The 72,089-nt window shown below is 37.1% G+C and overlaps 1 protein-coding gene and 1 long non-coding RNA gene across 2 annotated transcripts; both read left to right on the top strand.

Annotated features, from left to right (window-relative positions):
- Nucleotides 1-1,741: 1,741 nt before the first annotated feature.
- LOC139714039 (uncharacterized) lies at nt 1,742-5,905 on the top strand. The gene is made up of 3 exons (XM_071625767.1): nt 1,742-1,808; nt 2,613-2,924; nt 5,886-5,905. The coding sequence occupies exons 1-3, from the start codon at nt 1,742-1,744 to the stop codon at nt 5,903-5,905; spliced, it is 399 nt and encodes a 132-aa protein (XP_071481868.1).
- Nucleotides 5,906-24,013: 18,108 nt separating this feature from the next.
- LOC139714037 (uncharacterized) lies at nt 24,014-27,823 on the top strand. Its single transcript, XR_011709671.1, has 3 exons — nt 24,014-24,907; nt 26,573-26,734; nt 27,693-27,823. It is a non-coding gene; the product is annotated as an uncharacterized lncRNA (long non-coding RNA).
- The last annotated feature ends 44,266 nt before the right edge of the window (nt 27,824-72,089 follow it).

The raw sequence follows: 72,089 nt of genomic DNA, 5'->3' as shown, positions 1-72,089 counted from the left end.
CTTTTCTTCAGTAGTTGTTTCGTTGTCTAGTCGTTTTCTATGTTCGTTCGCGTCTATAAAAGTAAATGTATTTATCTGTGAATCTAATTCTCAGTGGGCTTCCAGACTTCTTCTTCTTCTTTTCTTTTCTTTTTCCTTTTGTATTTATGATGCTTCAATTATCTTCCCACTGATGTTATTTTTCCAGAGGGGCCCACATTCTACAAGCTCTGTCTTTTTAGTGGGTCTCTCCATTTTTCGCACTTTAAGCAAAGTTATACATGTACCTCATTTCGATCACTTCTGTTTCTTTTTTCACAACAATGTATAATTACTATAAGGTCCTCAATGTTGTACATTCTTTTCAATACATAATGTTCTGTTTACCTTATTCTCTGTTGTCAAAAGAAGTGTAACTTATGTTTTGTCGGAAAATGAAATAAACTTTGAATTGAATTGAATTGAATTGATTATAAAAATCACCGATATGCAATGAAAGTGAATGCTTATAAGTCGAAAATAAACTAAGTAGGGTGCTGATAAAATTCGTTTGAACTTGAACTACTCTTTGAGCCTTTCTTGACTACGAATGCAAAAGTGATGGAATTGGGAGGGAACAACCTGCTTACTGTATTAACAAACAGTTCAACCTTGGGACGCTCATGCCCCTTTGACGCAGACACAAAACTACAAATCATATAATACACAAGAACAGGAAAGAGAAGAGACTTCAGAATTGGCAAAACACTGTTGGTACTAAGTACACGAGTTGGTACTTAAATGATATCAATCTAAGCATGCTAAGATAAGCTGCCTGAATGAAGGACAATCAATTTGAAATTATAATTATTAGGATGAGCTCATCTCAACCACTCTTCATATCTACCCAGTGACCATAACAACACCTATGCTAACAAGTAGAACAGAAAACTGAATCCGGACGACCTACTCTAAAAAAAAAAGAAGAGTGAAAACTTTCACTCTAGAAGGATTGAATAACAGAAAAAAGTGAGTTTCAGGTTTATGTTGGGTGAATTTTGAATGAAAATGTTAGTTTTCACTAATTTTGAAGTAATTTAAGGGATCACTAGAAGATTTTAGAGTGATCCCTGAGGTAACTCCGAAACTAGTGAAACTGAACATTTTCACTCAAAATTTCAGATGGGAAAAGATACCTAATGAATCTGAGTTTGTATTTAATCCTCGGAGTAATCTATGGTATTATCGTGAAAGGTTGAAGTGTTATTTCTATAACGTAATAACAAAGTAATATTGGATACTTTATCACACACTGTGTTAGACTGCACGCATACACCAGCTCCATAATGCAAATTACATTTGAAATTGACCTTTGGTTGAGAACAAAGTAAACAACGTCAGGATCGTGCTGTGCCTCATTCGAAAGCATTATCAACCACTGCAAATAGTCAATATACAAGTAAACCTCATGAATCATGAACTATGTCCCCAGCAAGATAAAAATGTCAGCAGTACGTGAAATGCCACGTCAATGTTCGAGACACAGGGACTTGGGCAAACTAGATAACACGCAAGCTGTGGAACGACTCATTTACTTTCTTACATTTCTCTTGCTGAAGGAATTCTGTTTTCTCTACAGGGTTCTTCGCATGGGATGTGCTTGTCTTTCTCTCCCTTTCTGGAACTGTTATCGTTGTGATTATTGGACAGGCTTACCTTACGTTGGAATCAAAAAGTGTGCTCACTTTAAAATATAAAATGTGTCTATGATAGACGACCTATGATGGATAGAACATACGATCTGGTTCTGCTCCTAACATTGGCCTCTTCTGCGTTTTGTGGCTCTGGTGGTAAGCGTGACTATATGTGTGACTCTTATATTTCTATGAACTTTCATTCGTGTTACGTGAGGGTTACCTGGTCTCACTGATTGATATCACTGAATGGTGTGCACAAATTGAACAAATTAGGCAAACCAGAGTAGAAATTCACGATATTTACCATTAAAAGAAACATATCTTGTCAAGCAGTTTTGGAAATTAAAACTGAAAAAAGAAATGCGAGGTGAACACAAGGGGCTGGCTGAACGAATTAAAAAGAGCGAAGAAACGACTTGACTTCTCAAAGAGATATCTGACGAAAGAGTTCCATTAAGATTCATTATTCTTCTCAATCTTTATGAATTGTCAACATTGAAGGGCTCATATAGTTTGGTTAAGAGCTAATTTCGGGTTTTTAATTTTTTTGTTGAGATAATGAGAAATTCCTCGAAGAATTAATTTGACGAAAATTGGTTTTGAAATGGCTGAGATATCCAAAAGAGAGCGATTCAATGAAGTGTGGGACCCACATTTTATTACGATCGCTTTATTTTACTTTGTTTTGGATGTTTCATTCATTCCAAACCCGATTTACATCAAATAAACTTTGAAATCATCTTAAAAATGGTATGCTCTGTACTTTTTCATAAGTGTTTTTTTTTTGGTATCTCACAAAAAGTTAAAAGCCCAATTCTCATCTATACTAATACTGTACTATAATGTTTCCTTATACGTAGTTACTACGTTCATGAATTAATCCATGCATGCATTCATTCATTCACTCATTTATGACGACATGAACTTGCTGTTGTATTCACATTTTTAATCGTCCAGCCTCAGTAGTAGGCACTGCCCCCGACGTTCAGGGATGGAGAGGGGAAGATATCCTACTAAAGTGCGACATCCAGGAGGAGCCTATCATTGTGTACTGGTCCAAGGAGACCGGCTCAGATCAGCAAGCAAGGACAGTCAAAGCTAGATTCGTCGAAGGAAACTTTGAGAGTGTGGAGGAGCGCTTCGACATCGACAAGAACTTTAGCCTCGTCATCAGCGACTTGGAGGTGGCAGATGAGGGACGCTACTATTGTGACGTGACCCTGGCAAACCTTCAGGATTTTGGAAATTCTACATTATTGACAGTTTACTGTAAGTTTTCCGTTGTTATAATAACATATTTCGAAGAGGCGGGTGTGTCACTATTAAAAGTGCATGGTCCCCGTGTTTTAGTCAAATGTGTACGCGGGTGCACGGCGCAAGTTTCCTATTTAAGGACCTACGCTATTGACTCCTCTTTGGCGCTTACGCTTTGGCCCACTTCCCCGAGTCCGAAGAAGTCCGATCCACTGTAGTCAGTGGTCCGATCACAGTTCGGTTCATGATTCGGCTGAGAGGAATGATAACTTTAGCAAACTTCTTTTGTGAGGTCATAATACGAAGCACATATGCACGCACCTTGGCATTACTACAGACTGCGCGTTGCGCAGAGAAGACAACGCAGGCAACGTTACTTAGCAACACCTACGCACTTTACTCTTGATGACAGCTCAACTTCGGTAATCTTTGTATCAATGGTAACGGTGATCGGCAGTATCATCAACAGCGCCCTCTACTCTACCGGGACTATCTACCTTTAAAAGTCCGTAAATGAATCTGTTATATCAAAGCAACACTCATTAGTCTAGCAGCCAGAAAGGGTCCCCGTGCACCCGCCCCCCCCCCCCCCCTTCTAAAACAAAATTCTACGATATGTCCGAAGATCGTCAGAACCTGAATTTTCCGAATCCGGTTGTTGCCAGCGGAAAAAAAGGTTGCGCGCGCGTCTAATTTGCATATTTCTAAGATGGCCGCCGCCCGTTGCTAGGAGACGGATTATTTTTGAATAACTTTAGTTAGGAATATCAAATGGCCATAAAAATGGTATCATTTTAAGAGAATTAAATTTCCTACAAGTTGATACTCCATTTAATTGGATAAATAGTTTTTGTCATGAAATATTAAGGAAGGAATTATTTTTTTAAACATTTTTCCAAAAAAATACGGCATTCGGTAATAATGTTCTTTTCCATACTTTGCGTTTACAAATAACATTTGAATGTTCCTAAAATTATTCCCAAAACATAACTATTATCGTGTGAAAACGGCTTTCCAATACACCAACTCATTTCAAAGTTACACGACATCAAAGGGGATATGGTTCAATAGGTTTTGCAGCAACATTTAAGGGTTATAATGTCTCCGCGCGCAATTGCGTGCGTTCTGTTTGTGGGGTTTGTTGGTGATCACTGCTATCTCTTGATGAAATCTCATCGAAACCGGTGAAGTAAGAAAGACAAATTACTCTTTCTTTTCCTTATATGAAATATATTTTTTTTTCTATTTTGTGTTACCAAATTCAATCCATTCAGCTCCCCATATCAACAGTTTCTTGTCTTTTTAGATTCCCTCCAAGAACATGGAATTAATCACAACATATTATAACATTTAAAAGTAAAAAAGAAAAAAAGTTAGACATGACAGTTTTCTCTTATTGGAAGATTAAAGTGAAAAAAAAATATTATGCTAAAAACGCTAAGAAATACAGAACTTGCTAAATAGCCTTTCAGAGTTTAAAATGAACCACGGATATCTTTTTTTTTTTTGTTCATAACAAAATGAAGGGAAGTATCTGATATTGGGTTACATCATAAATTCTTCAGAAAGGGTCCCCGTGCTCCCCCCCCCCAAAAAAAAAAAAATCGATATGTTTGAAGATCGTCAGAACCTGTATTTTGCGAATCCGGTTGTCGCCAGCGGAAGAAAGGGTTGCGCGTGCGTCTTATTTGCATATTTCTAAGATGGCCGCCTTCCGTTGCTAGGAGACGGATTATTTTTGAACTCCTTTTGAATAACTTTAGTTAAAAAATATTCAATTACGGTAAAAATGATATCATATCAAAGAAAATTAAATTTCCTACAAGTTGGTACCCCATTTTATGGGATAAATAGTTGTTAAAATATTAAGGAAGGAATTATGTTTTTCACATATTTTCCCTAGAAACACTGAATTCAGTACGGGTAGGATGTGGGAGGAGGGATACCACCTCTCACGGTAGGGACTTTTTGTAAAAACAGAGTACAAAAGTCGCGTTTATAGAGCATTAGTTTAAAAGCAAATTTCTAGGAAATTAAACATAGTGGAAAAAATCAGTGCGAAGGACTATGATTATAACATACGGGAGTACATTTATGTGACGGTTTGAGATCTTCGGCGAGAGGGAGCCAAGTGACCGAGCGGGGGAGGGTGTGAGAGGGGGAATACCTTCTCCCAGGGTAGGGTTTTTTTTTTCTGAAAACAGAGGACAAAAGTCGCCTTTATAGAGCATTTAAAAGCAAATTTCTAGGAAAAAAATTAATATAGTGAAAAATAATAAGTGCGAAGGACTATACGATTATATTAATAGGGGGTACATTATGTTACGGCGTGAGATCCTCGGCGAGGGAGCAAAGCGACCGATTGGGGTAGGGTGTAAAAACCGAGAGTACAAAAGTCGCGCTTGTATATATAGGGCATTTAAAAGCTTCCGGCGTCATTGATGACGATGCTCTGATGATGGAAAACGATGATATAACCTAAACGTGCACTGATTATCTTATGCACGGGATAAGTGCTAACGGTTTGAAACATTCAAGAGAAATGTATCTACCAATGAAATGAGATACTTACTGTTGTAAGTTAGAAAAGAAATGCCATAATTCTGTGTGTGACATGAAAATAATAAATTTGTGAAGCGCTTGCTTACTCGCGGACATTATTTTATCAGGAATTATTCTACGACATAGTAATGACAAATTTTTGAATTGTATACATCAGTGGTAAGACATTCCATATTTGTTATAGAGAAAAAGTAGTCCGACATTTTCACATACATCCAAGGTCCGTTTTCTCAAAATTAATTACGTACGGAACCCCCCCCCCCCAACCCTTTCAAAGAATCCTATGGGCCTCCTACATACCTCCCAAACGCTTAATTTTAATTTGATAACAAATGATGTTGGAAGATAAAATATTCTTCTCCATCACACCATCGGGATTCATCATCTGTATCAAACTTTTTATTCAATGTGTAGTGCAGACGGGCTCCGTTTAGACGTGAAATGATGTCTGAAGTAGATGCTTTCATAATATTTCTTTAAGTTAAAAGAAAAATTGATGAGAACCCTTACGTATTGAAGAGCAAAATATATGGCAACCTTCTGTAAATTTCGAACTCAAGAGGATCTTTATTTGTTGAATTTAATTGACCGTTCAGATTTGAATAATTTTACAAATTACAAATCTGAACTACTACTACTCCAGTTTTACAGATCTGTGTGATGCACTTACTTCCTTAAGTGGTGTGTCGTTATTTGCTATTTATTATAAAGTAAAATGAGCTCGTGAATTCTTCCTTTCTGACAGCTTAACATGCGTATCTTTTGTTCGAAGTATGAGTATCATAATATTACAACCACAGGAGAATTAATGCAGCAGCTATGCCTAAGCAGCAGAATACGTTACGTTGAGCAATGGTGTATTATTTGAATTTTAACGGCTAACAACCTTCAAATATCACATAATGTTATAGCTTTACAATAGTCTTGTCATTTTGATGGAATGTGTCATGTTCCGTACTATTTGGGAAGGAATGCAAAAGGGATTGCCCCTCTTTAAGGCATGCATGATATTATGCCCATGAAAGTGACGTTACTGGCACAGACCTGTTATCATACATAACTTGAAAATCAGATTTATAGGGTTTTCATCAATTGTACACTAGAATAACGACTCAAATAATGATGTGAGTTAGTCTTCGTACACCGCTAAATTACCAATTGCTAATGATAGTATTAATCTTCGTTGTAAGATTAAAAAAACGAATCTAGCTCACATAAGTGAAGTAATCTTTGAAATTATGTAAATATTGATACGTGCGGTATTGAAACTGTCGTGTTGATTATCCTTTATGGTACGTTACCACTCTCGTGGAATTCACTAAGCTGGTTCCACTTTCTCGATTCGCCCGAAATCGTGGTCTTACTCGGGGACTAATCGTGCTGATCATCAGAGGTAGGCCTAATCAAATCTTCATGTCAGTTAAAGACATTCTGTTGATCGTAGTTATTTTTCGAACAGTCCAATAATTCTTCTACGATCAACACGATTACCACCATAGACCTCAAGATGTGATAAGCCATGATAAGATCACCACGATCACTCGTTGACTAAGAATCAATTCGTGGTATAGATAGTACATATTAGCATATCGAGTCGCGCGACGATGGGAACCTAGTGAAAGTGTTTAACGTGCAATGTCAATAATCTTTTGGGTATCGATCATGCACATTTGTACTATACGCTATCTAAAAACGATCGGCGGACGAGTAGAGCATGGATATCTGAAAACAGTGGATGGTGTAATTCATGCATGAGTTTATTCCAGCGGAAATTACATGCGCACTATGAAGTGGATTGCACGTCAGATGCGCTTATAGCAAATACACTTCAAATCATTCTTAGCAAATCTATCTAAATTATAATAGATGTCTAATTTCTGTGGAAAACATTAAAATATTGTATTCGTTGTGGTTAAACATTTACACTCTGAATATATCTAATGTTTTACACATTAGTCAAACACATACATCCTTAAACACAAACACACACAACACAAACTCATACAGACCTGCATAAATATAAACGTGATATATATATATATATATATATATATATATATATATATATACTGAAAGAAATTAGACTGAGGCGGACGTTGCTCTCGATCTTGAGTCTCCCTTTTATTCAGTCAAGCTTTCGGCCAGTCATCAGGCCTTCATCAGGATCTACCAACAGAGTAGTTATCATCTTAATGACCTGATGTGTCGTAATATGTAATGCCATTCCATAACCATTGCCAATCTTCAGAATTATTTTCTTTATATACAGTACACAAATCAATCATTCAATTCAATACAAAATCCAATCTAGCCTCATCTCATCATCAAAATAACATCATATATCCAAATATATATATATATATATATATATATATATATGAATAGATTCTTATATCATACTGCTGAAATATAATAACCATATTTTCTCATAATTCTGAGCATAATAATTACAAACAAAATCATACATATACTATACTCATATATCTATTTGCGTTGCGTACATATGTATGCATACACACACACCCACATACATAATTGCATTACATTATATGACACATCAGGGGCCCGTTGCATAAAACTTGTCATCAGTGACAACTGTCATATTTCTATGACAAATTTGCTCTCAGCCAATCAGCTGCAAGGATTTCAGTAGCTTGTCACATCTATGACAACTTGTCAATGGTGACAAGTTTTATGAAACAGGCCCCGGTTATTCAGATAATAACTGTTCTGTTGGTAGATCCTGAGGAAGGCCTGATGACTGGCCGAAAGCTTGACTGAATAAAAAGGAGACTCAATATCGAGAGCAACGTCCGCCTCAGTGTAATTTCTTTCAGTATGCAATCAACAATGAGGCACCGTGCACGTTTGGGAAGGGAACCATCTCTCGCACCATATATATATATATATATATATATATATATATATATACATAAAAATATATATGATATACACTCAGTTATACGTATACATACACACATACATACACGCATGCATGGTTCATGTTCCCTCTGACTTTTCCCTCATGTTTTATATAGATCCATGCATTAAAGGTAGGGAATCCCATTTACATGCCTTAAATGAAGAGTTGTATAAATACAGTGGTATGTTGAAGAAACTCCCATAAAGTATTGAAAGTGGAAGGTAACATTTAGTACATTTTTATTGACCGTTAGATTTTGAATTGAATTTTTTTTCGGGGCTCACCGTAAATTCCAATACATTACTAGGCTACCTTTGCAGACCCATGCACTGCATGTGTGTCCATCATGTAGGCCTATATTTTGTGAAGAAAGTTCATCAAAACTTACAAACGTTTCTATATACATTCTTGCCACACACTCTATATGTTATTACATCAGCTCTTATACTTTTACATTTGTGTTTATAGATAAAAATTGACTGCAACAAAACGGCTTGTTGCGAGACTGCAACAGAAGGCTTAAGTGTTGCTGACACACAGAACTACTGAGTAGTTGAGTTTTGTGCATTATTCAAATTGTAGGTAACTGTTGACTTCCAAATTTCTCATCAGTGGCCTAAACAAGTCCCCTTAGGTTCATATTTAATGTTCTGCTGCATTTTGGGAGGTCTGTGAAAGGTATCCCCTACCTTTAAGGTCTACCTAACCAGAACATTCTCTCTCTCTCTCATTTGTATAATATTGATTATTGGTCACCCCTGACGGATTTAACAAGCAAGTTTACATTGTATTGCATTTAACTCAACCCATGTGATGAAATTAAGTGCATGAAATCATTTCTTATACAAGAAAAACAGAATTTGAAAGCGACTGGATTTGACTTGCAGTATTCGTTTTTATCAATGCTATTCCTTGGTATTTGTAATTTATCTATGAGTTTCTTGGCAATAATAAACGTATGATCAATATATTTAAAAAAACACCAGGCTAACCACCAAAGAATGAGAAAACGTCTGTGCGATCTTATACATATAAAGATTAATTGATTTCATGCTAGATCATGGTGAGAAACATTTCGCTTGTGCGGTATACATGTATCTCCTATTTCGACATCTGAATAAAGCATTCGAGTTTGATGTTCCATGAATGCATTAATGACGAATTGAAAAATTCACGAAATTTACGACTGAGCTTATTCATTTCCCCTGTATGAATGCCTGTGTGTGATACTGAAGGTGTGAGTATGTGTGTGAAGATTTTCAGATGATTAAGATTTAATGAAGAGGAGTTTGATTAATATCAATATGTTGAAAATCCATATCCAGATAAGCCCGTTTCGGCCGTCATGAAATTACACCTCTCGTGAGGCCTTCACTCTATTTGATGAAAAAAGACGTAAACCAAAAGTGAAGCTGAGTGTATCAAAAGTGACAGCGAATCGAAAATCAAATTTTCTTTCATATTCCACAAGATTAAATGATATCTAATCAATAATTTGCATGTAAGAGGTGATAGCGTCTCATACTTGCAATAATTAGTATATTATTACACGCGTTACGCAAGTACGGGCGTCGACATTACCTTTAAATTTCTGTATAGCCGTATTGAACCTTTTCCTTTCAATATCCTGTAACGTTTAAAAGAATTAGTGTATTGAATAGCCGCTTTCATATAATAATACTTATCTATGGGGTTTAACTTAGGGAAAGTTTCAATGTAATTTGTAAACAGATATTAAATGTATGGAAAAATATTGAGGAATTCCGTATTTCTTGGGAAAAATGTAAAAAATAAATAATCCTTCCTTAGTATTTCATGACAACTATATTATTACATAAAACGGGGTATCAAGTTGTAGGAAATTTAATTTTCTTTAATATAATACCATTTTTACGGTAATTTGATATTCTTAACTAAAGTTATTCAAAAATAATCCATCTCCTAGCAACGGGCGGCGGCCATCTTAGAAATATGCAAATTAGACGCGCGCGCAACCTTTTTTTTTTCCGCTGGCGACAACCTGATTCGGAAAATACAGGTTCTGACAATCTTCGTACATATCGTAGATTTTTTTTTTTTTTTTGGGGGGGGGGGGGGAGGGGAAGTGTACGAGGACCCTTTCTGAAGAATTCATGATGTAACCTAATATCGGCCGCCATGAACTACACAGATACTTCCCTTCATTTTGTTATGAAACAAATAAGATAGCCATGTTTCAGGCCATTTAACAGGTTCTTTATTTATTAGCGCTTTTAGCATAAGATTTTATTTACTTTAATCGTCCAATAAGAGAAAACTGTCATATTTGATTTTTTTCTTTAACTTTTTAATGGCATATAAGTTGTGATTAATTCCACGTTCTTTGATGGGAAACTAAAAAGACAAGAAACTGTTGATATGGGAAGATGAATGGATTGAGTTTGGTGACACAGAATAGGAAAAAAAAATATTTCAAATTAGAAATAGAAAATATAATTTTTCTTTCTTGCTTCACCGATTTCGATGAGATTTGATCAAGAGATAGCAGTGATCACCAACAAACCCAAAAGACAGAACGTACGCAATTGCGCGCGGAGACATTATAACCCTTATATATTGCTGCAAAACCTATTGAACCATATCCCCTTTTGTGTCGTGTAACTTTGAAAAGAATTGGTGTATTGGAAAGCCGTTTTCACACGATAATAGTTATGTTTTGGGAATGATTTTAGGAACATTCAAATGTTATTTGTAAACGCATATTAAATGTATGGAAAGAGCATTATTACCGAATGCCGTATTTTTTGGGAAAAATGTTAAAAAACATAATTCCTTCCTTGATATTTAATGACAAAAACTATTTATCCCATCAAATGGGGTATCAACTTGTAGGAAATTTAATTCTCTTCAAAATGATACCATTTTTATGGTAATTTGATATTCTTAACTAAAGTTATTCAAAAATGATCCGTCTCCTAGCAACGGGCGGCGGCCATCTTAGAAATATGCAAATTAGACGCGCGCGCAACCTTTTTTCTTTTCCGCTGGCGACAACCGGATTCGGAAAATTCAGGTTCTGACGATCTTCGGACATATCGTAGAATTTTGTTTTAGGGGGGGGGGGGGGGGGTGCACGGGGACCCTTTCTGGCTGCTAGACTACATGTGAACGTGTTAGCTCAGGAAATAACGAAATCAGTTACAATTTAGGCTTGTCAATTGATAATCTAACGTGGACTATGGTCACAACCCCAACAAGATCAGCCAGCTCCGCGACCGGTCGGCGAGTTTGCGTCGAATATCTCGTGGACACCTACCTGCGGTCGCCCGTCACCGCTGTTTTCAGGGCGTCGCACGGTGGCCGCTAAAACTATGACGGATTTTCATCGAACTTGGCAGAACCCAGTGCCGTATATTAAGAGAGTCTGGCCAACTCGGTTTTTGGCTTATGTGTTTTGAAGCCTGTGATTGGTCAAAAGCTGGTCCCGTGATCTACAGGCGCCATGTCGTTACCAAAGTCAATCACGCGGGCGCAAGCAGAGCTCATACGCAGTGCCCATTGTTCATCCTGCGCAGCTACGCGCTAATATTGTCTGCCTTTGGGACATCCCCAATATCAATCACGGTGCAGTGGGGACAAAAAAAAAATAATAATATAAAAACATTGCCGTTGTCCACTTATTGAAGCAGAAAGTAAATATGAAAGATATTTCGATAACTAGCTGCGATAAACTAAAGATTCGTCACTCCTTAATTCCTGTGCAGCATGGCGTTGCGCGAATCGACCTGGCTCAAGTGTAATGATGCACCGCTTTCCTTTTATACGAAAGAAAAAAAGTGGTTAATCTGGGGGGCATTTCATGAAGGAACTTGTCGGATAAAATGTCTGACAAGTCAATTATATCCGACAAGTTCAGAGAAATCAGCCTATCAGACTAAAGAATTTCTCAAAACTTGTCGGATAAAAGAGACTTGTCAGATATTTTATCCGACAAGTTCCTTCATGAAGCACTTTGATGAAGCACTTCATCATGCCGTCAATCCCTCGTTTGAGGTGAGACCCCACTTCCACGAAGCTGATGGGGTGCTATACCTCGCTGAAGATTTTTCGTTTGGGAGTTGGGAGTCGAAGTATTTGTCCATTGCAAATCAACTTTCTGCTCAGGCGTGACAAACCTGGAGGCCAAGCCAGGGTTTAATGACTCCAGCAGCTAAGGTATTATGTAAGAGCATGATAAGGATATCTGCCTGTGGCAGACCATTCAAAGTGAACTCAATTTTCTCTATCCTTTCCAAAGTTTTCAATTTCATATTCTATTGAGAAATTCTATGGTCATCCATTTTACATTTCGAACGAAAAAAATTGACCCATAAATAACGAAAATACAGGAATAAGGAGAGCATTGTAGAAGTTTGTCGACACACACACACACACACCATGGAGCTACATAGCCCATGCCAAAACCAAAACAATCTCCTCCTCTCGCGGGTGCCCCCCCCCCCCCCCCCCCCCCTGGCACTGTGGCGATGACTGATGCTTAGATTAGGCCAGGGTCAAGAAACAGGTGTTTTATATCTTTGGTCTTTAAGTCATTGATTGCCAAGATATACACTGGCATTATTTACGGGGGTGTAGCCTCTTCAAACGAGAGATTTGCGTCATGTGAAGCACCTTGTGCGACAAAGTTGTCGGACAAATTTGCTCTCAGCCAATCAGATGCAAGGATTTCAGTGGCTTGTAACATTTTGTCAGAAAAATATAATGATACTTCATGAAATGCCCCCCAGAGTGCGACGGGAGAACTGTATGATTTGTTTTCCTTGGATTCCTCTCGGTGTCTTTCAGACTATTCGGGTTTTGATTCACATTATTTTGTATGTCACCGCCATAAATATAGACGCCTGAGGCATTTATTTGGGTTGTCCGTCTGTCCTTCCGTCTGTCGTCCTTCATTCCATAATCAATTTTGTGGACACCGTTTGTAATGAAACTTGACATGTGATGTAATAAGTGAACAAAGTTTTGTTTTAGCTTACCGAAACTTTCGTGTAAACACGCTCAAGGTGAACGGTCAAAACAAGGAGAAGGGAAGAGAAGATCGTGTATATAATGGTTAAATTTAGAGAATATTACTATTTCTTCGATATCTACAATTTCTGATGGTGAGTGCATGTATTTTCAGACGAAACGTACTGCCCGACCGTGATTATTTTGTGATCTTTTTTTTTTTTTTTTTGGGGGGGGGGGGGGGATGGGGACATGGGAAGGGATAAAGGTCAAGATCCAATGTCAGGTAACATTCTACTATCTATTGTAGAAATATTATTAGGCCAAAAAAAAAAAAAAAAAAAAAAAAAAAAAAAGGTTGTATTGGCGTAACATGAGATTTTCAAATAGGGTCGGTCGGGCGGATTTTTTTTTTTTTTTTGGCTACCTGCATTTTACATGTAAAACTCGTGCTCAGTAAACAGTTACAACTGCAGCACCGTATGCTGTGTTCATCTATTCTACAAATCATTTATGAGGCCGATATTACTCGAATTATACCCCTTCACAGATTTTAAAGATGTTGAAATCCCTATCCTGAATGTTTTCACTTCATATGTTACTATTTTGACTTAGATAAGATAGATGCAAATTGACCCATATGTACGATCTTTTCATCGCACTCGGCAATCTCTATTACAGTCCCACATATACAGATTCGTGTAAGTTCTCCACACAAGAAACCTATGGCAAAACTGTGCACAATACATTGCAGTCTGAATGCTAAGTATACACTGTATAAATCTTGATAGAGTACGCGTCCGTGTTGGAAACAGATGACGTACTGATCAAGCGAGGCTATGCGAGGCGGCGCTAGCGAGATCTCTCCGGAGCTCCCTCGTACATCCGATATCCCCAGAGCCGTTTCCACTTCCGGGTTTTTTGCGATCGCGATCGCAGTCAACAAGATACTTGATATCGATATCAAAAAAATAATAAAAAAACATAGGGTCGGCGGAATTTTTAGGGTCGGGCGGGTTACGCCAATGCAACAATTTTTTTTTTTTTTTTTTTTTTTGCCTTACCCATGCAGTTCCTCCATACCCGGGAGATTACCCAATGCACCAACTTGAAATCAAACATTAACATAGGCCCTATTTGCATGCCATCATTAATACTGCACAATGACGCGTACATTAGGGAAAGATTTTTAACCGTGGCCCGGTGGCCAGGGGCCACCAAACACGCACGTCGGGCCACCCAAATTTCAGAAGATTTTGGTGGCCCGATCGACCCACCAAAAAAAGTCGAATGTTTGCCTTTACTTTTGGAAATGAACAGCAGTAACAATCGGCTCCGTAAGATGCTAAAATAAATGTGAGATGTTTGCTTTTATTTTTTGGAAACGAATAACGGTAATATTCGACTCCGTATGATACTAAAATAAATGCTGAATGTTTGCTTATACTTTTGGATATGAATAACCTTAAGATTCAGCTCCGTATACGGTGCTAAAACTACTGTCAGATATTTGATTTTGCGTTCGGAAATGAATAAGGATAACATTCGGCTTCGGAAGATGCTGAAATGAATAAAATGTCGGATATTTGCTTTGATGTTCGGAAATGAATAATAATAATATTCAACTCCGTACGATAATAAACCCTATTTTAACGGGGGGGGGGGGGGGTCAAATTGCCCCCCCCCCCCCTCGACATTTAACGCCACGATTCGGCAACGCGCAAATATTTTGCCGAGACGTTTCATGACTTTTTTCATTGAAGTCTCCCGCGTATATTGAGACCAAATTTGCGACGTCCGGGTACACCGTTCTAAAGTTAAGCAATGTTTTGCATATGCATGTCAACCCGAAAACAGCTCAAATTCATGATTTCGTGTGCAAATCCAATGCAAATTGTGTGTGTGTGTGTGTGTGTGTGTGTGTTTGTTTAATTGATATAAATCAGATTATTTCGACTTTTGAACATTGAAATTAATCAATTCTAATGCAGATAAGCTTGAAAAAGTGCCTGCAACAGATTTTGGCCAAAAAAAAGAAAACAAAAGGTCGAAAAAGCAATAAAATACATAAGATATTTAAAAAAAAACAATAAAAAGCAAAAGAAATTGATTTTGATGGCGCTATCGTTTTTACAAGAAAATTGTTTGATGTGTCTTGAGGAACTCTGACACAAAAATTTAGCAATCCCTCATTCTTTTTGATGGAGTTATAGGTGAAAATATGATTTCATGCAGAAATTAGCATAATATGTTAATCAATCAAAAAATATGTAATCAACATTTTTCTATTGTATGACCATGTAATCTTGTAGTTGATATCCAGCTCTATCTTCAGGCAAAATTTTGCGGCGATCGCGCGATCGGCGGCCGAGATCTGAAGGGGGGATCAAATTGACCCCCAGCAAAAACTTGGTCTCAAATAGCCCAATTAAAATAGGGTTAAATAAATGTCGGATGTTTGCTTTTACTTTCGAAAGTAAATAGCAATAACATTCGGCTCCGGAAGATGCCAAAATGAATGTCAAACACTTGCTTTTACGTTCGGAAGTGAATAGCAGCAACATTCTGCTCCATATGATGCTAAAATAAATGTCGGATATTTGCTATTAACTATATTTCGAAATGAGTAACAGTATAACATTCAGCTGCGTTTGATGGTAAAGTAAATGTCTGATGTATGCCTTGATGTTCAAAAATGAAACACAGTAACATTCGGCTCCGTAAGGTGTTAAAATACTAGTAAATGTTGGATGATTGCTTTTACTATCAGAAATGAATAACGGCAACTTTCGGCTCTTTACAATACTAAAAACAAATGTCGGATGTTTACAACGTAATGTCTGCAAATGCTCCCAATTTCTCATTTCAAACGTAAGTTTTGACCACCTGAATAGGCATCAAATTTTATAATAATCTGAAGCCTATTTGCTAAATCTTAGAACTCAGAATAACGGTGGTTGAATTTTCTATTCATTTATTTTAAACATGGGTAACTGTATCACTTCAGTACTACTTAATGTTAAATCATTTTTCTATTCTAAGTAGGATCGATTTAGTTTTTCTTTTGTTTTTCTTGATTTTTTTTTTCGGGCGACCAGATTTTACTTTCGGGCCACCAAAAAATAAAAATCAATGATTTTGGTGGACCGATCGGGCCACCAAAAAAAAAAGTCAGTTTACGACACGGCATACTGTGGCTTCTTCTTTTATTTTTGCAGCGATAATTTATCATATAAGGAGGGTATATTCAGGAATTATGTCATGTAGACAGCTTCCTTATGTGCTTGAGTCTATTTGAATGTGTAAAAATGATTGATTGTTGGCTTTTGTTCCACATGGATGGAATGAAAGAATGTCCCTCCCACAACCTACAACCTTTCTCTCTCTCTTTCTCAATAAAAAAGTCAAGCAACACAGTGCTGTGCGCCTTTGGGACGCCTGCGTGTACACGCTAACCCGCAAGCGCACACGCTAAAACCATAAGCGCACTGTACGCTGGGTAACGACATGGCGTTCAATTTGAGTTGGCCAGACTCTCTTAATATACGGCACTGGCAGAACCTACATGTATGAAATGTATTTAGTAATAAAGCATCGTCATTTCTCGTCATTTGTGGTTAACGTGATAAAAAAAAAATCCCTTGAATTTTGGACTTCGTTTCACCCCAACCCGTCTCCCAACCCCCGGACTTATTGCCCCTTCGAAAAAAATGGGATTCTGTTACCCCAGGAATGCTACCTCCAACGTTTGGTTAATATCTGTCATAGATTTTGTATGAAGATGCTGATGCCCCGGCTCCCCCTCCTATCAGGGCACCCCTGGATCCGCCATAATCAAACATGAGATATCAGTTATTACAGTCTTCATAGAAGTAACTCATTTCTATCTTCTTCTTCTTTTTTTCCAACTCGACAGAAGAAGATAAAACATTCCAGAGTTAAGAGGGACACTAACAGGCTTCAACTTTCCTCTTTGGCGATGGTTTTGGGGTCTTATTTAGCAAATTCAGATCATATCGCACCCTTGCCAAGTTGGGTGAAAATCCGTCATAGATTATTTTTGCAAGAAGATGCAGTGAAAATGTGAAAAATCTATAGCCAAGTTTTGAGCATGAGCAAACCTTTTTTTTTCTGTGTGAGTCGCGGAGATCGCTGGTAGATGTCCATGTTGTCTTAATATTGGAAATGCTGGTTGGATGTGATCCCGAAAACCGACCGTCTTCATACATTTCTAATAGTTTCCTTTGCCATGGGTGAGGGCTGTAACGTCGTTGATATCTTATTGAGGTCACATTATTCATTCGATATACTGTCATGGAATTATCGCGAAGATTGTTGTATTTTTGTCAAAGACAACTTACCACACACGGTCGTTCCATCTATTCAAACTAACAGACACTTTTAATATTAATTCAGTATATCTTTTATATACATAAACAAGACCATCCACTTCTGGTTCGGGTTATTTGGACTCTTTTTTTTTCTCTCCACAAAACTGTGTCAGTTTTTTCTCTTTGTCTGTTGTAGAGACGAATAAAATGAGTTTTCCTTAATGTGTGGTATCTCATTTTAGGCGTAAAAACAATTGTGCGTATAATAAGTATATCCCGGAGCAAGACACATTACTCGCGTCGCATGCATTGCAACAGACTACTCCGCTCAATGTATTGTTAGTTAGTTTTTTTTTTTTTTTTGTCGATTGCAGTGTTAATCAATAATGCAATTTACAATAGTAATACAAACGACATAGCAACTGTTCACACAAACCAAAATAGCATGATACAGCAAACAATCAAAATCGTACCAAGGTAAAAGAAAAGACGCAGGATTTCGTAAAGCTTCAATTTTCTTTAAAGCATACACGGTTGTTAACCTCACTTTATATGCCCTTTCAAAATATGGAGAACTGAAGCAGAATTTGATTATTACAAGTTCACCGAAGGCAAATCTGATGAGTAGCTATGATCGCGAAATGATATAGTATTGGATCGTATGTCTCTCGTGCATATGCATTATGTTCTTATACTCTTACCATTTTGTCTTATGTCTTCTGGGGACGCTCTGGACTCATTTGTTGAAAAGCAATAATACATCTTTTTCAATGACGACGTCTATAACAAGGGCGTAGAATATTTGTTGGATAAAGATTTGAATTCAAATGAAAAATGACTTTGTTTGAATACTATCTATTATTTCTATAGCGATGGCATCAAAACATGTAATCGAGGAATGCATCGATGAGAACCAGTCCGATCAAAGCCGGTGTATATACCAAACTCCCTCAAACACCTCTTCCATTAACCTTACGTGTGTCGTCAGTGGATTCAAACCCAATATTTCGATGTTATGGACAGAGGAATCGGGAGAGATACTGCATTCCGTACTTTCACAACAGAAAACGCTATTTGACGACTCATACGAGAGGCTCGAGACAATCGCCGTTTCAGTTCCACGTGGGACTCAGCAGGCCTTCACTTGCAATGCTACCGGTGACTCGCTGAATGGAACGTGGACCGAAGAAATTATCGTTCGGACTTTATCAGGTTTCGTGAAATCATGGCACTTTCATTATTATTGTTATTATCATTTGTTTTAATACCGAGATCATGTATTAATCTTAACCCATTGTCTAACAGTAAGGAACGAAAAAAAAAATGTTTCAAAATATTTTGATTCGAATGTGTTTTGGGGGAGCTTGATCTTATATTTTTGTGTAAAATAATTATTCGCTCAGACGCAATGTAATTATACAACGTACAAAATAATTATATGTATATACATATATATATATATATATTTATATCTCATCACTGGATCTCCTTCATCTAGTATAGAGGTAAATAAATACAACTTACAATGATTTCCTTTTTTTTTCTGAGCAATAAGCCGAAAATATCATCACGGCTTTATCCATGTAGTAGACTACTTCTTTGACGGTACACCAAAATATACGCGTTGTGAAATTATCAGCGTCGTTATTTCCATTTATAACGTATTCAAATTCCAGTAATGAGCTCAAGAGTTGTCTATCTGTTTATATTTTAAATTTCAGAAAAAGGTGATACTTTGGGTCTCATCATTGGACTAGCCATTGGTGTGCCTGTCGCCCTATCCATCCTATTTCTCCTTGGTGGAATCTTTCTGCAAAAATACCACCCGGACTACCTACCGCAAAAAGGTGTGAAAATTTGATTTACTTGGAAACCGTTACCAATCAAATCGAAGCGAATAACATTCGATCTGCATCAAATCACGATTCACTGAAACGATTGGGATACTATGACTTTTATCACTCCTTTAAATAAAAGATTGCATGTTTTAGGACCGATTAACGTTAATTAAAGTTACGCATAGTAGGGTCATAGCATACCCATGCATGATCAGAGAAAAACTTTCCTATGAAAGGTAGAAACTGTAAATGTAACGGAACCGTAACATTATAGGCATTGAGTTCTTTGTTATTCTGCAGATACTGCTAGATAAATGTCTACTGGAGACAACAATCGACCTATTGCATGAACGTACACATCAATTATTCAAATAAATGTCCCTATACAGTGTTTGTATATATATATATATATATATATATATATATATATATATATATATATATATATATATATTATATATATACATACATCGGATTTTGATCATTACTATTATGCTCTCAGCGTTATGGGTATTATTACGTTTCACAGGATGTGGCTGGAAGCCCCGCCCAAGACGAAGGAATAGGCAGCGTGTTGACGAGGAAGGATTGATATTGGGTTTGAGATACATTATCTTTTAAGAAAAAAAAAACATGAACAGCGCCCGTGTACAGATTGTGTCGTTTTAGTTTAGATGGGATTCAGGTTTTAACTTTTGGTGACATGACTAGAATCAGCATACGATTCTAAGATGAATTGAAAGTTATTTTATGAAAATAAGTTTTTAACATGACAGAGATGTCCAAAATCAAAGTAAAACAAAATTGCATGAATGGAAACTATGGCCCAACTTTTATAGGACCAGTTTGTTTTAGAATATATCACCCACTTCAAAATCAATTATCATGATCAAATTTGCAGGTAATCAGTCACCTGTAAATGTCACACATTTATCATTGTTCCTAGGGGCAATACGTGGCCTCACATGTCTTGTAATATTCACTCTGGTTTTTGTTTGTATTACTTATGACAAAGAGGCCTTACCTATGCTCTTTTCCTGGTCTAATAGATAATAAGGAGCAAAATCATAATAAAAGTAATAATGATATTATAGGTTTTCCCGGCTAATTTCGCACTTATGTCAGTCCAATACCTGTTTGCTGCATTCAATCTATGAAAAAAAATGAGCGTAGATAACATTTTTAATTTGGTGATCTCTTCATTCAAATTAATTTTAGAGCATTCAAATTACCTTTAAGCTCATTTTAATTAACACTTTTCATTTGAAATTCGTAAAACAAGCACCATTTCGTTATTCTTTCATTCAATTTAGAATGTTGCAGTCACGTGACGACGTATATGCTGCGCTCGTTCATTCGAATTCATTTTTTTTTTTTTTTGGCATCGAATTTAACATCTTTTGTAGTCAAGTTAGCACTCATGTTTCTGCTTTGTTTTGTTATTCTTGATTTTTTCAACACAGTTTTTGTTTTATAGGCATCATTACATTTCATATTTTCGTATTCATTGAAGAGATTTTGGCTTGCAACAATTCTTTTTTTTTCAATGTGCATATCGTGTATCCCAGTCCGATGATAGTGCATGTGGCCACAACTTATTTGGCCGTTAAGCGCTTTATACCGAGTGTGTCGGCCAGAGTTCTAGGAAGGCAAGGTTATGATCATCAAATGTTCCTTTAATTCTTTCTCTGTCTTTTTGAGATATCTTCTGTATCCAACTTGTGCTGTCATGACTGTATGAAGATGAAGTTAATCTGTAGTATTGGTACATGTAAGCCTATAATGACATGTATGAAAGAAAAGGGGCATCGCAGAATTACAAACTCAAGCTATATAGGGTCAAAATATGTTACTGTCACTGCTTAACAGTGTGTAAATGAAAAAAAACAACTCACATAGAAATTCACGTTTAAATGTTCTCACCTTTTCAAAAAAAGAATAACATGACGTTAATTTGAATGAACATATTTGTGATTTGACTGCAAATTCACGAAATTGAATGACTCAAATGGCCTTTTGGGCGAATGGTGGCGAATTTGAATGAAAGTAGAGTGCCAGCAAATTGGAATGCCCCTTTCGAGAATTCGAAAGGCACATGTGCAAATCTTATCTATCGAAAAGCTATATTAAGCGCCCAAGTTGCAATTTTCAAAGACAGATTGTGCGATAACGAAGGGTTTTGCCAAATTCAATGAACCTTCTATCAAATGAACTAGCAAAGGTGCAAAATTTTCAGGGAAAAGCTAAAACAAAAACAATAATAATAATAATAATAATAACAAAGATAATCAGATAATTATTGAATTCAGATAATCATTGAATTCATCTTATCGCTCTTTCATATTTCACATAAGTGGTTTGTATTTATTTTATCAGTTAAAACTTGCATCGCCATCTAAACCAAAATATCACCCCTATAAAGTGCAAGAAATGAAACAATCGTATTTGTTATCTGTGTATATGTGTTTTAGTGTATTCTATTATATCAAATATAATTAAGCGCCTTGACTTGATTGAAGCCACATTATGCTTAAATTCTATAATCTCTAAATGTGACCGTGCACCTCAAAACGAACATAAAGTCGCACACACTGATTTTGCGCGAGAACTGAAAATAAGTGAAATGGGTCAACCTAGCCGAACTTCACTTTTTCATATTTTCTGAAAGAGCATGTCTTCTTTTATATTATGCTGAAATTTGGTATCATAAAACGGGCAGGAAAGTGTGTTTGTTTAGCAGTTTATCTCGAACATTTTTGGTAGAATAGCGTGATAAGGTGTGTCTTTAGAATCCCTTTTTCATTTCTGAAAAACCTTGTCCACACTCTTCACTTTCAACTCTAATAACTTTTGAAAGGATAGCGCTACTGCTTTGAAAGTTGGCATTAATTATGGACAGAATGTGTTAATGAGGCATGCTTAATTTCAGTTAAATTTGATAATCCCTTCATTGTTGTTACTCTGGTGGTTTACTTTCTGTTTTTTTGTCCCATTCATCGCACAGCCAGCACGGTTTGGTAACGATTAAGCGCTTGAATAGACACTGTGCTTCAGAGCCTCTTTTCTCAGTTCACACTTCTCCTGACTTTGTGCTTTCTTTCCAATATTTAGATAGGTTAGGAGAGTCCATTTAATTTTAATTTTAAATTTAATTAAAAATTCATGTCTGGCGACTTTTTGTTTGTTTTGAGGTGCAGGGTCACATATATGATTTTTCCTCCAGTATTAACTAAAAAGTGTTTTTCCCTGCTATATCTCAGTTGAAATATCGGTCTTAATGGTTTAAGAAAAGATTAAAAAAAAAACCAAATATGACTTCCGGAGATCTTCCTCCTCCCCCCTCCCCTTGCTTGCCAGCAGCAAAAGAGAAAATAGGAGAAATAAAAAAATAACAAAAAAGAACGAGTCGCAGAACTCTCAAAATGACAGGACAGTTTCCTAAAAAAACACCCCAAAATATTTATTTTCATAATATCCATCTATGCATTTGCAAACTATTTCTTCTACTCAAATAAACTTTTACTTATGACATCCGTCCTAAACCATGTCAATGAATGTAAAGATGTTGAAAAAAAAGTGTGGTTCACAAAGCTGCACCTGGGATAAGATACCTTCAGGGCAACTGATATGATTCAATCTGATAAGCTTTTGCCGCATTGATTTTTTTTTTTTAATTTCCTATAAGTGTTACAAAACTACCTTTTTTTAAGTAGTACAATTACAAACAATCAACCGGGGGTTATGGGGAGGATGAAACATTACGAACTTATGGTAATTATGTTCTTCTTTCTTTGCCTTCAAGGACCATCAAATATAAACGCATTGTCGTTAACCCCGGCGCTTACAAAACAGCAAGTAAAACAATGCAAAGAGGAGCTGAAGGCGTACTACCGTAAGACACGACGCAAGGTAACTGTTGATCCACTTAACTTCATGGAACGAGTTAACTTGGATGAAATTTATACCAATTTGAGTCTGATAAGCATGCATGAAACACCAATGACGTATGAGGACATTTTGACCAACGAGGAAAACGAAAATATTTCAAAGCGTCTTCTTATTCACGGTGAAGGAGGTGTAGGAAAAACAACGCTTTGCGCTAAGATCGCGTGGGACTGGTCCCAAGGAAGGATTCTCGAGAATTTGGACATGGTGCTTGTAATTCCTCTTCGAGATGTCCCTGTGGAGAAGAGTGTTGGTAGCATTGTGGAAAGGTATCTCTCCGATTCAAATGACGCAACACCACGCCAGATAGGCCTTTTTATCACAGAAAATCCAGCTAAAGTTCTTCTGGTATTTGATGGGTTTGACGAGTTTAAAGGAAATATGGAAGACAGAGACAACAGTGAGATCATTCGCATTCTAGCATCAGAACAATATAAGTCATGCAAGGTAATTTTGACCTCTCGGCCATGGAGGACACATGAATTCACAATGAACATGGCTCTTGCCGACATTTATACCTTAGTTAACATTGAAGGCTTTAACAAGGAGGACTTATCAACTTACATCAGAAGGTACTTTCGCATACGAAAGAAGGGCGCTCTTGCAGAGAGCTTAATCACTTTTATGAAGGAAAATGATTTCATACAGTCGAACATGGCCCCGTTCCCAATTTACAGTGCAATGCTCTGCCTCATGTGGAGAGAATTCAGTGAAGAGAGACGAACAGAAATGATGAAAATGCAAACCTTTTCGGAGATTTTTGGGGAAATGATCTCTTTTCTGAAAGAGCACTACGCATCGAAAATGAGTGTAAATCTGCAGACACAAGACGTTGCTGAAAATGTAAGTGAAGCTGGTAGGGCAATTCAAGAAATAAGTGAGATATCACTAAACGGTTTATTGGACAGGAATTTTTCATTTCCTGAAGATCATTTCAAGGAGTGTCGCGTTGCCATGGAGACATGTTGCAAAGTTGGTGTTTTGACAATAGAAAAAAATGTCAAGAGTAAGAAGCTTCGGCGTGGTGACAACGTTTCGTCCTTCGTTAAGTCAACGGTTTCTTTTCCCCACACATTATTTCAAGAATATATTGCTGGAGTGTATATTGCGAATTCATTCTCCAAGGATCATACCAACTATAACAATCTGAAGACCAAGCTTCTTCCTCGATATTTGGAGTTCCGTTACTTACTCTACTTCGCCTCAGCTTTAGAGAAAGAACTTGGTCTTGATATTATCAACGACTTGATAAAGATAGGTGACAAGGATTTATGCGTTGACGTTGCGTTTGAATGTCATACTAAGGAGGCGACCAAAGCAGTGGGAGAACAATGGAGGGAATACACATTATCTCCCAACTTGTCAGAACATACCAAGGCAGGAGTTGCATTCATGGTGAACTGTGACCAAGTGGTGAGTGACGTAAAATTGGATATCGATATCAAAAGCCACAGACAGACGGTGATATTCTGTAAGATGGGATGTAATTCTGAGAGCAAAAATTCTGAACCACTTTGTCATTATTTGCAGTCATTTCAAATCTTGCGGATTTTTGAAAATTGAGCTGAAATTGTTAGTAAATATTGAGTAAGAAAATTTGTTGGGCAAGTATAACTTTTGCTTTCATAATGTAGGCCTACTCGCAAGATTGAGCGAAATGTAGGTGTAGATAAACATGTAAACTTATCTGCTCATTTTTTTATTTTTTTTTTGGTAGTATGTCTATTTATGAGTCTTTTAGAAATATATTGATTTAGTGTTGTAATGAGGGAATAATTGCCTTTCACGGACAAAAAAATTTCTACGCGAGAGTAAAATCTTCGAAAGTTGCACTTACTACACAAAATGATATTAGTAGAAACATGTAGGTCTGTACGCGATAGGTGTTTTGTACCTTTATGTTGTGCCTTCGAGTTCCATTGGTAAGTAGGTCTATAAACCTGAATATGTTAATGAACAAATCTATACATATATCTGTCTATTTCATTTCATTTCATTTCATTTCACACATGTATGTTCACATGCATGTTTTTTTTTTGTATTTCTATTTCCAATCAATATACACAGGTAATACACTTCTTTCACTTGAAATATTTGGGATTGAATCTGCCTACAAAATAGGTTACTCCGTAAAAGACATCTAGTGTACGAAGTCAGATTTTCTCTTCGTCAAGCCAGAGCCGAACGGTTACGACAAACAAAAATTTATATATTTCAAGTAATCTGGAAAGACTTTATTCAGATGAGAGAATGTATGTTGTATTTAGAGATAATTCACATGTTCTACAAGTTCTCAAAAGTGCAATTCGGAAAAGGGTTTAAGTTGTAGTTCTGATATTATTTCAGAGAAAGACGGTCATATTACAGGCCCAATAAATACAGCATATTGATATGCCCTCCTGATATCCCCATTTCGTTCCTGTTTGACTACATGTTTAAGTCATTGTGACTGATACAATAAGTGCTATTTCATGTACAGATTTTGACGAAATTTATGTGATGTTGGATAGAACACGAGCGGGTCATGGTAATTAATTTGACCTTTTCTTGCCCCTGGCAGCCCTTTTTTCTGTCACAATCTATTTTTTTTTTATCAGTTGTGCTTTCTCTCTGGGTTATAATTTATCTTATCTTGTTATGCTGAATCAAATGTGTTTTGTGTTTATCCATGTACACATGTATTATGTCGAATAAAAAATAGTGATATCAATAATAATGATAACAAAACAAAGAAGATGATCAAGATGTACATAATCTTCCGAAAATGTTCTTGTTATGTATCGAATGCAGGATAATTGATCATATTCTATTTGTAACTATTTCATAAATACCTTACTTTTTTCATCATATTCATTCAACATTTTGTTAAATTAATGTATCCTTATTAGCTGTCTTATTACATCTGTCTTGTACATTCCCCTTTTCTACAACTGTTGATTCGTATACGCGTAAATATAACAATATCACTTGGATCATACTACGTATGAAATAGCCCGATTTATTTTGCAAACTCTATCTTTTAAGAGAATGGTTCAGTGATAATGTTATTAATTTTTGATCAATACTCATTCCCATTAGCGAACGTTGTCCATTCAAGAAATGACCTGTGGAGAAGTTACGTCCTGCGACCTGGCGGAGAATATTTGTTCAAGCTCTGAATTGAACAAACTCACAATACGTCAATCGCGATTTCATACGCAGTTCTACGAAATCCTCAGCGTAAAGGGTTCGAACTGTAAGGTAAGACCTTTAAGTGTATGTTGAGAGCTAGTTTTACGTAAACAGATATCCTGTGCAGCTCAGGATCATGTGTTATCCGTTATTTCTAAATGACATTAAGGTTTTGGTCTTCAACAAAAGTGAATGATATAGCTCTCGAAGCGGGATTACTGGAATATTACATAAAGCTTATAAGTTTATAATTGGTAATAACATGTTGTCTTTAGGTTACTTAATTTCGTAATATATAGTTTACTCATCTGCTCCTTTCGTGGGTTGTGCATCTATTATTGAATTAAGATCTACAATGACGACACAAACATACACTCAAATTTCAGCCACGAAATATAGCTACTGTCAATTCTTTCTTTAATCGCAAACTTCCTTGGATATATCTTGATACATTTCACTTTCATATGGGCATTATAATTCAGCATAAGGATGAGCATTTATCTATAAAACATAATAACTTGCACGCGTAGACTGGTATTTGAATAGGCAGCGGTGTTTCTTACGGGTGAGTAAATTCTAAATTTCTGTAACGGCTGTGTGTGTGCAAAAGTCTTGCCTGTCAAACCTGTTAAAGTCCATAAAATAAATGGTGTACTGGTTATTTGCAAGTGAAGTTGTAATAGCTTTCTCCCAAATTTTTCATTGCAGCAACGCTTGGGATTTTCTCTCCAACTTTTCTCGATTCATGTCTAGCGTAGACTTTTATAAAGAAAAATTACATGGCTTTGAATATTATTATTTTATGTTTTCCAAAGTGCCCGTGCGTTACGGTGTCAGAATAATGTGGCGCACAATTGCTTACACCGTTGCATACAAAGAGTTAATCTTGATTCAGTTTGTCAGTAGCTTTGATTACAAATACGTCTTTTTAGCATGTTCCATTTTTAGCATAGTCTGTGATCTTTTGTACTTAAATTTTGAAATACTTTTCCCATTAACATGGTTCCATTTGCTTGCTTCTCTGTAGATTGAAGATCTGACGTTGTTTATTAATGGCGGGGATGAGGATTCTAAAGACTGCTCCTCGATGGGAGAACGTTTGGCCATATGGCTGTGTACTATGCAGGGTATTTCGAGCTTTAGTTTGACATGCGACTACTCGCAAGAGAGTTTCTTCTCAAAAGCCGCTGCCTCAGCATCATCGTGCCAGGTACATTTTAAGATTTACATTTTGCAATATCTATATCCCCTTGTACATATCATTTTTGGTTTTTAATAAAACTCACATTATTCATAACGTGTAAATGAACGTGATAGGAATCATGCTGAGGGTGGCTGGCTGGACGGCCGTTGGTTGGTCTGTTCGTTGGCCAATCTTATGGATCGAGCTACTCAGTCAGATTTTGAATAATCATACTGTAAGATTTGTCACATGAATCTCATTTCGTCTGTATCGGGTAATGCGTTGTCTTTGCAACGGCATATTTTCTTAGTAAACATACCAAAATGGTATGGATCAACTTCCTCTCTCTCTCAGGTTAAAAACGGTTTGATTGAAATTCAGAACATGTTCCATGAAATATTCGTTGGTGCAAGACACATTTTCCATTCTTGTGTGAGTTTTAGGATGTTGTATATGGCACTGGAATTTTTGTCCAAATATTATATCGAAATTGGGTAGAGCTCACACCCTAACTTTTAGCGCTCATGATTTAAAACTAGAAAAGCACTCTGAGAGCGCAGACCTCCGCCAAGCATGCAGCTCATTTCCACCACTGATCTTGTTCTTCCATAGAGATACTCGAGTATCAGTGATTTCCATCCATACGCACTTACATTATATAGCATTGTGTGTGCTGAAAGTCGCCAGATTTCCCAATATAGTATCCTTTGTTACGTCATAAACCCTCAGTTGCACGGCGCGCCTCGCCCTAGCAGAAGCTTGAGCACCATGCAAACCTCAAATACGCGCAGCCTGAACCCCCAAGTTCATTGACCCTACCTGCCAAAAATATCAAAAATCCTTCATAAATTCCCTAAAATTCTTGGATCACTACCAAAAGTTAATCGTTTGTTACTTGTGTCATTCTCAACCTTTCCTGCAAATTTCATTCCAATTCGTTAACTACTTTTTGAGTTATTTTGCACAGGGACGAACAAAAAAACGAACGAACAAACGGTAACGAAAACATAACCTCCTCCCTTGGCGGAGGTAATTAGTCACTCACTATCACGGCAGTATGTAAATGTGCAAAGTTTATCTTTCGTCGATGTTGACCTGAGCCATATACCTCTATCATGGTAACAACCCTTTGAAATATGAATTAAATAAGATTGATATAGGTTAATTGACTCCATCGGTTTCTGATCATATGACTTCATACTTGGCCAAGTGACCAATGTAAATTTTTAAATGTTCAAAATGTTTTTTTTGCAGTGTTGAAGAAAGAGTAGCCATGTTGATCAATAAATCAAATCAAATCAAAATCAGTATTTCAATTCTATTTCCTCTCTCTCCTACACTGTTATCTGTTTCTACGCTACTTATCTTTTCTTGTCTTTTTCTTTTTTTATTCCTTGTTATTTGTTGATTAGTTTTCCAGCACTATTATTAGATTGGTTATATTTTGTTATTTCCATTTCACGTGATAACCTTTAATGGCATATTTTACCCCATTTCTCTGCGTTTCTGTAGATGCAGAGGTTGAAGCTGCATTTTGAAAGCAGTGACAAGGATTCTGAATATCATTCATCCATCGGAGGAGACTTGGCCCGATGGGTGTGTACAATGCCAAATCTTTTAAGCTTTAATCTGACATGCGACTTCTTGCCTGAAAAGTTCTTCTCAACTGCCGCTGACTCCGTATTAGCCTGTCAGGTGAGTTCAACAAGAGGTATGCATAATTCATATTTTCCATATCTGTTATCCCTTGTTTGAATCATATTTTTGTCCGTTTTTTTTTTGTTTTTTTGGTCAGACATTTGATGGCAAACAACACGTATCTTGAATGAGGTAACATTTTTGTGGTAATTTTGGAGAGACCAAAAGTAAAATAAAAAAAAAGCAAACACGTCAGTTGGTAAAATGAGTGTTACAGGGTGAGAATTATTGCAGGGAAGACAGGACATCGCATAAAAACGTGTGTTGATGATAGAATTATCTCATTCGATGGCGTGTGTATACATCATGCCCGTGGTCCTCCCTGAGCTCAACTGTATTTTTTTTTGTATGAATGTTCTTGTTCTGCCAGGAAAAATGATATTATATGTTTGCCGAGTACCTTCACATAAATCTCAAGAAAAGAAGATGAAACTCTAGAAGAGACTGACGGGAGACGAAAAACCGGACAAGACGGACGAGAAGCGAAATCATCACTAAATATGCCAAACCTAAACCACTGATTCCGTTGACTGGTTTCTGATCATTCGTATTCTGTATTTGAACACAATTCACCTTTCATATACTTAAACGATCAGTGACAGTCATATTCTTCAACCGACGCGTGACGATTTCACCACTCAGCATAAGGAAAGAAAGAATGTGGCAACACTAACCACCAGTCCTTGAGAGTGCACTGCCTTGAACCATGACAATGGTTAACCAATTTCCTTCGGGAACCTGGTGGCTTGTGTATTAAGTCTATGGAAATTTCAAAATTCAGTATGGAACGGGTTGATAAGAATGTCATAAATGCTACACAAAATGCTATCTTATTTTTTTCAGAGCAATACTAATTGAACTTGTAATGCAAGGATTTATAAAACCTTAGCCCAAAATGATTAGGCATATCTTTTACAAAATGTGGGAAAGTATATCAAAGCGTATTCCGTCTTAAGAGTGAGTTTTCTGCATTTATATTGCATTTACATTGTGCTTGTGAAATTGCGCAACTAGTAACCCCACGAACCTGAATTGCTTATTTACAATATCTAATTTATCTCTTTTCATGAAATGTTAGTTTATTTACTTGATTTTACACAGATTCGAAATCTTGAGTTGTCAATTGACGATTCCCAGTATCAATCCTCAGTGGAAGGAGACTTGACCAAATGGATTTCCATTATGCCATGTCTTGCAAGCTTTCGGGTGACATGCTACTACTTTGAGCTTCAGGGTGGAATGACCGATACTACCATCTCAACAGCTTCCTCAATGGTACAGCTTACCAACATGTCACCTTTAACTCCCCTTAACTTACCTCTGTGTTGAAGTATTTCTCCTATTTCTGTCATTGGGAAGTGTACTGAACACCTAAAAATAAACCACGTTTTAGGTACCAAAATGAATTATGACTTCAATTCAATTCAGTTCAATTCATTTATTTTTATTCTTCTTCTTTTTTTCTTTTTCAACAAAAACATAACACAAGATAAATCAGGTTTTACATAATAAACAAAGAACATTTGCCTTTGCAATTAATAAATGGTATCAATAAACATATGAGCGCATACTGGTAAAAAAAAAATAATACAAATTCATGCTTCAGTTGAAAAAAAAAGGAAGAAAGAATACAGAGGTCCACTAAAAAGCAAAGCTTGTATATTGTAAACCACTCATAAAACTTATGAATTACTTATTACAAGCACTTGTGACAAATATGATATACGACAGGACGGGACAAAACAGAAGAAACACAACAACATGACACAACTTGCCAGAATAGATGAAAAGTATGGGGGAAAGAAAGAAAAAGAGAGAATGAGAGAATGCCTACACGCTGTCTTGTTAGACTTGTTGGTGACAGTAATAACTTGACAAATAACCCTCTGTATGTTGCAATTAAACACTGTTTTTTTCTATGAACACAACTCTTTTTAAAAGTCTTTAATCTCCCTGCAATCCTTTAAATATAAATGTGAATTATTATAACCGACATTTATATTCATAACTATATGAGAACTATGGTATTAAGGGTTTAACAGGCTTTTATGACCACGAAATCCTTTGGAGAAATTAGAATTACATGAGCTGCAGGAAATAGAAAGGTCGGCTTTTTAATGATATATGCATCTACAAACAGTGGCAGGAATCTTGTATGACATGATCTCAAGAAAGAATGGTGTTTGTCATCATTATTGCATGTAAAAACAGTACCAGGAATGGTGTATAACAACATGCAGAAAACTTATTGCTTGTTATGCCGTTAATTATTCGTTATTTTCGTCGTTTTGGTTTTTCGTTGGTTGGGGGTTTGAAGATGGCATGTTCATCGAACAAATTCGAGCTTCTCTGTGTACAATGTGGTTCGACAATCCTATCATTGACATTTTTTATTTATGATGTGGGCGCAATAAAAAAAAAATCTACTTTGGGATCAGGAACTCTTGTTTATTGAGCAGCATTTGCCTTCATTAACCTTTAACAAAATTGCAGGAGTAATCGTACAGCATTGTAGTTGTAGAAAATAATTATGTATGTTGGTTAAAAAAAAAAAAAAAAAAACATGCCTGCTAACAAATATCCTCCCCCTATTTTCACATCTGTTATTGCCTTGGTAATGAAACATTTGTGTTTTTTTTTTCCTGCGAACGAGCGAATTGGTTGCAAAAAGTCCGGTGTTGAATAGTGAACACCGAGCCGGTGTTAAATTTTCGGTGCTCATTTATGGTGTTAAATTAACACCTACGGGTGTTATTTCCAAATTTTAAACTGTTTTTTGAAGAGTTTCTTAGTAACTGCACTTCTTGTTGATTTTTAATTTAAACAAGACGATCAAGAATTTTACATTAAAATACTAGATTTTTGAAAAAAATGTGAAAATAAATTTACACCAAAGTAACACCAGCTGGTGTGGTCTCTTATTGAAGCTAGACGGGTGTTAAACCATTGATATTAACACCAACGAATATCAAATCAACACCATGTGGTGTCATTTTTGAATTAACACCTGTACAGTGTCAAAATAACACCAGCTACAGTGTCAAATTAACACCACGAAGTGTCAGGTGAACACTTTTCAACACCATCACAGTGCATTTTTAACACCTGTGGGTGTGGTCCTTTATTGAAGTTTGATCCGTGTTAGATTTAACACCCGTGGTGTTAAATCTAACACCGATGTTTTTACAGTGTACGTTGGGAAGGATGTAAATAACATTCACACTGACTTTCTCGTTGTGTCTGCGTTTGATTATTGGCATATAATGGACAGTATTTTAATATCTCAAATTCTTTCAATCCCCCGCCAATACAGCTTTTAAGTACCGTTAATATACAATACGACTGTGAATCTAGGGGAAAAAAGTGTACAAAGTTTATGAACTACTATAGGCAAAGAGTTAAGGCGGAATAATTGATTTATCTTATACCTATGCATTTAATTGCACGGCCATAATAATGAGGCACGTTCCATTTTCTAAGTTTGCATTGCTCTCATATGTTAAAACAGTATTTGGGGCCTATATTCCACGTAAGTATGTTAGACCAATGGGATTACTCAATTTAGAACACGTTACCGAGAGATGTTTTTTTTCTCCCAACATCCATGCCCTTGGAATATTATGTGATAGTCTTTATCGACATCACTGTTTACATACCCGCGAATATAATCGATGAAGGATTCTCTTGCATGTATCTCCCATGCATGCGGGTAGCTAGTAAGTTCTAGTGGCGCATATCCGTGCACATCACATAACAAATAATCGATACAATGTATCGATAACAATAACGATAACGTATCCTGGTATCGAGTTACGTTAGATCGAAGCCGTAACAAGCGATACTGATGTCATCAGTATCGCTGGTTATCGCTTAGATCTTACTTCATTCTCGTTCATTCGACTGCCGCCGTGTCGCGGACCGTGGTTTTACGATACAACTAGGCCTACAAGTGTTGTAAACATTCAGCATGATTGTAAAGTAAAAATCTGCGTGCTTGATAAAATACATTTTCATCAAATGTCAAGTTTGTTAATCGATGTGGGATATAAAACAAACGATCATCTCCTATTTCTTGGACAATGGATATAATCTAACATCGCCTCGGTGATACTTGAGGTGTCTATCAGCCCTTGCTTTAGGCTCCACCTGATAGACATCTTGCGGATTACCTCGGTGGTGTTATATTGAATCATTACCCCCGCAGTCGATGATTATTTCTTGAATATTTTCTTACATCTTATTTACATGATTTTGCCGTTTTCATTACATGCTTTGCTTTTTTCTCTGCGTTTCTACAGATTCAAGATCTTAAGTTGCATTTTTACAGCAGTAATGACGATTCTGAATACTACTCCTCAATGGGAGGAGAATTGGCCCGATTGGTGTGTACATTGCCAAGTCTTTCGAGTTTCAATCTAACATGCGACATCTGGCCTGAAAAGTTCTTCTCAACAGCCGCTGACTCAGCAGCATCATGTCAGGTAAAATCAACAGGAAGTAGAGCTTATTCATAATCTATATTTTCTACCAATGATGCATTTCGGGTATCCGTTTTTTTTGTTTTTTTTTTTTGGTAAGAATTCTGGAGGTAGAAAGTACATTTTTAAAATCATGATACAATTTCTGGGATAATATAGGTGAGGCCAAAAATAAAAACAATTGGAAAAGTGAAACACGATGATTTTAAAATGAATGTTGAGTGAGAATGATGCAGGGGAGGACAAAACAATAGAGTTGACAATGGTAGAACTATCTCATTCGATTTGGTGTAGATAATTCATACTCTTTGTCCTCCTCGGACTTAATTGTACTTCTTATGTGAAAGTTCTGTACCTCCCATTTTTGATGATATAATATGTACAAGTTTTCCGTATTCCTTACCATAAATCTCTTGAGAAGAAGATTGAGCTGTCAAAGAGATGGAGGGGAGAAGACAAACAAAAGAAGACGGCAAAATTCAAAATGCCAAACATACCTACGAACTGACTCATTAAACACTCGGGTCTGATCGCTCGTAGTATGCATTTAAAATCAAACCACTTTTTTATATTCTAACACTAGTGACTGGTCAAATACTTCAACACAAGTTTGACGAATGGACATGTTACAATATTAGGGAAAAGAGTGTGGCAAAATTAATTACCAGACTGTAGTGCCTTGAACCCTTAGAAGAGTCGATATGAACGTCGTGATTTCTTCATAACATCGCTACCTTTTTCTTTTGTAATGCTATAGGAAACTTGAAGTTAATTCTCATCTGTGGATTTATTGAATATTTTTTTTTTTATGTAAGTGTTGGTATCTACTTCAACACGTATTTCCGTCTTTGGTATTTACATCGTTCATGTGAAGTTGTATTCAGACAAATATTGATTTTTTTGTTCATAATTGGATTCTGAATTGCGTATTGACAGTTTCTAATATGTATTTGCCCTTAATATGTTAGTTTATATGTTTGCTCCATTTTTTAGATTCAGTATCTGAACTTGTCAATTGAAGATTGTCAGTGTCATCCCTCAATGGAAGGAGACTTGACCAAATGGATTTCCAGTATGCCACGTCTTTCAAGCTTTCGGGTGAAATGCTGCTACTTTGAGCTCCAGGGTGGAAAGACCGATACTATGGTACCAACTTGTCAGATATCTGTTGCCTTTGATTCTGTATAACTTACCATTGGTATTAATATCATAAATGTTATATGTATGGTCATATAATTTTCCAATTTCTGTCATTGGAAAAGGTACGGACAACCCGAAAATGCACCGCTGTCTCTATGTTTGGAAAGATATTATGTCTTTTGTCATTAGACTTGCATGCGTTTCATCTTTATTTGCTTTAAAAGATACCGCTTTGCAAATAAACAATATTTTATGAAATGTATTTCTCCACAATACTTGATCTATTCTGACAATGTAACAACACCATCAAAGCTATGTATCGACAGCTTTAAAGATTAGATAACGATTTCCTTTGACGAAATGAAACTTACACGGCCATGATACCTTCAAGAAAGAAAAGAATATCCTCTCTTTTTTTTCATTTATCCATCTATAAAGAGTAGTAGGAATTCTGTGTTATCGGTTTTGATCTTTACAAAATGTATTGTTGTAGTATTTATTAATGTTTTTTTTTTCCTATCACTTTTTATTTCTTATTACAATATATTACTTTTTTTTTGGTAGGGGTAGTCAAAGCCCATTATTATTATGTTCATAGAACCCTTTCAAATCATTTGTAATTACATTATGATAGTGGTTCAAAAGAGCCATCATTAATAACATAGTTGGATTGACTTGAGACTGACAGAGATCTGTTGTTTCCCTGGTAATTCTAACATCTTTTCCACGAACACCTGTCATGTTTCAGAAGTTGGCTACATTAAGCCTGTACATAGGGAAAGATTTCAGAAAATGCACATTAGTGGGTTTGGGGCTTTGTTCTTGCTTATTGATCGCCATACAATTTGGGTAATTTTGTACTATTTAGATTTCTGTCAAACCTCTGTCGGTATGCCTTTCAGGTAAGGTTTACTCAATGTACCACTACGAACCAAAGAAATGAACAGAAATCTTTCTCTGTCTCTCTTAAAAAAAAAGAAAATAATTATGAATGAAAGAACGACGATATCTTGGTAATCGTCTGATCTCACACCAGTGGCATCAATTGCACAAAATACTTCAAGGCACGTTTCATTTTGTGTAGTTACGGTAATATCATATGTTTAATTTCTGATATTCTGTTATTCTTTGTGACATTATTTTCAAAGCCTTGTTTTACTTGATTTCCTTGCGTTGCTACAGACTGACGATGTGACGTTGCATTTTAAGAGCAGTGACAAGGATCTTAGATATCACTCCTCAATGGGAGAAGGCTTGGCCCGTTGGGTATGTACATTGGCGAGTCTTTCGAGCTTCACTCTGAAATGCGACTTCTTGCCTGAAAAGTTCTTCTCAACTGCCGCTGACTCAGCATCGTCATGTAAGGTAAAATCAACAGAAAGTAGAGCCCATACATATAATCTCTATTTCCTATTTTTGTTGCCTATTGGGTACCACGGCCTGTCCCCCATTTTTATTGGTGTAGACCTCTGATGGTTGGAAGTACATATTTGAAATCATATTATTTTTTTGGATAACATATAAAAAATAATACAACCAAAGAGAAAGTGACCAAAAAAAAAAAGTTAAAGGCGTACTTGGTGGGAATGATGTAAGGGGGGGGGGGGGAATGGACAAAACAGTGGATGTAGGTGATCTTGACGATGGTACAGTTATCTTATCCGATGGTGTGCGAATACTTCTGGTTCTTTGTCCTCCCCCGACATAATGTACTTTCTATGTGAAAGTTCTATCTCTCCTATTTTTGATGATATTTTATGTAAAATTAAGCCGTGCTCCTTACCGTAACTCTCATGAGAAGAAGATTGAAATGTCAAGGAGACGGACGGCATACCACATTCGGGAGAAGACGGTGAACGAAAATAAAAGTTATTCGAAATGTCTATCATATTATTTTGTAATGCATAGAAAGCTTGGAAGATAATTCGTATCTTTGGATTTATAAAATCATTTTTTTTTTCGAGAAATGACCTGGCATATTATGTGAGAAGTCGAAAAAAAAAAACCGCGTGTAGCCATTTCAACACGTATTTAAGCCGTCGGTAATTACATCGCGTTTGTGAAGTTTTATCCAGGCAACTATTGTTTTTTTTTTTCAGAATAAGATCCTGAATTTCGTATTGACAGTAGCGAATCGGTATTTTCCCTTAATATGTTAGTTTATATGTTTACTCCTTTTTATAGATTCAGTGTCTGAAGTTGTCAGTTGAAGATTCTCCGTGTCATCCCTCAATGGAAGGAGACGTGACCAAATGGATTTCAAGTATGCCGCGTCTTACAAGCTTTCGGGTGAAATGTTGCTACTTTGAGCTCCAGGGTGGAAAGACCGATAATATGGTACCAATATGTCAGATATCTGTTGCTTTTGATTCAATATAACTTACCTCTGGTATTCATATTATAAATGTAGTGTGTATGGTCATATTTCTGGTAGTCGCAAAAGCACGAACAACCCGAAAATACATCAATTTCTATATGTGACCCTGCACCTCAAAACAAACAAAAAGTCGCCAGACATGAATTTTTAGTTAAGACCATATTCTGAAAGAACAGACTTTGAGCTTTAAAATGATGTATAACTCAAATCAAATGGACTCTCCTAACCTATCTAAATATTGGACATAAAGCACAAACTCAGAAAAAGTGTGAACTGAGAAAAGAGGCTTTGAAGTACAGTGTCTATTCAAGCGCTTAATCTTTACCAAACCGTGCTGGCTGTGCGATGAATGGGACAAAAAAACAGGAAGTAAACCACCAGAGTAACAACAATGAAGGGATTATCAGATTAAAATGAAATTAAGCATGCCTCATTAACACATTCTGTCCATAATTAATGCCAACTTTCAAAGCAGTAGCACTATCCTTTCAACAGTTATTAGAGTTGAAAGTGAAGAGTGTGGACGAGGTTTTTCAGAAATGAAAAAGGGATTCTAAAGACACACATAATCAGATTATTCTACCAAAAATGTTCGAGATAAACTGCTAAAAAACACACTTTCCTGCCCGTTTTATGATACCACATTTTAGAATAATGTAAAAGAAGACCCGTTCTTTCAGAAAATATGAAAAAGTCAAGTTCGGCTAGGTTGACCCATTTCACTTATTTTCAGTCCTCACGCAAAATCAGTGTGTGCGACTTTATGTTCGTTTTGAGGTGCACGGTCACATATGGTTGTTTTTACTATTACTTTTTTATTTCTCATTTCAATATATTAATCTTTTGGTAGGGGGTGGACGGAGCTCATATTATTTTCACAGACCCCTCTCAAATCAATTGTAATAACATAATTATAGGGGTTCAAAACTGCCAGCATCAATAACATTGTTGGAGAGACTTGAGAGTGACAGAGATCTGTTGTTTCCCTGGTAATTCTAACATCTTTTCCACGAACACCTATTATTTGTTACAAGTTGGCTACATTAAGTCTGTACATAGGGAAAGATTTCAGAAAATTCACATTAGAGGGCTTTGGGCTTTGTTCTTGCTTATCGCCATACGATTTGGATAATTTTGTACTATCTAGATTTCTGTCAAACCTCTGTCGGTGTGCCTTTCAAGTAAGGTTTACTCAATGTACCACTACGAACAAAAGAAATGAACAGAAATCTTTCTCTGTCTCTCTTAAAAAAAAAGAAAATAATTATGAATGAAAGAACGACGATATCTTGGTAATCGTCTGATCTCACACCAGTGGCATCAATTGCACAAAATACTTCAAGGCACGTTTCATTTTGTGTAGTTACGGTAATATCATATGTTTAATTTCTGATATTCTGTTATTCTTTGTGACATTATTTTCAAAGCCTTGTTTTACTTGATTTCCTTGCGTTGCTACAGACTGACGATGTGACGTTGCATTTTAAGAGCAGTGACAAGGATCTTAGATATCACTCCTCAATGGGAGAAGGCTTGGCCCGTTGGGTATGTACATTGGCGAGTCTTTCGAGCTTCACTCTGAAATGCGACTTCTTGCCTGAAAAGTTCGTCTCAACTGCCGCTGACTCAGCATCGTCATGTGAGGTAAAATCAACAGGAAGTAGAGCCTATACATAATCTTTATTTCCTACTTTTGTTGCAATTGGGTACCACGGCTTTTCCCCCATTTATTATACCCCCGCCAAACAAAGTTTGAAGGGGGTATATAGGAATCAGCGGACGGTCGGGCGGTCGGGCGGTCGGGCGGTCGGGCGGTCGGGCGGTCGGGCGGTCGGGCGGTCGGGCGGTCGGGCGGTCGGTCGGGCGGTCGGGCGGTCGGGCGGTCGGTCCGTTGCAAATCTTGCGTCGCGAACTACTTCCTCAGTTTTCAACTGATTCCCATAAAACTTGGCACAGATGTGTGCCTTGGGTTGTAGATGTGCAAGACGTATTTTTTGACAGTACCCAAAAGTACGTTGCCATGGTAACGGCATATTATGGGCAAAAATGGGTACAAATCTTGCGTCGCGAACTCCTCCCACAGTTTTTGATCAATTTTTACGAAATTAGGTACAGATGTTCATCTGAATATGTTAATGTGCAAGACACATATTTCCGCAGTGGCAAAAAGTGCGTTGCCATGGTAACGGCATGTTATTGGTAAAATATAGGGCAAAATGCTTCATGGCAAAACTGCTTCATCAGTGTTCTTCCAATTCTCATGGAATTCATATTGAATGTTTGTCTTAGGATATAGGTCAGCATGACACATTTCTTGACAGTGACAAAAAGTATGTTGCCATGGTAACAGCTCACATATTATGAGCCAAAATGATGGAAAATTTTGTGTTGCAAACTTCTTCCTCAGTTTTTGCCCAATTTCCATGAAACTTGGTACAGATGTGTGCCTTTGGTTGTAGATGTGCAAGACGCATTTTTCGACAGTACCCGAAAGTACGTTGCCATGGTAACGGCATATTAATGGCAGAAGATCAAGGAAAGATCTTGCGGATTTAACTACTTCCTCAGTTTTTTGACCAAAGCTTATGAAATGTTGTTTTGACCAAAGCTTATGAAATGTTGTTTGGCGGGGGTATAACCAGTCGCTGTAGCGACATTTCTAGTTGGTTTAGACATCTGATGGTAAAAAGTACATATTTGAAATCATATGAGTTTTTGGATAACACATAACAAATAATGAAACCAAACAAAAAGTGACAAACAAAATGTTAAAGGCGTAATAGGGTGGGAATGATGTGAGGGGGGGGGGGGGGGAGATGGACAAAACAGTGGATGTAGGTGATCTTGACGATGGTACAGGTCTCTTATCCGATGGTGTGCGGATACTTCTTATTCTTTGTCCTCCCTAGACATAACTGTACTTTCTATGTGAAAGTTCTATCTCTCCTACTTTTGATGATATTATATGTAAAATTAAGTCGTGCTCCTTACCGTAACTCTCATGAGAAGAAGATTGAAATATCAAGGAGACGGACGGTAGACCACATACGGGAGAAGACGGAAAACGAAAATAAAAGTTATTCGAAATGTCAATCTTATTATTTTGTAATGCATAGAAAGCTTGGAAGATAATTCGTATCTTTGGATTTATAACATAATTTTTTTTTTCGAGAAATGGCCTTTCATATTATGTGAAAATACGAAAAAAAAATCAACAACAACAACAACAACAACAACAACAAAACCGAGTGTAGTCATTTCAACATGTATTTAAGCCGTCGGTAATTACATCGCGCTTTTGAAGTTTTATTTCGGCAACTATTGTTTGTTTTTAGAATAAGATCCTAAACTGCGTATTGACAGCGAATCGGTATTTTCCCTTAATATGTTAGTATGTATGTTTACTCCTTTTTATAGATTCAGTATCTGAAGTTGTCAGTTGAAGATTCTCAGTGTCATCCCTCAATGGAAGGAGACTTGACCAAATGGATTTCCAGTATGCCGCGTCTTACAAGCTTTCGGGTGAAATGCTGCTACTTTGAGCTCCAGGGTGGAAAGATCGATAATATGGTACCAATATGTCAGATATCTGTTGCTTTTGATTCAATATCACTTACCTCCGGTATTCATATTATAATGTAATGTGTATGGTCATTTCTGGTAGTGGAAAAAGCACGGACAACCCGAAAATACATCACTTTCTATATGGTTGTTTTTACTATTACTTTTTCTTTTTTATTTCTCATTTCATTAATTACTTTTTTGGTGAGGTGTGGTCGGAGCTCATATGTTCATAGAACCCTTTTAAATCATTTGTAATTACATTATAATAGGGGTTCAAAAGACCCATCATCAATAACATTGTTGGTTTGACTTGAGAGTGACAGAGATCTGTTGTTTCCCTGGTAATTCTAACATCTTTTCCACGAACACCTGTCATTTGTTAGAAGTTGGCTACATTAAGTCTGTACATAGGGAAAGATTTCAGAAAATGCGCATTAGTGGGTTTGGGGCTTTGTTCTTGCTTATTGATCGCCACACAATTTGGGTAATTTTGTACTATTTAGATTTCTGTCAAACCTCTGTCGGTATGCCTTTCAGGTAAGGTTTACTCAATGTACCACTACGAACCAAAGAAATGAACAGAAAAACTTTCTCTGTCTCTCTTTCAAAAAAAGAGAAAAGAATTATGAACGAAAGAACGACGATATCTTGGTAATCGTCTGATCGCACACCAGCGGCATCAATTGCCCAAAATACTTTAAGGCAAGTTCCATTGTGACCGTGCACCTCAAAACGAACATAAAGTCGCACACACTGATTTTGCGTGAGGACCGAAAATAAGTGAAATTAGTCTACCTAGCTGAATTTGACCTTTTCATATTTTCTGAATGGGCGGGTCTTCTTTTACATTATGCTAAAATTTGGTATCATAAAACAGGTAGGAAAGTGTGTTTTTCTAGCAGTTTATCTCGAATATTTTTGGTGGAATAGTGTGATTAAGTGTGTCTTTAGAATCCCTCTTTTATTTCTGTAAAACCTTGTCCACACTCTTCACTTTCAACTCTAATAACTTTTGAAAGGATAGGGCTACTGCTTTGAAAGTTGGTATCAGTTATGGATAGAATATGTTAATGAGGCATGTTTAATTTCAGTCTAATCTGATAATACCTTTATTGTTGTTACTCTGGTGGTTTACTTCCTGTTTTTTGTCCCTTTCATCGCACAGCCAGCACGGTTTGGTAAAGATTAAGCGCTTGAATAGACACAGTACTTCAGAGCCTCTTTTCTCAGTTCACACTTTTCTTGAGTTTGTGCTTTCTTTCCAATATTTAGATAGGTTAGGAGAGTCCATTTGATTTGAGTTATACATCATTTTAAAGCTTAAAGTCTGCTATTTCAGAATATGGTCTTAACTAAAAATTCATGTCTGGCGACTTTTTCTTTGTTTTGAGGTGCAGGGTCACATTTTGTGTATTTACGGTAATCTCACAATATTATGTTTAATTTGTAATATTCTCTTATTCTTTGTGACATTATTTTTAAAGCCTTGTTTTACTTTATTTCCTTGCGTTGCTACAGACTGACGATGTGACGTTGCATTTTCAAATCAGTGACAAGGATTTTAAATATCACTCCTCAATGGGAGAAGGCTTGGCCAGTTGGGTATGTACATTGGCGAGTCTTTCGAGCTTCACTCTGAAATGCGACTTCTTGCCTGAAAAGTTCTTCTCAACTGCCGCTGACTCAGCATCGTCATGTAAGGTAAAATCAACAGAAAGTAGAGCCCATACATAATCTATTTCCTACTTTTGTTGCCATTGGGTACCACGGCTTTCCCCCATTTTTATTGGTTTAGACATCTGATGGTAGAAAGTACGTATTAGAAATCATATGAGTTTTTGGATAACACATAACAAATAATAAAACCAAACAGAAAGTGACAAACAAAATGTTAAAGGCGTAATAGGGTAGGAATGATGTAAGGGGGGGGGGGAGATGGACAAAACAGTGGATGTAGGTGATCTTGACGATGGTACAGGTATCTTATCCTATGGTGTGCGGATACTTCTTGTTCTTTGTCCTCCCTAGACATAACTGTACTTTCTATGTGAAAGTTCTATCTCTCCTACTTTTGATGATATTATATGTAAAATTAAGCCGTGCTCCTTACCGTAACTCTCATGAGAAGAAGATTGAAATGTCAAGGAGACGGACGGGAGACCACATACGGGAGAAGACGGTAAACGAAAATAAAAGTTATTCGAAATGTCAATCTTATTATTTTGTGATGCATAGAAAGCTTGAAAGATAATTCGTATCTTTGGATTTATAAAATCATTTTTTTTTCGAGAAATGGCCTGGCATATTATGTGAAAATACGAAAAAAAAAACCAACAACAACAACAACAACAACAACAACAAGAAAACCGCGTGTAGTCATTTCAACATGTATTTAAGCCGTCGCCAATTACATCGCGCTTTTGAAGTTTTATTCAGGCAACTATCGTTTTTTTTTCAGAATAAGATCGTAAATTGCGTATTGACAAGAAATCGGTATGTTCCCTTAATATGTTAGTATGTATGTTTACTCCTTTTTATAGATTCAGTATCTGAAGTTGTCAGTTGAAGATTCTCAGTGTCATCCCTCAATGGAAGGAGACGTGACCAAATGGATTTCCAGTATGCCGCGTCTTACAAGCTTTCGGGTGAAATGCTGCTACTTTGAGCTCCAGGGTGGAAAGACCGATAATATGGTACCAATATGTCAGATATCTGTTGCTTTTGATTCGATATAACTTTACCTCCGGTATTCATATTATAATGTAATGTGTATGGTCATTTCTGGTAGTGGAAAAAGCACGGACAACCCGAAAATACATCACTTTCTATATGGTTGTTTTTACTATTACTTTTTCTTTTTTATTTCTCATTTCAACAATTACTTTTTTGGTGAGGTGTGGTCGGAGCTCATATGTTCATAGAACCCTTTTAAATCATTTGTAATTACATTATAATAGGGGTTCAAAAGACCCATCATCAATAACATTGTTGGTTTGACTTGAGAGTGACAGAGATCTGTTGTTTCCCTGGTAATTCTAACATCTTTTCCACGAAACACCTGTCATTTGTTAGAAGTTGGCTACATTAAGTCTGTACATAGGGAAAGATTTCAGAAAATGCGCATTAGTGGGTTTGGGGCTTTGTTCTTGCTTATTGATCGCCATACAATTTGGGTAATTTTGTACTATTTAGATTTCTGTCAAACCTCTGTCGGTATGCCTTTCAGGTAAGGTTTATTCAATGTACCACTACGAACCAAAGAAATGAACAGAAAAACTTTCTCTGTCTCTCTTTCACAAAAAAAAGAGAAAAGAATTATGAACGAAAGAACGACGATATCTTGGTAATCGTCTGATCGCACACCAACGGCATCAATTGCCCAAAATACTTTAAGGCAAGTTCCATTGTGACCGTGCACCTCAAAACGAACATAAAGTCGCACACACTGATTTTGCGTGAGGACCGAAAATAAGTGAAACGGGTCTACCTAGCTGAATTTGACCTTTTCATATTTTCTGAAAGGGCGGATCTTCTTTTACATTATGTTAAAATTTGATATCATAAAACAGGTAGGAAAGTGCGTTTTTCTAGCAGTTTATCTCGAATATTTCTGGTAGAATAGTGTGATTAAGTGTGTCTTTAGAATCCCTCTTTTATTTCTGAAAAACCTTGTCCACACTCTTCACTTTCAACTCTAATAACTTTTGAAAGGATAGGGCTACTGCTTTGAAAGTTGGTATCAGTTATGGATAGAATATGTTAATGAGGCATGCTTAATTTCAGTCTAATCTGATAATACCTTTATTGTTGTTACTCTGGTGGTTTACTTCCTGTTTTTTGTCCCTTTCATCGCACAGCCAGCACGGTTTGGTAAAGATTCAACACTTGAATAGACACAGTACTTCAGAGCCTCCTTTCTCAGTTCACACCTTGAGTTATACATCATTTTAAAGCTTAAAGTCTGCTATTTCAGAATATGGTCTTAACTAAAAATTCATGTCTGGCGACTTTTTGTTTGTTTTGAGGTGCAGGGCCACATCTTGTGTATTTACGGTAATCTCACAATATTATGTTTAATGTGTAATATTCTGTTATTCTTTGTGACATTATTTTTAAAGCCTTGTTTTACTTTATTTCCTTGCGTTGCTACAGACTGACGATGTGACGTTGCATTTTAAGAGCAGTGACAAGGATTTTAAATATCACTCCTCAATGGGAGAAGGCTTGGCCAGTTGGGTATGTACATTGGCGAGTCTTTCGAGCTTCACTCTGAAATGCGACTTCTTGCCTGAAAAGTTCTTCTCAACTGCCGCTGACTCAGCATCGTCATGTAAGGTAAAATCAACAGAAAGTAGAGCCCATACATAATCTATTTCCTACTTTTGTTGCCATTGGGTACCACGGCTTTTCCCCCATTTATTGGTTTAGACCTCTGATGCTAGAAAGTACGTATTTGAAATCATATCAGTTTTCGGATAACACATAACAAATAATAAAACCAAACAGAAAGTGAAACAAAACATTAAAGGCGTAATAGGGTGGGAATGATGTGGGGGGGGGGGGGGGAGATGGACAAAACAGTGGATGTAGGTGATCTTGACGATGGTACAGGTATCTTATCCGATGGTGTGCGGATACTTCTTGTTCTTTGTCCTCCCTAGACATAACTGTACTTTCTATGTGAAAGTTCTATCTCTCCTACTTTTGATGATATTATATGTAAAATTAAGCCGTGCTCCTTACCGTAACTCTCATGAGAAGAAGATTGAAATGTCAAGGAGACGGACGGGAGACCACATACGGGAGAAGACGGAAAACGAAAATAAAAGTTATTCGAAATGTCAATCTTATTATTTTGTAATGCATAGAAAGCTTGGAAGATAATTCGTATCTTTGGATTTATGAAATAATTTTTTTTTTTCGAGAAATGGCCTGGCATATTATGTGAAAATACGAAAAAAAAACCCAACAACAACAAGAAAACCGCGTGTAGTCATTTCAACATGTATTTAAGCCGTCGCTAATTACATCGCGCTTTTGAAGTTTTATTCAGGCAACTATCGTCTTTTTTTCAAAATAAGATCCTAAATTGCGTATTGACAAGAAATCGGTATGTTCCCTTGATATGTTAGTATGTATGTTTACTCCTTTTTATAGATTCAGTATCTGAAGTTGTCAGTTGAAGATTCTCAGTGTCATCCCTCAATGGAAGGAGACTTGACCAAATGGATTTCCGGTATGCCGCGTCTTACAAGCTTTCGGGTGAAATGCTGCTACTTTGAGCTCCAGGGTGGAAAGACCGATAATATGGTACCAATATGTCAGATATCTGTTGCTTTTGATTCGATATAACTTTACCTCCGGTATTCATATTATAATGTAATGTGTATGGTCATTTCTGGTAGTGGAAAAAGCACGGACAACCCGAAAATACATCACTTTCTATATGGTTGTTTTTACTATTACTTTTTCTTTTTTATTTCTCATTTCAATAATTACTTTTTTGGTGAGGTGTGGTCGGAGCTCATATGTTCATAGAACCCTTTTAAATCATTTGTAATTACATTATAATAGGGGTTCAAAAGACCCATCATCAATAACATTGTTGGTTTGACTTGAGAGTGACAGAGATCTGTTGTTTCCCTGGTAATTCTAACATCTTTTCCACGAACACCTGTCATTTGTTAGAAGTTGGCTACATTAAGTCTGTACATAGGGAAAGATTTCAGAAAATGCGCATAAGTGGGTTTGGGGCTTTGTTCTTGCTTATTGATCGCCATACAATTTGGGTAATTTTGTACTATTTAGATTTCTGTCAAACCTCTGTCGGTATGCCTTTCAGGTAAGGTTTACTCAATGTACCACTACGAACCAAAGAAATGAACAGAAAAACTTTCTCTGTCTCTCTTTCAAAAAAAGAGAAAAGAATTATGAACGAAAGAACGACGATATCTTGGTAATCGTCTGATCGCACACCAGCGGCATCAATTGCCCAAAATACTTTAAGGCAAGTTCCATAATTTACGGTAATCTCACAATATTATGTTTAATTTGTAATATTCTCTTATTCTTTGTGACATTATTTTTAAAGCCTTGTTTTACTTTATTTCCTTGCGTTGCTACAGACTGACGATGTGACGTTGCATTTTCAGAGCAGTGACAAGGATTTTAAATATCACTCCTCAATGGGAGAAGGCTTGGCCCGTTGGGTATGTACATTGGCGAGTCTTTCGAGCTTCACTCTGAAATGCGACTTCTTGCCTGAAAAGTTCTTCTCAACTGCCGCTGACTCAGCATCGTCATGTAAGGTAAAATCAACAGAAAGTAGAGCCCATACATCATCTATTTCCTACTTTTGTTGCCATTGGGTACCACGGCTTTCCCCCATTTTTATTGGTTTAGACATCTGATGGTAGAAAGTACGTATTTGAAATCATATGAGTTTTTGGATAACACATAACAAATAATAAAACCAAACAGAAAGTGACAAACAAAATGTTAAAGACGTAATAGGGTGGGAATGATGTAAGGGGGGGGGGGGGAGATGGACAAAACAGTGGATGTATGTTATCTTGACGATGGTACAGGTATCTTATCATATGGTGTGCGGATACTTCTTGTTCTTTGTCCTCCCTAGACATAATTGTACTTTCTATGTGAAAGTTCTATCTCTCCTACTTTTGATGATATTATATGTAAAATTAAGCCGTGCTCCTTACCGTAACTCTCATGAGAAGAAGATTGAAATGTCAAGGAGACGGACGGGAGACCACATACGGGAGAAGACGGTAAACGAAAATAAAAGTTATTCGAAATGTCAATCTTATTATTTTGTAATGCATAGAAAGCTTGAAAGATAATTCGTATCTTTGGATTTATAAAATCATTTTTTTTTTGGCCTGGCATATTACGTGAAAATACGAAAAAAAAAACCACCACCAACAACAACAACAACAAGAAAACCGCGTGTAGTCATTTCAACATGTATTTAAGCCGTCGCTAATTACATCGCGCTTTTGAAGTTTTATTCAGGCAACTATCGTTTTTTTTTTTTCAGAATAAGATCCTAAATTGCGTATTGACAAGGAATCGGTATTTTCCCTTAATATGTTAGTATGTATGTTTACTCCTTTTTATAGATTCAGTATCTGAAGTTGTCAGTTGAAGATTCTCAGTGTCATCCCTCAATTGAAGGAGACGTGACCAAATGGATTTCCAGTATGCCGCGTCTTACAAGCTTTCGGGTGAAATGCTGCTACTTTGAGCTCCAGGGTGGAAAGACCGATAATATGGTACCAATATGTCAGATATCTCTTGCTTTTGATTCAATATATCTTACCTCTGGTATTCATATCATAAATGTAATGTGTATGGTCATGTTTCTAGTAGTCGAAAAAGCACGGACAACCCGAAAATACATCACTTTCTATATGGTTGTTTTTTACTATTACTTTTTTATTTCTCATTTCAATATATTGATCTTTTGGTAGGGGGTGGACGGAGCTCATAATATTTTCACAGAACCCTCTCAAATCAATTGTAATAACATAATTACAGGGGTTCAAAATTGCCAACATCAATAACATTGTTGGAATGACTTTAGAGTGACAGACATCTGTTGTTTCCCTGGTAAATTCTAACATCTTTTCCACCGTATCAGGACAACTTCCCCGGAGGACTAGTCCCCCGGGGACTACTCCCACCTGACAGCTCCCCCGGAGGACCACTCCCCCGGAGGACGTCTCCCCCGGAGAACTACTCCCCCGGAGGACGTCTCCCCCGGGGGACAACTCCCCCGGAGGACAACTCCCCCGGCGGACAACTCCCCCGGCGGACCACTCCCCCGGAGGACAACTCCCCCGGAGGACAACTCCCACCTGACAACTGCCCTGAGGACGTCTCCTGGGGACAATCCCATAACTGAACAGAGATGTTTCTTATTCGTGTCCTAGAAATTAAAATTAAATTCATCTGTGTAAAAACAGTATTCTTTTTATATAGAATTGAAATTAAAGTTAACGTTACCTAAAACACGTCCATCTTTACAACAAAGTTTTTGAAATCTCAGCACAAAGTTTTTACTTTTGTACACGCTACATGTAATGTCGAAAAAAGTAGAAACGCAGGTCCATTTTATCACTGAAAGTTTGTCAAGAGATAAACACATTGACGGAAACACGCTTTTGAGGGGAGAGTTCATTCCTAGCATGTATCTGTTATTCTTCATTATTTTTATAATATTTTAAGAAGTCCATTCTTTGATGATTTTCTTTTTCTTTTTTGCAATTCATGATTATGATAAGGAATATGTTAAATGAAAGAAAGATATTCAGAGGGGTGAAGGCTCAAATTTTTGAGTTTCTTCAGTTTGTCTCCCTCTACAAAGGAATATGTTGTTAGAAATACCCTTTTAATGGGGTTATGATTTTCATCTTACATTCTTATGATAGTTACTATCCTATATGTCACTGTCAGTAATACTTTATTGTGCAATTTTCGTTTGTTATGTTGACTGTGAATTTATCTGAACATCATTACAATTCTTAATGTCGGAGAAATAATTGACAGAAAAAAATATGAATATTCTGTGCCTGAAAAGACTTGAACGTGTAAAAAGGTAATATCTTCCAACAGCCCTGGGAAAGCACACCCGCACGACCAACACAAATCTCTCAACCACAAAGATGGGATGATTCGAGTTTCAATTAATTGAAAATTGAGTTTTGTTTCACACAGTTTTATTTGATAACGTTTGAACATGGAAAACAAAAACAAAAAAAATGTCTAGCGTAAGAGTAATTGAAGTTAGTATGCAAACAACACTTTTGCACGTAATGGTATACCGGAGATTGTGGTATCAGATAATGGTACACAGTTTACAAGTGACCAGTTTAAAGAGTTTGCTTGTCAGTACCAATATTCAAGCATGTCACGTCTTCATCACTTTCTACATAGCAATGGGAAAGTTGAAAAGACAGTACAAATCGCAATGTCTAATGAAAAAGGCAATGAGAGATCGAACACATCCAGATTTGGCATTTCCTGACTATCGGAACACACCGATCGATGGGCTAGATGCTAGTCCTGCACAATTGTTGATGCAGAAGAGGACAAGGACCATCCTGCCAACAGCTAGCCAGCTGCTGAAACCAAAAGTGATAAAGAATGTGCAAACAAAGCTGACCAAGAAACAAAAGTGCAGTAAAATTACTTTGATCGAAGCGAAAAAAAAAAGCTCTCTCCACTCAAAGGAGAACAAGTGAAGATGCGAATGTCAAACAATCTCTGGAAAGATGCTGTTTTCGTTTCAAAGACAAAGTTTTCAAGAAGTTGCATAGTGGAATGTGAAGGAAAAATGCTCCTGTCAAAACAGAATTGACATCAGAAGAGGTACAGCGGAAAACAATCCTTAATGCAACAAACCTAGATGACTCAACATAATATCGTATCACAAGATCAGGTCAAAAATATGGACCAGTGTAAAAACTTATCTATTTTATAGGATAGATACCGGAATTTGACGGGAAATGAAATGACAATGATCACGGGATTGTGATAATGTTTTAGATGTTGAACTATTCATCTGGAGAGTAGAGTTGGTTACATTTTGAGTGCAATAGAAGTGTTTCATCTGACTTATACAAAGTAACAGCTCTGTTGATTATTATAAGAGAAACAATGATTAACGTTTCTTCAAAGACAAATATAACACATTTCTAAAAGTGAACAAAAGTACAGTTTACAAAACAATCACAAGTATTCCTCCAAGTGTGAAGAGCGAGATTGAACTTACGTCGTTATAAGAGAGCGTTGTAATGTGTCATACAACGCCGTGATATCTCAACATTGAAGTGAAGTGTTACTCACTTTACAAGTATCAGTAATGTTTGTGTTTATAAGATGTGTTGCTATGATTACACATGTAGTAAAGTTGAATGTACGATATAAGATATGGCAAGTCAAACACGCCCATAGAAGACGAATTTCCATTATTACTCAAATAGGACAAGTATAATTATTGTGTGAACAACGTATCAAATAATTGCCATGATAATCCTAAAAAGACAATGGCTTATTAATTAAGTTTCAGTGGTAGTTGATAAATGAAAAAATCTGTGTGAAAAAAGAGAAACTTTACTTTTCTAAAGAAAGGGAGATGCCAAATGTTTGAAATTAGTACAGTTTGAACGCACAGACTAGTGCCTAGCTATGCAGCACCAACCAATCCCCATAGAGATGATGCTGTTGCTATGCTCTATAGTTACCCCTCTCGAGAAACCCCGGAGGTAGATGTACTACCTCAGCAAACTTCCTTACTTGCATCCAAGACCTAGAAGAATAAAAACATATCAACCTATCACCTGCGTGTTAACAAAATGTGCACATATACTTTTTGACCAGTGTCCGTTTCTTCCCTTGGGCATCCGATGCAATCGATATCGCTAAAGCATTTGCATTGTTCAAACTCGTCATGATTGTAATACAACAAATTACTGCCAAGATCGTGTGCTTATTCTGACCGATTAAAGAAACAACTAAGGAACTCTCTAAATAACAGCCTAAATATTACAGTCGTCATCCTTTGATATCTCCTAGATATGGGCTAAAGAGGGTGACATTTTCAGAACATGCTCATCACACCTTAGTTTGATGACTTTGTGCCTACTGACACCATTTTTTTAAAAAAAGAACGAAAAATGCGAAATCCAGGGTGCCCCGGCCGAAAAGCTGGTCGCCGTTTCGGCTTTAAAAAGACATTTCTGGTTATAACTCGGCTATTTTTTTGGTCAATTGTGATGGTTTTGGTGTCTAACCCCATGTTTTGGGGGTCAAGGAAATGGATTATAATGATAATTTTAGTGTAAAACCTAATCTTCCACATGATACTAACCTTTTGCCAATAAAATTTCCTTGCCCTTTACCCCTACCCCAACTGCCATATTTTGCACTTTTTTCTGTATTTTTTCAAGTAGTATTGACTACCATACTCTTAATAACAAGTTCTAGCTATCAATCTGGTGTTTTCTACCAACAATAGTACAGCAAGGGTTACGTTATACGTGTGTCATGCAGATACTGGTATGTGGCTGGTGCATTCAGGATGCATGGTAACTGTGCAACCAGTGCTAATACTGTTTCTGCATTATAGTGCCTAATGCCGGTTGGAAGATATTACCTTTTTACACGTTCAAGTCTTTTCAGGAACAGAATATTCATATTTTTTTTCTGTCAATTATTTCTCCGACATTAAGAATTGTAATGATGTTCAGATAAATTCACAGTCAACATAACAAACGAAAATTGCACAATGAAATTACTGACAGTGACATACAGGATAGTAACTATCATAAGAATCTAAGATAAAAGTCATAACCCCATTAAAAGGGTATTTCTAACAACATATTCCTTTGTAGAGGGAGACAAACTGAAGAAACTCAAAAACTTGAGCCTTCACCCCTCTGAATGATATCTTTCCTTCATTTAACATATTCCTTATCATAATCATGAATTGCAAAAAGAAAAAGAAAATCATCAAAGAATGGACTTCCTAAAATATTATAAAATAATGAAGAATAACAGGTACATGCTAAGGAATGAACTCTCCCCTCAAAAGCGTGATTCCTTCAATGTGTTTATCTCTTGACCAATTTTCAGTGATAAAATGGACCTGCGTTTCTACTTTTTTTAACATTACATGTAGCGTTTACAATGTTAAAAACTTTGTGCTGAGATTTCAAAAACTTTGTTATAAAGATGGACGTGTCTTAGGTAACGCCAACTTTAATTTAAATTTTATGTAAAAAGAATACTGTTTTTACACAGATGAATTTAATTCTAATTTCTAGGACACACAAAAAACCCATCTCTGTTCAGTATGGGATTGTCCCCCAGGAGACGTCCCCGGGGCAGTTGTCCTCCGGGGGAGTTGTCCTCCGAAGGAGTTGTCCCCCGGGGGAGTGGTCCTCCGGGGGAGTGGTCCTCCGAGGCAGTTGTCCCCCGGGGGACTCGTCCTCCGGGGGAGTTGTCCTCCGGGGGAGACATCCTCCGGGGGAGTAGTCCTCCGGGGGAGACGTCCTCCGGGGGAGTTGTCAGGTGGGAGTAGTCCCCGGGGGAGTTGTCCTCCGGGGGACAAGTCCTAGACCCGACATTTTGTGTATTTACGGTAATCTCATATGTTTAATTTGTAATATTCTGTTATTCTTTGTGACATTATTTTCAAAGCCTTGTTTTACTTCATTTCCTTGCGTTGCTACAGACTGACGGTCTGACGTTGCATTTTCAGAGCAGTGACAAGGATTTTAACTATCACTCCTCAATGGGAGAAGGCTTGGCCCGTTGGGTATGTACTTTGCCGAGTCTTTCGAGCTTCACTCTGAAATGCGACTTCTTGCCTGAAAAGTTCGTCTCAACTGCAGCTGACTCAGCATCGTCATGTGAGGTAAAATCAACAGGAAGTAGAGCATGTTGCGACATGGATTGTCGCCCCTACACGGATTGTCGCTTCCTGCTCGGGGCGACAATCCGTGATGGGCGCTGGCGGCACGGATTGTCGCCCCCGTCACGGATTGTCGCCTGGCGACAATCCGTGATGCTTGTGCAGTTCCCAGTTTTTGACCTCGAAGGCGACAATCCGTGTTGGCAAAAAATTTGTTGAGACACGGATTGTCGCCCCGTCACGGATTGTCGCCTCGGGCTCGGGGTGGTTCCTCTGGTGTTAAGCTTTGGTGGGATGGGTATGACTGGTAAGTTATGCGTGTGTGTGTGTGTGTGTGTGTGTGTGTGTGTGTGTGTATGTGCGTGTGTTTGGAGTATAACAATACAATGTGTAGAAACTGTGCATGTGTGGTGGTTGTATAGTGGTCGTGGTTTGTTTGTCTGTGTGTATACGTGTGCCTGTATGCTTACGTGTGTATGTGGAATATAGTGGCGCTACTGTGGCAATACAAACGCATTCAGAGTATATGAGCACGTGTTTAAAGAATTGACACCAGCGTTGATCTAAAAATAGTATGGGTGTGTCAACCAATATCAGCGGTGAGGCGGGCTAGGCGAGAGAGAGACCAAGAGAAAATACATACGAGGGAGGTACCCTCCCCAAATGTTATTTGTCTTTGTTCATTTTTCACTGCAGTCATTTTCTTCCATCAGTCTTATAAACTAGAACGTCCATACCACTATTCTTTGTCCCAGAATAGGTTTGGCATGCATTATGCATCATATGAGCGAATAATTTCCACACGATGTAAAAAAATTGTCAATCGTTAGTTGATTTTAGCACAAACGAACTGCCATTGCACATCGCTAATACATACGTAATACAAACAAACACCAACAAACACTCAAACAAATCCTCATAATGCAAATAAACCAACTCAACACTTTTTTCCTTGATATTTAATGATTTCATTCAAATCATTCATAAATCGATTTATACCACAAATAATCTCACTTCAACATAGATAACTCGATTATAGACCAACCCTACTAATAATTTCTTCACGAGAAAGTTTTGACACGTAGGGCCCTACCAAACCTATATTCCTTGAATATATTGGTTTGGATCATGTAACACCTTCTTACTTACAAGGGTATATACATAAAAAACACAAATACATTACACAAATCTAGAATGAAATCAGTCATAAAAAAACCCGACCACCCCCTCCCCTCCCCAACCGAAACAAATCTAGGGCATACATCTATCTTAAATATTAAATCCTACCAACATCTGTCACTATAACTATCCTTCTTCAAATCCAATCCCCAACCCACCAATCCCTGATTAAACAAAACCTAAATCATTCCACACCCACATTCACCAACCCAAATACATACATACACACACACACACACACACACACACCCACACCCACACACACACACACGAAGGTTCGTTATTCCGAAGTTTCGTTTTTTCCGAGGCTTCATTTATCCGAAACACACAATTCCCTATACCTAGAGGTTCGTTGATCAAATGAAATTCGGAATAACGAATCTTCGGAATAATGAGCCTTCGGACGAATGAGCCTTCGGACGAATGAGCCTTCAGAATAACAAACTTTTGCGATAACGAAATGTAACCCCCTTCCCACATACCGACGCACACCCGAACCGATACCACATTCCTTCCTGATGACACGATTTCCCAATGTTGATAAATAAGACACAATGGACCGTATGCAGAAAAGCAGCATCCGCCCGCATGCAAGCTCCACTCCGAATTCATATACAAATCTGCCAAACAAACTCATCAAATTCAAAGCTGCTGATAAAATCAATATCAACGTTTATGCCAGCAACAGCTTACTAGGTATCCCTCCTCACGCGCAGCTAAAAAACACACACGCAAAAAACTGACGAATAAACACATTCTTCCATATCACACACACACACACACACACACACACGCACAAACGGACACTAAATTATCATGTGCACGCGCACATACACACTTCCTTGAAACCTCACCATGACTTTTTACATGGCATGTTTGCATGGATGTAGCCATGTAAGTTACGTGTTAGTATTTCAATGATTATGTCCAGAACGATATTATTACCCAGTAAAATGTGTTTCGAGGGCGGGCGACAATCCGTGCCGCCAGCCCTCGTCACGGATTGTCGCCAGGCGACAATCCGTGTAGGGGCGACAATCCATGTCGCAACAGACGTCATCATGTGAGGTGACATCATTAGGAAGAAGAGCTAATGCTAATGCTTTTACGGAGGCCCATCATATTTTTTTCGCATCATGCATACAGACCTCGTGTTTATACCAAATCAAACTTCTGTACATTCCGATGAAGTCTCATCTAAATTATGTTTTGTATAATTTTCGTATTTATATACTTTATTGTGATAAATGTGAGAAATATGAAAATAAATTGTTATGAAAATGAAATGAAATGGTAGAGTTTTCTTAGTCGATGTTGTGCGGATATTGCATGCTCTTTGTCCTCCTCGGACTTAACGATACACTCTATGTTAATGTTCCATCTATCCAATTGTTTATGGAATTATATGTAAAAGTTTGCCGTGTTCCTTACCATAACTCTCACGAGAAGAATATTGCACTGTCAAAGAGACGGACGGGAGACAGCAGACGATAGAGAACTGGAATCGAGAAAAATGTTATTCGAAATGCCGAACTTAACGAGCTGACTCATTAACCACTGGGTTCTGTTCTCTCGTATTTTGCAGTTAAATTCAAACTACTTTCCTGTATTCTTTCACTAATGACTGGTCACATACTTTAACACAAGTTTGACGAATAGACATGTTAGAATACTAGGGAAAAGAGCGTGGCAAAATTAATAGCCACACCGTAGTGCTTTGAACCATTACAATAGTCGATATGAACGTCATGATTTCTTCACAACATGGCTATCTTCTTCTTTTGTAATGCATAGACACCTTGGAAGATAATTATCATATTTAGATTTATTGATTTTCTTTTTTTTGTAGAAATAAGTTGGCATAACTGTGACAAGAAAAAAGCGTGAAGGTATATTTCAGTATTAATTTCAATCTTCGGTTATTACATCTTGATTGTGAAGACTGTATTGTGACGAATATGTTTTTCACAATAAGATTCTGAAGTCGTGATGACAGTATCTAATCTGTATTTTCCCTCAATATGTCACTTTATTTTCATTATTATTTTTCTTTAATAGATTCAGAACCTGAACTTGTCAATTAAAGATTCTCAGTGTCATTCCTCAATGGAAGGAGACTTGACCAAATGGATTTCCAGTATGCCACGTCTTTCAAGCTTTCGGGTGAAATGCTGCTACTTTGAGTTCCAGGGTGGAAAGACCGATAGTATGGTACCAACATGTCAGATATCTGTTGCTTTCGTTTCTATATAAGTTACCTCTGGTATTAATGTAATGTGTATGGTCATTTCGGCAAATGGAAAAAGTATGGACAACCCAAAAACTGCACTGCTTTCAATATGCTTCTTTTTACTAATATTCTTTTCTTATTTCGCATATCAATATGTATGTTCTTTGTAGGTGGTGGTCCGAGCTCGCCGAATCATTTCTAATAACATTATAATAGGGGTTGAAAACACCAATCATTAATAACATTGTTGGATTCTCTTGAGAGTGACAGAGATATGCTGCTTTCCTAGTCGTTCTAAAAACATTTCTACGTAAGCCTATTATGTGTTACAAGTTGTCTACATTAAGTACATGTATGTACGTAGGGAAAGATTTCAGAAAATTCACATTAGAGGGCGTTTCGCTTTGTTCTTGCTTATCACCATACAATTTGGATAATATTCCACTATTTAGATTTCTGTCAAACCTCTGCCGGCATGTCTTTCAGGTAAGGTTTACTCAACGTACGACTAAACCCCCCCCCCAAAAAAAAAACAAACAAACAAACAAACAAACAAACAAACAAATAAACAAACAAACAAACAAAAACAAACAAACAACCAAAACAAAACAAAACAAAACGAAAGAAAAACAAAAACAAAAACAAAAAGAAAAACAAACAATATGAAATGACAACTTTTTCTCTCTCTCCCTCTCTCTCTTTAAAAAAAAGAATTATGGACTAAAGAACGACGATAGCAATCATCTCATATGTTGAATTTGTATTATTCTGTTATTCTCTGTGATATTGTTTTTTAATGCCATGTTTTACTTCATTTCTCTGCGTTTCTACAGACTGACGATCTGAAATTGCATTTTCAAAGCAGTGACAGAGATTTTAAATACCACTCCTCAATGGGAGGAGAATTGGCCCGATGGGTGTGTACATTGCCAAGTCTATCGAGCTTCACTCTGACATGCGACTTCTGGCCTGAAAAGTTCTTCTCAACAGCCGTTGACTCAGCATCATCATGTGAGGTAACATCATCAGGAAGAAGAGCCTATACATAATTTATATTTTCTACATGTGATGCCTTTTCGGTGTCCGGGATTATTTCCCATTTATTGTGAAAACCTCTGATAGAAGAATTAGCATTCTTGAAATCATGATAATCCCTGGGATAACATAGGTCAAACCACAAATGAAACCGAACAGAAAAGTGAAAAAAAAATGACTGTTAAAGGGGTATTAGGGTGAGAATGACGTCATCATGTGAGGTGACATCATCAGGAAGAAGAGCCTATACATAATTTATATTTTCTACATGTGATGCCTTTTTGGTGTCCGGGATTTTTTCCCCATTTATTGGGAAAACCTCTGATAGAAGAATTAGCATTCTTGAAATCATGATAATCCCTGGGATAACATAGGTCAAACCAAAAATGAAACCGAACAGAAAAGTGAAAAAAAAAATGTCTATAAAAGTGGTATTAGGGTGAGAATGACGTGGTGTTGACGATGGACGTATTTTCCCAAATGTTTACAAGAAATTATACAGTCCATGATTATTCAACTCGTCAACGTTACGCATATCGCCTTCCACGTACCCGAACAATTTTCGCGAAAAAAACCATATGTTCACTGGGCCCAAATATTGGAACGAACTCCCTACGGAACGTATAAGTTGTACCACTATAACCTCATTCAAACGAAAACTGAAGCGATATCTTCTTAGCAGCTACATTGTACGGCATGCATAGTGTATAGTTCTTGTTGCTCTTTATGTTACCCCTTGTCTATCCCTTATTAGCAGTCCGGCGGGATCCTAACCATGAACACTATTTTGATCAGTCTGCCTGTTGCGCTCTTCATGCACCTATTGTTCCACTCGGTTATCGAAATTCTCGCCCGTGACAGCTGTCGGTTACTATGTTCACACGGAATGCTTGGTTTTAGGACCCATGCTGAATGAGAGTCCTGAGATTTATTTCCCTAGTACACGGTATTGTTTACATTCACGACAAATCTCATTATCATTCTACCTTCTACTTATGTATTTATGTCATACAGTTACGCCATTTTCTATACTCTGCAACACACCCCTTGAATATCTTCAACCCCAGTTGTTGTTCTACCAATGTCCTTACTAAGTAGTAGGTTATACTGCTGCAACATGTGACCTTTCTGTATTTTTATTTAGTGACATATATCTAATTTGGATTTTTTTGTTTTGTTTGTTTTAATCGGTTTCCTCACTCCAGTTATAGTTTGTCTTAAAAAAAACATCCGCATTTTAAACTTCCCCTAATCTGATTACTCACGGGACCTGCGGCTGTACAAGCTAATGCTTTTATGCAGGCCCCATCATATTTTTTTCGCATCATGACCACAGTTTAATTCGCATGCATACAGACCTTGTGTTTATACCAAATCAAACTTCTGTACATTCCGATGAAGTCTCATCTAAATTATGTTTTGTATAATTTTCGTATTTATATACTTTATTGTGATATATGTGAGAAATATGAAAATAAATTGAAATGAAAATGAAATGAAATGGTAGAGTTATATTAGTCGATGTTGTGCGGATACTGCATGCTCTTTGTCCTCCTCGGACTTAACGATACACTCTATGTTAATGTTCCAACTATCCAATTGTTTATGGAATTATATGTAAAGGTTTGCCGTGTTCCTTACCATAACTCTCGCGAGAAGAATATTGCACTGTCAAAGAGACGGACGGGAGACAGCAGGCGGGAGAGAACTGGAATCGAGGAAAATTTTATTCGAAATGCCGAACTTAACGAGCTGACTCATTAAACACTGGGTTCTGTTCTCTCGTATTTTGCAGTTAAATTCAAACTACTTTCCTGTATTCTTTCACTAATGACTGGTCACATACTTTAACACAAGTTTGACGAATATACATGTTAGAATACTTGGGAAAAGAGCCTGGCAAAATTAATAACCACACTATAGTGCTTTGAACCATTACAATAGTCGATATGAACATCATGATCTCTTCACAACATGGTTATCTTTTTCTTTTGTAATGCATAGACACCCTGGAAGATATTTATCATATTTGGATTTATTGGATTTTTTTTTTTTTTTTTTTTTTTTTGTAGAAATGAGTTAGCATATCTCTGACAAGAAAAAGCGTGGAGATATATTTCAACATGTATTTCAATCTTCGGTTATTACATCTCTATTGCGAAGACTGTATCGTGACGAATATTCATTTTTTTTTTTCACACAAAAAAAGATCGTGAATTCGTGATGACAGTATCTAATCTGTATTTTCCCTCAATATGTCACTTTATTATTTTTTTTTATAGATTCAGAACCTAAACTTGACAATTGAAGATTCTCAGTGTCATTCCTCAATGGAAGGAGACTTGACCAAATGGATTTCCAGTATGCCACGTCTTTCAAGCTTCCGGGTGAAATGCTGCTACTTCGAGTTCCAGGGTGGAAAGACTGATTCTATGGTACCAACCAGTCAGATATCTGTTGCTTTTGTTTCTGTATGTGACCGTGCACCGACGAATATAAAGTCGCAGACACTGATTTTGCGTGAGGACTGAAAATAAGTGCAAAAAATTTGGACAGGAACGGGCAGGAAAGTGTGTTTTTTAGCAGTTTATCTCGAACATTTTTGGTAGAATATAGTGTGATTAGGTGTGTCTTTAGAATCCCTTTTTCATTTCTGAAAAAACTTTGTCCACACTCTTCAACTTTTGAAAGGATAGTGTTACTGCTTTGACAATTAGCATTAATTATAGACAGAATGTGTTAATAAGGCATGTTTAATTTCAGTTTATTCTGATAATCCCTTCATTGTTGTTACTCTAGTAGTTAACTTCCTGTTTTTTTGTCCCATTCATCGCACAGCCAGCACGGTTTGGTAAAGATTAAGCGCTTGAATAGACACTGTACTTCAGAGCCTCTCTCCTCAGTTCACACTTTTCCTGAGTTTGTGCTTTCTTTCCAATATTTAGATTGGTTAGGAGAGTCCATTTGATTTGAGTTATACATCATTTTTAAGCTTGAAATCTGCTCTTTCAGAATATGGTCTTACAAGATCTGGGGGTAATTAAAAAGGTTTGAATATTGGGATCATGAACGTTGGTTAAAGAGGCAATATACACCTTCATTAATCCTTAACGAAATTGTGGGAATAATCTTACAGCATTATTGTTGTATTTATATTAACACAGATTTCATACCTTCTGCTTTAGTTGTTTGGCATATGATGTCCAGTATTTAACTATCTAAACGTATTTGAATTCTCTGCCAATGTGACTTTTAAGTGGCGTTATTAAAAAAAAAATTACTACGAGTCTGAGCAAAGGAACTCTCACACAATTTATGAACTATGACCGTCAGAGAGTTAAAGGGAGTGATTGCTTTAACTTATATACCGATGGCTTTAGTTTCAAGAATATGAAAGGCACGTTCTATTTTCTTCATTTGTATTGCACCCATATGTTTAAAAAAATACTTTGTTATTCCTTATTTACATGATGTTGTTATTTCTGAGGACATGTTTTGCTTTATTTCTCTGCGTTTGTACAGATTCAAAATCTGACGTTGCATTTTCAGAGCAGTGACAAGGATTCTGAATATCACTCCTCGATGGGAGGAGTCTTGGCCCGATGGGTGTGTACATTGCCACTTCTTTTCAGCTTCACTCTGACATGCGATTTCTGGCCTGAAAAGTTCTTCTCAACAGCCGCTGACTCAGCATCTTCATGTCAGGTATAATCAACAAAAAGTATCCATAATTCATAAACTTACGAGCGACTGGTGATATCTTCTGATGCTATACCTGATAACTGCTATAACTGCTATAACTGATCACCAGTCGCTCGCTAGTCGTTCGTAACTTTAAGCCCATTTTATGAAACACCCCCAGAAATTATGTCTCAGGATATGTAAAAAAAAAACACACACACACACACACAAAATCCGTATTATTTTGTCATGACGTTGTTTGTGTTATCATTTCATCATTTCGTTTTTGTTGGTTAGGGGTATGGAGCTGATATGGTCATAGAACAATGTCGAATTCATCTGCTTATGTGACCGATGGGGTTCGACAAACCTTTCATAAGTGACATTGTGGATTTATGATCTTGACGCAATTAAAAGGTTTGAATAATGGGATCATGAACTTTGGTTAAATGAACAATCAGTACCTCCATTAATTCTTAACAAAATTGTAGGAATAATCTTACAGCTGCATTGTTGCATCAATATAATACACAAACTTTGTTCGTATCTTCTGCTTTTGTTGATTGGCATAATGATGGAACGCATTTAACTATCTAAACTTATTCACATTCTCTGCCAATGCGGCTTTTAAGTAGCTTTAATTCAAAACATGACTACGAGCCTAAGAAAAGGAACTCTCACAAAATTTATGAACGAGGAACGGCAGAGAGTTGAAGTGAGTGATTGGTTTATCTCATACACCGATGGCTTTAATTTCACGAATATGGAAGGCGCGTTCTATCTTCTTCATTTGTATTGCGCCCATATGTTTAAATAAAACTACTTTGTTATTCCTTATTTACATGATGTTGTTATTTCTGATGACATGTTTTGCTTTATTTTTCTATGTTTCTACAGATTTGCGATCTGACGTTGCATTTTCAGAGCAATGATAAAGATGGTAAATATCACTCCTCGATGGGAGGAGACTTGGCCCGATGGGTGTGTATATTGAAACGCCTCTGGACATTCAATCTGACATGCGATTTCTGGCCTGAAAAGTTCTTCTCAACAGCCGCTGACTCAGAATCATCATGTCAGGTATAATCAACAAGAAGTGTGCATAATTCATATTTTCCATGCCTATGATCCTTATTTGATTCATTTTTTTTTCTCGTCACTCTTAAGACTTTTGATAACATTATGTAAAATCAAAATATTATTTGTACGGTCATTCAAGATAGACCTCAAGTAAAAGCAACCAGAAAAGCAAAAAATATTAGTTAGTTAACCCTAACTAGGCCGGGCTATTTAGGTAGTTGATAGAGCCGTGGGCAGGGGCCTCCCAGGCCCCCCCCCCCTCCAGATCTCGGCCGTCGACCGCGCGATCGCGACGAAAATTGGCACACACATTGCCTATGATGTAATGTAAAATACCATAAAGTTAATTGTTCACAAAATTATCATTTATGCTAAATTATGCTAATTTATGCATAATGATGCATGAAATCAGACTATTTGGTATAAATCAGAAAATAAAGCTCAAAACAGGCACATTTTTTGTGTTAATATTCTTTTTAGTGTCCTTAGCAAATGTAATTAAAAAATTGTGATATCAGAAAAAAATTCTTAAGTATTTTATTGTTTTTTTTGAATTTCTTATGTATTTCTTTGTTTTTTCGACTTTATGTTTTCCATTATTTTTTCGATAGAATTTCTTCGTGACATCGCTCCGATTAAGAAAATATGTTATTCATTGATTTTAATCAATAAAACACCAAAATAATCATGCTTTCATGAAATTTGCCTGCAAGCACAGTTTGCATTGAAATTGTACACGAATTCACGATTTTGAGCAATTTTTGGTCTGACATGCATGTACATATTTATGCGTAACATCGGAACCGCGCACCCGGGCGTCGCAAATTTGGTGTTAAAAGATGCGGGAGACTCGAAAGAAAAAAGGTCATGAAACGTCGCGGCGATAGCTTTTTGCGATTGCGATACATCGCGCGGAACGTCGAGGGGGGGGGGGGGGGGGGCTCAGAGCCCCCCGGCCTAGTTAGGGTTTGAATGCTTGTCAGAATTGGAATAATGTGCGGGAAGAGTGAACATCGCATGTATGCAGTGTTTTCGATGACAGAGTTACTTCATGGTATTTTTACAATACAATTAATATACTTTATACCCATCGTCCTCCATTGACTTAATCTTTCATTTTATGTAAACGTTCTTGCTCTTGCTGTATACACTGGTATGGATAATATGTCAGAGTTTGCCGACTACCGTAATTCGTCTTAACTCTCAAGAAAAGAAGATGAAACTGTCAAACAGAAGGAAGGGAGACGACAGACAGGGAAAGATGAATAACAAGCGACAATAATCTTGAGAAATGCACAAATTAGATTCCTGACTCAGTTGACTGGGTTCTGGTCACTCGTAGTCTGTTTTTTTTTTTAACACAAATTATGTGTATTCATAAATAAGTGATTGGTCATTTACTTCATCAGAATGTTAACGAATATTCACCGTTTACAAAAAGCGCAGAAAAGAATGTGGCTACATTAATCACCGGACTGCGGCGCCTCGAACGATTCAATAATTCGTCTATTTTTGTCATTGCAAAGTGTGCTGACTGCCTGAGAATAAAGCACGCTCGATAGGTATTGAATTGAATCATTACTTGAGTCATTAGACTTGTTGGTGATAGTAATTCATTGACAAATAATCCTCAGCTTACTGCAATCAAACACTGTTGTGGTTCCCCTCACCCCACGAGCACAACGCTCTTTGCGTAGAAAATTTGTTAATCCCCCACGGTTATTCAAATATTTTGATTTAATTTGATTTATTTCTGCTTAATTCCGTTGCATCAAATATGATTTTGTACACGACATTTATGACAAACAGTTTATCGACACATAGTTTTCACAATGTAACAACACTATCAGAACTTCACTATTGAAAGCATTACAAGCCTTGACGATCACGGAATCCTTTGAAGATTTAAAATCACACGAGCTGCGAAAAAAAAAAGGCCCGCTTGGTTTTTATCCCATAGTATGTATCCAAAAATAGTGACAGCAATTCGTACTACATGATCCCGAGAAAACTTGTTTTTGTTTGTTGTTATTATCGTATGTGAAAGCAGTACCTGTGCCCTGTTTCATAGAGCTGTTCGTAAAGTTACGAAAAACTTACGAGCGACTGGTGGTATCTTCTGATGTGCTATACCTATCAGAATTTACATAATTCAGCACAAGAACTGATCACCAGTCGCTTGCTAATCGTTCGTAACTTAACGAACAACTTTATGAAACAACCCGAGGAATTATGGTTCATGTCGATGAGATTCGACAAACCTTTCATTAATGACATTGTGGATTTATGATCTGGGCGCAATTAAAAAGATTTGAACATTGGGATCATGAAATTTGGTTAAATGAGCAATATTTACCTTCACTAATGCTTAACGAGATTTTGAGAATAATCATACAGTATTATTGTTGTACAATGTATTTATATTTTCACAGACTTTGTTCGTACCTTCTGCGAGTGGCATATGATGGAGAGTAATTAACTATCTAAACTAATTTGAATTCTCTGACAATGCGGCTTTTAAGTAGCTTTAAAGGTACTAGCCCACATTTCTAAACCTGCAGCAATTGGTCTCATAGTTAGTATGGAGTTTGGGTATGATTGCAGTAACACCTGTGCAAAATTTCGTTCCAATTAGTCCATTACTTTCACAAAAATAAATGAAAATGCACCGAATGCATGCGTATAACGCTCGCTAGCTCCAGTCCACGTACGTACTACTTGCATGCGATACATGTGTAAGTTACATGTACGTACTAGTAGCTAGCCCCGGAGACCGCGCCGCAAGGCGCGGTCCTGGCGGCTACCTCGCAGCTGAGCAGGAGCAAAAATCACTGCCACATTTACGGCGACTTCACAAATAAAGCACGGCTAAATTTCTCTCATAAACACAGTGACAATTAATACATTACCTTTTCGACTTGGTTTTTCTCACCCATTTATCTAGAAACTGCAAAATTTTCTACATTTTTTTTAGGAGTAATAAGCGGCCTGCCCTAGTGCAACAGTGGAGAGACTTGCTGCTATATCCATTAGTACACATTACGCATGCTCTCAATGCACTGCACTGCATGCATGCTGTGCGCCTGTGCAAGTGATTGTGAGTTTCAGTGAGCATCGGTGAGCTGAAGATATTCGAGTTTAGACAACATTTTCTGCATCATAAGCAATGAAATGCATCAAACAGTCGCCGAAATTAATTATTTAGGTCTAATCGACCCATGTAAGTATTCCTAGTAGTTTTTGTTGAAAAATAAAGGAAATATAGGGCCGAAACGGCACCCGTTTTGTACAACTCCTCGATCTGAATGCGAAAACGGCACAGCCCCAACGCTGCACGTTGGGGCTGGTCGCAGTTAGTACGTAGCTAGCCCGCGCTCGTAATTCGATTTTGGGTCGGGTTGACCCGGTTTGAAAATTGATTTTAAAACGATGATTTTCTCTCTTTTATCTAATGGTATAGACAAAGAACAACAGGTGAGGTATGTTACTGTTATAACTTGTACTTGAAGTCATATTGGACCTGTTTTATGCAGTTTTGATTTTCGTGGGTTTGCAAATGTGGGCTAGTACCTTTAATTCAAAATATGACTACGAGACTAAGAAAATTAACAGTCACAAAATTTATCAACTACAAACGGCAGAAAGTTGAAGAGAGTGATTGTTTTATCTCATATGCCGATGGCTTTAAGTTCACAAATATGGAAAGCGCGTTCTATTTTGTTTCATTTGTATTGCATCCATATGAAGAGTTTGTTCGCAAAAACCGATAAGTCCATTTTTGAAGATTTTGAAGTACGGTCTCTATCATATAGTACAAAATGATACTTTTAACATGATATATTATATGATACTTTTAAAATAATATATTGGTCACTACATATAAAGGTATATTTTTGAAGTTATGGTCAAAAGAAGCAAAAGAATTCTTATTATTCTCTTTATTTTCTTGACCTTTAATCGCAAATATCTCCATTTGACAAATATGGACTTACATGATATTGTTGTTTCTGATGACATGTTTTGCTTTATTTCTCTGCGTTTCTACAGATTTGGAATCTGACGTTGCATTTTCAGAGCAGTGACAAAGATTGTAAATATCACTCCTCGATGGGAGGAGAGATGGCCCGATGGGTGTGTACATTGCCACTTCTTTTCCGCTTCACTCTGACATGCGATTTCTGGCCTGAAAAGTTCTTCTCAACAGCCGCTCTTTTAGCATCATCATGTCAGGTATAATCCATAAGAAGTATGCATAATTTATATTTTCCATGCCTATGATCCGTATTTGATTTTCTTTCGCTACTCTTGAGACTTTTGATCACATTATTTACAATCAGAATATTATTTGTACGGTCTTTCAAGAGGGACCTCAAGTAAAAGTAAACAGAAAAGCAAAAATATTCGATAGGTAAATGCTTGTTATACCCCCGCCAAACGAAGTTTGAAGGGGGTATATAGGAATCAGCGGACGGTCGGGCGGTCGGGCGGTCGGGCGGTCGGTCGGGCGGTCGGTCGGGCGGTCGGTCGGGCGGTCGGGCGGTCGGTCCGTTGCAAATCTTGCGTCGCGAACTACTTCCTCAGTTTTCAACCGATTCCCATAAAACTTGGCACAGATGTGTGCCTTGGGTTGTAGATGTGCAAGACGTATTTTTTGACAGTACCCAAAAGTACGTTGCCATGGTAACGGCATATTATGGGCAAAAATGGGTACAAATCTTGCGTCGCGAACTCCTCCCACAGTTTTTGATCAATTTTTATGAAATTAGGTACAGATGTTCGTCTGAATATGTTAATGTGCAAGACACATATTTCCGCAGTGGCAAAAAGTGCGTTGCCATGGTAACGGCATGTTATTGGTAAAATATAGGGCAAAATGCTTCATGGCAAAACTGCTTCATCAGTGTTCTTCCAATTCTCATGGAATTCATATTGAATGTTTGTCTTAGGATATAGGTCAGCATGACACATTTCTTGACAGTGACAAAAAGTATGTTGCCATGGTAACAGCTCACATATTATGAGCCAAAATGATGGAAAATTTTGTGTTGCAAACTACTTCCTCAGTTTTTGCCCAATTTCCATGAAACTTGGTACAGATGTGTGCCTTTGGTTGTAGATGTGCAAGACGCATTTTTTGACAGTACCCGAAAGTACGTTGCCATGGTAACGGCATATTAATGGCAGAAGATCAAGGAAAGATCTTGCGGATTTAACTACTTCCTCAGTTTTTTGACCAAAGCTTATGAAATGTGGCACACACCTTGATCTTGGTGGGAAGATGTGGAAGACATATTTTTCGGACGTGTCGGAAGCTGCGTTGCCATGGTAACGGCATATAAATGGCAGAAGATCAAGGAAAGATCTTGCGGATTGAACTACTTCCTCTGTATTCGACTGAAGCTCATGAAATGTGGCACACACATTGGTCTTGGTGGGAAGATGTGCAAGACATATTTTTTGGACGTGTCGGAAGCTGCGTTGCCATGGTAACGGCATATTAATGGTGGAAGATCAAGGAAAGATCTTGTGGATTGAACTACTTCCTCAGTTTTTGACAAAAGCTTATGAAATGTGGCACACACAATAGTCTTGGTGGGAAGATGTGCGAGACATATTTTTTGGACGTGTCGGAAGCTGCGTTGCCATGGTAACGGCATTTAAATGGCAGAAGATCAAGGAAAGATCATTCCTTGGGTAAGACTGTCGTCACGGGGCGGGGGTATTAATCACCTTAAGTGATATTTCTAGTTAGAGTTTGAATAATGAAGCGGAAGAGAGAGCATCGCATTTATGCAGTGTTTACGATGACAGGGTTATGTCATGGTGTGTTGATATATTATACTTCATACCCACCGTCTTCCACTGACTTTACCTTCCTTTTTATTTTTTTTTCTCACACAAATAATGTGTATTCTTAAATTAATGATTGATCATATACTTCATCAGAATGTTAACAAATTCGCTGTTAACTATAAGCACAGAAATGAATATGGCTACATTAATCACTGGGCTGGAGTGCCTCGAACGGTTCAATAATTCGTCTATTTTTGTCATTGGAAAGTGTACTGATTGCCTGAAAACAAAGCACGTTCGATAGGTATTGAATTAACTTGTTAATGATAGTAATGCATTGAAAAATAATCCTCAGCCTACTGCAATCAAACACTGTTGTTGACCCCTCTGAAAACCAGCCATTTACTGACGAGTGTTCCACCCCATGAGTGGAAAATAAAAATTGAATTGAAAATTAAATTGTTATGGGTCCCCACCCCCCCCCCCCCCATGAGCACAACGCTTTTTTGCAGAGAACATCTAGAGATAATACCCCACGCTTATTCAAATATTTTCACAATGTAACAACAATTTCAAGACTTCACTATTAAGAGCTTTACAGATATGATATCGGAATTCTTTGAAGATTTAAGATCACACGAGCTGTAAGAAAGAGAAGGTCCGCTCGGTTTTTATCCCATATGCATCCAGAAATAGTAACAGTAATCTTGTACTACATGATCCCGAGATAACTTGTTTTTGTTTGTTATCATTATCGTTCGTGAAAACAATACCTGGGCCCTGTTTTATAAAGCCGTTCGTAAAGTTACGAACAACTTACGAGACTGGTGATCAGTTCTGATGTGCTATACTTATCAAAAATTTTCTTATTCAACACAAGAACTGATCACCAGTCGCTCGTAAGTCGTTCGTAACTTTACGAATAGCTTTATGAAACAACCCCAGGAATCTTGTTTCAGGATGTGGAGAAAACATATTGTTTGTTATGCAGTAATATATGTATATATATATATATATATATATATATATATATATAGCGAAAACTTTGAGCAAAGAAAATGGGTTTTCATCGGGATTCGAACCCGAGACCTCCGGATTACTAGACCGGTGCTCTACCGACTGAGCTATTGAAAGCCCTAGATCGGTGTTCGTCCCAAACCCTTAACTCTCTTTGCTCGTGTGGTCAGCAGCTATAGTGTGTGTATGTGTACCACACGCACACACACACACACACACACACATTAACCTGACATAAACCCAAAGGATGTAAATCAACTTTGGAATAAATGTGAGGGATCGCCGAAGCGATGCAGCTTTTTGTAATATATTTTGAAACAAGGAAGGGAAAACTGACAAGAAACAATTGTAATAATAAATAGCGAAAACTTTGAGCAAAGAAAATGGGTTTTCATCGGGATACGAACCCGAGACCTCCGGATTACTAGACCGGTGCTCTACCGACTGAGCTATTGAAAGCCCTAGATCGGTGTATATATATATATATATATATATATATATATATATATTTATATACATATACATGCCTATTCTTTTACATCATTTCGTTTTTTTTAAAGGGTTCGGACCTGTTATGCTCATATATCAATTTCGAATTCATCTGCTTATGTGTACAATGGCGTTCGACAAACCTATCATTAATGACGTTGTGGATTTATGATCTGGGCGTAATTATAAGGGTTTTAAAACTGGGGTCATGAACGTTGGTTATATGAACAATATTTACCTTCATTATAATCCTTTACAAAATTGAAGAAATGATCTTACCGCATTATAATTCTATTTCTATATCTCTATTCACCATTTCCAGAACGTTGCAGAATGCGTGCGCTCTTTCCAGTATTTAGATAGGTTAGGGGAGTCTATTTGAATGGAGTTATACATCCTTTTAAAGTTTAGAGTCTACTCTTTCAGAATCTGCCCTTACTTAAAATCACTGTCTGGCGACTTTTTGTTGGTTTTGTGGTGCAAGGTCATATATAGGCTTTATGTTATTGAAAAACATATCTGTCACAGCAAACCACCTCCCTCTGTTTTCAGAGCGACGAGAATCTGCCATTGCCTCGGTCATGAAACATGACTAATACTACCACCCATCTCGCAAATGAGTTGGCTGCACTAAATCTGTACGTAGGGAGCGTATAAGACATCCCCACAGACTTTCTTCGTACCTTCTGCCTTTGTTCATTTGCATAATTATCGACAATCCTTACTGTGTGAAATTATTTCAATTTTCTACCAATACGGCATTAAGGAAGCGTTAATTTAAAATATGACGACGAACCTAAGAAAGAGGAACTCTCACAAAACTTAAGAACTACAGACCTGTACGAACGGCAGAGAGTTGAAGGGTGTGATTGCTTTATCTCATATGCCGGTGGCTTTAATTTCGCGAATAAATTTGAGACACGTTCTATTTTCTTTATTTGTATTATTCCCATATGTTTGAATAAAACTACTTTGTTATCAATTACTTACATGATATTTGTTGTTTTTGATGACATATTTTGCTTTGCGTCTCTCCATATTATGTAGGTGTTGATGACAGAGTTATCTCATTCTGTGGTGTGTCAATAATTCATACCCGCCGTCCTCCACAGACTCAACTGTATTTTTATGAATATTCTTGCTCTTGCTGTATACACTGGTATAGATGATATGTCAATGTTTGCCGAGTACCGTAATTCGTCTTAATTCTCAAGAAAAGAAGATGAAACTGTCAAACTGACGGAAGGGAGACGACAGACAGGGAAAGACAAAGAACAAGCGACAATAATCTATAGAAATGCCAAAAATTAATTACTGACTCCAATGAGTGGGTTCTGGTTTTTCGCAGTCTGTTTTAACACAATCCAGTTTTTTTTTGTTCCCATTATCATGGTTGGTTATATATTCCTCTAGAAAGTTAACGAATTCACTGTTCCCCTCGAGGGCAGAAAAGAATGTGGCTAAATTAGTCACAGCACTGCAGTGCCTTGAACAATCACAATTGTTCACATGAGTGTCGTAATTGCCCCACATCATCAGTTTGTTATAAGTCCTGCAACAAAAGTTTGATGTAGCATACATATCTATTATCCTGGCATATCATTAAATATGGCATCATGAGAAGGCCTGATTAATTATCGTTAAAATGACACCTAACTTGCTATGATTGGGTGATCTTGGAATGTGAAAAAAAAAACTGAGTATGTCGAAAAATCAAAAGTAAAAAGTCGCAACAATTCTGCTATTGATAATGTTTGGTTAAATAAAACGCCACTGGAATAAGCAATGGTGAAATGAGAGCACTTTCAAAAACTCCCATTTTCTACACTTTATATAGATGACTGTTTGGTCAACCTTTATGTTTAATTCTAATCTGCAGATACTACTGCAGTTTTCGATTCGTGGATGAGGCCTGGAATCTAATGATAATGTCACAATGCATTCTTTGTCAAGCATATTCCTTCTCTGAAACGACAGAGCAAATGGTAATTATACTGTTTGGCATAACACGTTTGCTCTTTTTTGCAATATTGCACATTTGACC

The sequence above is a fragment of the Diadema antillarum genome, unplaced genomic scaffold (genome assembly GCF_040938485.1).
Source record: "Diadema antillarum isolate AM-2024a unplaced genomic scaffold, OU_Dant_1.0 seq00002142_RagTag, whole genome shotgun sequence".
In the NCBI taxonomy this organism is placed as follows: Eukaryota; Metazoa; Echinodermata; class Echinoidea; order Diadematoida; family Diadematidae; genus Diadema; species Diadema antillarum.
Note: the sequence above shows the minus strand (reverse complement) of the source record. Positions and strands in the feature narration are given on the sequence as shown.

Excerpts from the sequence above, each read along its gene's own strand:
- LOC139714039 (XM_071625767.1), top strand. The coding sequence starts at position 1,742 with ATGGATAGAACATACGATCTGGTTCTGCTCCTAACATTGGCCTCTTCT. Across the intron at positions 1,809-2,612 it reads TGCGTTTTGTGGCTCTGGTG|CCTCAGTAGTAGGCACTGCC; the intron begins GTAAGCGTGACT and ends TTAATCGTCCAG. Across the intron at positions 2,925-5,885 it reads TACATTATTGACAGTTTACT|TGCAGACGGGCTCCGTTTAG; the intron begins GTAAGTTTTCCG and ends TTCAATGTGTAG.